The sequence below is a fragment of the Hibiscus syriacus genome, unplaced genomic scaffold (genome assembly GCF_006381635.1).
Source record: "Hibiscus syriacus cultivar Baekdansim isolate YM2019G1 unplaced genomic scaffold, ASM638163v2 tig00110318_pilon, whole genome shotgun sequence".
NCBI classification, from domain to species: Eukaryota; Viridiplantae; Streptophyta; class Magnoliopsida; order Malvales; family Malvaceae; genus Hibiscus; species Hibiscus syriacus.
The window spans coordinates 1,588,836-1,660,924 of record NW_024062677.1 but is presented as its reverse complement, the minus strand read 5'-3'; the positions used below and the strand labels follow the sequence as shown (position 1 = coordinate 1,660,924).

General features: G+C 34.0%; 4 protein-coding genes and 2 pseudogenes across 6 annotated transcripts; 1 reads left to right on the top strand and 5 right to left on the bottom strand.

The window, feature by feature from the left end:
* Positions 1-16,271: 16,271 nt before the first annotated feature.
* LOC120117036 (zinc finger Ran-binding domain-containing protein 2-like) lies at positions 16,272-17,315 on the bottom strand. The gene is made up of 4 exons (XM_039137376.1): positions 17,262-17,315; positions 16,823-17,166; positions 16,514-16,623; positions 16,272-16,413 (listed from the first exon to the last, which is right to left on the bottom strand). Exons 2-3 carry the CDS (start codon positions 17,164-17,166, stop codon positions 16,533-16,535), a joined length of 435 nt encoding a protein of 144 aa, XP_038993307.1. The 5' UTR covers positions 17,262-17,315; the 3' UTR covers positions 16,272-16,413; positions 16,514-16,532.
* Positions 17,316-18,944: 1,629 nt separating this feature from the next.
* Positions 18,945-29,229, bottom strand: LOC120117027 (DNA-directed RNA polymerases II, IV and V subunit 3-like; the record flags this gene model as incomplete). Its single annotated transcript, XM_039137371.1, has 6 exons — positions 18,945-19,013; positions 19,448-19,520; positions 19,831-19,977; positions 20,240-20,444; positions 28,661-28,746; positions 28,808-29,229. Coding segments are annotated over 6 exons (1,002 nt in total), but the record flags the coding sequence as incomplete, so codon positions are not given.
* Positions 29,230-32,786: 3,557 nt separating this feature from the next.
* LOC120117086 lies at positions 32,787-34,162 on the bottom strand (annotated as a pseudogene).
* Positions 34,163-34,704: 542 nt separating this feature from the next.
* LOC120117089 lies at positions 34,705-39,392 on the bottom strand (annotated as a pseudogene).
* Positions 39,393-46,442: 7,050 nt separating this feature from the next.
* On the top strand, positions 46,443-47,992 carry LOC120117088. 3 transcript variants are annotated; one of them, XM_039137428.1, is made up of 3 exons: positions 46,443-46,829; positions 47,510-47,626; positions 47,718-47,992. In XM_039137428.1, the coding sequence occupies exons 1-2, from the start codon at positions 46,477-46,479 to the stop codon at positions 47,589-47,591; spliced, it is 435 nt and encodes a 144-aa protein (XP_038993359.1). In that variant the 5' UTR covers positions 46,443-46,476; the 3' UTR covers positions 47,592-47,626; positions 47,718-47,992. The 3 variants fall into 3 exon arrangements, with proteins under 3 accessions (XP_038993359.1, XP_038993358.1, XP_038993360.1); XM_039137427.1 differs by lacking the exon at positions 47,510-47,626; XM_039137429.1 differs by lacking the exons at positions 47,510-47,626; positions 47,718-47,992 and adding an exon at positions 46,931-47,092.
* A 12-nt stretch (positions 47,993-48,004) lies between these two features.
* LOC120117087 (acyl-protein thioesterase 2-like) lies at positions 48,005-50,915 on the bottom strand. Its single transcript, XM_039137426.1, has 9 exons — positions 50,784-50,915; positions 50,583-50,697; positions 49,741-49,777; positions 49,472-49,541; positions 49,240-49,344; positions 48,618-48,768; positions 48,414-48,496; positions 48,235-48,328; positions 48,005-48,146 (listed from the first exon to the last, which is right to left on the bottom strand). Exons 1-9 carry the CDS (start codon positions 50,812-50,814, stop codon positions 48,062-48,064), a joined length of 771 nt encoding a protein of 256 aa, XP_038993357.1. The 5' UTR covers positions 50,815-50,915; the 3' UTR covers positions 48,005-48,061.
* Positions 50,916-72,089: the final 21,174 nt, after the last annotated feature.

The window sequence follows — 72,089 nt, the reverse complement described above, 5'->3', positions numbered from 1 at the left end:
TCATTTAATATGAAAGATTTTTATTTTTCTCTTTATAAGGGATTTAACCACGTGGAAAGAGAATGAAAAGGAAAGGAAAAGCCTGGAGAATGGGAGCTTCTTCTTCCTCCTCTTCACCGTGAGCTCATTTCAAAGGTGAGTTTCTTATAAGTTGATTATTCCTTCATTATATGATGGGTTTTGCTTCTTTGAGTATTAAGAAAGCTTAAGGAAGGTTGCTTAAGTAAGGTTAAAGATAAGTAAAAACTCAAAGGTGGATGAGTTATGAGAGATTAAGTAAATAGAGTTTTTAAGTGAATTATTGAAAAAGAAAGAGTAAATGGATTTTTAAGTTAAATTTGACTTGTCAATGGTCTAATTAAGAAGTTAGAAGTAATATAAGTGAATTAAGAACATGTTGAGTAATTGGTGTGATTTTTATTTCAAAGTATTCTATGAGGATTATGGTTGTTCAAGTGTGCTTGAGTGATATAAGTTAGTTTTAATAAGTATATTTGAGTTTAGTGAATTGAAAGGAGTTAGTGGAGCGAAAGTTAAGTAAGTTTTGGAAAATTTTCGGATTAAAAGAGTGAATTCTGGGCTAGGGGTATCGGTACTATTCATTCAGTACGACACTTCAAAGAGAAAATGAGTGATAAGTAGGGTATGTTTATCGATACTGGTTGAATGAGTATCGATACCATAAGGCAAAAATTTATAAATTGTTCAAAGAGTATCGATACCAAATGAGTAGTATCGATACTTGGGGTATCGACATCATTAAGCAAGTATCAGTACCATTTTGAAATAAGGATTTCATAATCGAAAATGGGTATCGATACCGTGGAAGGGTATCGATACTACAAGCATAGAGGTATCGGTACTGTGCTTGTAGTACCAATACTACTTGACTTGGAATTTAGAAATTAGTGTTTTGATTAGCTTGCAATAGTAAAAATCTTTACGAGTAATTCAAATTCTGATATTTATTGGATTGTGTATCCGTGTAGATAACGATCGAGAGCAAAGTCCGGACAAGTCGACCAAGTAATTGTAATTGACAAAGAGATAAAAGATCGATATTGACTAGTGAGGCCAGGTAAGTGCATATTAGTAGGTATATGATGTTTAATGGAAATAAGACTTTCGATAAGTCTATTTCCTATATTGGAATGTATGAATTCATGAACATGAGCATGTATTTGATATGAATATATGTGCTATATGTGATTATATATGTTACATAATTTGTGTGAATACATGTTAATGTGATGAATATGTTATATGTGACTATATATGCTATATGATATATGTGAACATAAGAGAACAAATTATAAACTATATGATATGATACAAGTGATTTCATGAGAAAGTGAAATAAGCTATAAGATCATACAAAAATGTTATATGAGCTATATGATAAGAAGCTATGTGAAAGTGATCTATGAGATCATATGCCCATGTGATATGAATATATGAATATGTGATAAACATAATGATAAATGCCCATATTATATGATATGAGAGCTAGAGGTATAGTTGGCATGCCAAGAGCCGAGGGTTCTACGTGGTCCTTCGGGACGTATATGTAATCCTTTGGAACATATATGCGGTACTTTGGTACACCTATTTGGTCTATTGGAATATGTATGTGGTATTTAAAGAGTGGTCATTCGGGATATATATGGTCATTCGGGACATCTATGTGGTCATTCGGGACATTTCTATGCGGTCATTCGGAACAAATTCATATGCCTCTAGCGGGACCTTATATGAGCTGTGGTGACAACATATGTGCACAACCTCTATGTACTCACATATCTTTATTCTCACATGTACATGGGCTAATAAAAGATTAAACAAATACATTGTATGTGATATGTATATGTGACTTGTTATATAAATGGATTATAGGATTTATGTAATGTTGTGTATTGTTTGGTTAATGCATGATATGGTGATTACAAATGTTAGTATAAGAGTAAAAATTATAAGGACTAATGATAATTGGTAATAATGGAAATTATTGTACTTGAGCACGTATGAATTGGTATATGATTTGGTATGATATTATCGTATTTAATGTTCATGCATTGTTAGGTTTGAATTATATGTATTTTGTAATATTAAATTTAGCTGCATGTACTAAGAGGTTTTAAATTGAATATGCTCTTATATGTTTTGTAAAACCAATTGTATTATAATTAATGTAAATATTCATTTTCTTGAAATATGAATTTAAATTTTAGTTAATTTGTAAAGAAAAACGTTTTGAAAAGTCCATGACACCTCGACTCGGATTAGGTATAGGTTTGTGTGTTACATATATATACAGAGTTAAGGTTTAGCCAATTCTAGGCTTAAATCGAAGTCAAACGAGTTTTAAAATGTGTACATGCCAACAGGAAATTTCGGATCTGTTAGTGTAAGGATGTGTTGTCTTGCTAATAGAGTTATAATGTTACGTTATATTAAATATGATAATGAGAGTTTCGAAATGAAGTAAGAAGTGATAAACCTGATGATGGTAGCAATTCACCTACCCTGCCCAGGCAAGATGAAGAGCGGACACCTCAAGAAGTGTCTTGTAAGATCAAAGGTTGTTTCAGAAAGTTGAAAATATGTTAGAATAGTGTTAGAGGGTCTCCACTGCTTTGATTCGAAAAAAATGATATGGAGTAGTTTCGTTATTACGTGGATAAGATAGACTATGGTGGACAAATGTCACTACGATAATGTTAAAAGATCAAATGATGTGGTTAAAATTTGTAAAAGAGTTTAAGAATTACATCAGTGACAAGTTTATAAGACAAATGAAGCCAGAGTTTATGAGTGGAACAAGGGAAAGTATTGTGTATGAGTAAGAGTGTAGATATGATAAGTTGAATAAAATATCGTTGAGAAATTTAGACTGAAAAAGATGTATATGATTGGTTTGATAAAGATTGTGCCTTAGATTAAAAGAGTTGGTGCTGACTAGGAGGCTTATGTGATAATAAGTGTATTAGAGTTAAAGGATTAAAAGATGATGATAGCTTAAGCTAACCAAGTATGGTGTGGATTTGGAAATGGTTATGTATTTTGATAATGTAAATGTGATGTAGTGAAGGAGATAAGGATTCGTATGTTTGAAGAAAGATAAGGATTAATAGAAAATTTTAAGATGAAAAAAAGATATGTGTATTGTGATTCGAATAAGGATTTTACAAAGAATAAGGTTGGTGCAAGTAGTGTTAACTATCAGAGTTTATGAAATGCGATAAAGATTGGTGATCAAGGATAAGTATAAGTATATGAGAGTATGAGAGCATAAGAGAAAGATATAACTTATGTTATAAGTAGATTTTGATTTTTAGAGTAATAAATGAATAAGGAAAGTGGAAGACGGAGTTTAAAGGATCAATTATGACAAGGATTTTGTCGAGGTGTAGATTATAAGTTTGATATAGAAGTAAGAAAAGTACGTAAGGTTATACAAGAGATTATATGATTTTGTAAAGTGTATATTTTATTCATATCTGATGAAGATTTAATGTTGTGTTACTTGGTCAAGTAGACGTAGTCAGAGAAAGATAAGTATTTATTTATATGTATTAAGGAAGTTCAAGATAGAATCGAATGATTATATTCTTTTTGATCAAGTTGTCAAGGAAAAACATGTTATTTTGAATGATAATAGGAGAAAGGTTTGGTATATGAGACAAAGCAATTAGAAAAGAATGAAAGAAATCAATTGAATCGTGATCGTGAATGATAAGGATTGGGATTAATGTCTATATGATAAGTGACATTATATGGATTTATAAGGACGAATGTAGATGAAGAATTTAGTAAGTAAAAAGCCAAGTTTATTAACAATAACAGGAAAGATTAAGTAAATGAAGCAACATGAGAACATTAGAAGATATGTGTAGGCAGTGTTCTTATCGATTTGTGTAGTGAAAATTCGAGGATGAATTTTCTTAAAAGGGGAGATTTGTAACATCCTAAAAGTCGGGTTAGTGACTAAAATGAAAGTTTTTGAAACTTAGTGACCAATTTCAAAAAAGATTAAAAGTTTAGGGACTTAATTTGAAAATTTTGGTGTTATAGTTAATAACAAAGTTTGAAAGTATAAAGGGTATAATGGTCATTTGATGTGAAATATTTTTATTTTTCTCTTTATAAGGGATTTAACCACGTGGAAATGGAATGAAAAGGAAAGGAAAAGTCTGGAGAATGGGAGTTTCTTCTTTCTCCTTCACTGTGAGCTCATTTCAAAGTGTTTCTTATAAGTTGATTATTACTTAATTTTATGATGGGTTTTGATTCTTTGAGTATTAAGAAAGCTTAAGGAAGCTTAAAGATAAGTAAAACTTAAAGGTAGATGAGTTATGAGAGATTAAGTAACGAGTTTTTAAGTGAATTATTGAAAAAGAAAGAGTACATGGATGTTTAAGTTGAATTTGACTTGTCAAAGGTCTAATTAAGAAGATAGAAGTAATAGAAGTGAATTAAGAATATGTTGAGTTATTGGTGTGATTTTGTTTTTAAGTATTCTATGGGGATTATGGTTGTTAAAGTGCTTGAGTGATATAAGTTAGTTTTAATAAGTATTTGAGTTTAGTGAATTGAAAGGAGTTAGTGGAGCAGAAGTAAAGTAAGTTTTGGAAAATTTTTGGATTAAAGGAGAGAATTCTAGGCCAGGGTATCGATATTGTTCAAAATGATGAAATTAGGGTTGGGTATCGATACTGGTTAAATGAGTATCGATACCATAAGGCAAAAATTAATAAATTGTTCAAAGAGTATCGAAACCAAATACGTAGTATCGATACTTGGGGTATCGATACCATTAAGCAAGTATCAGTACCATTTTGAAATAAGGATTTCATAATCGAAAATGGGTATCGATACCCTGGAAGGGTATCGATACTATAAGTAGAGTATCGGTACTGTGCTTGTAGTACCGATACTCTTGAGTTGGAATTTAGAAATTAGTAATTTGATTTGCTTTCAATAGTAAGAATCTTTTTGAGTAATTCGAATTCTAATATTTATTGGATTATGTATTCGTGTAGATAACGATCGAGCGCAAAGTCCGAACAAGTCGACCAAGTAATAGTCATTGAGAAGAGATAAAGATCGGTATTGACTAGTGAGCCAGGTGAGTGCATATTAGTAGATATATGATGTTTAATGGGAATAAGACTTTCGATAAGTCTATTTCCTATATTAGAATGTATGAATTCATGAACATGAGTATGTGTTTGATATATGTGCTATATGTGATTATAGTTACGTGATTTATGTGAATACATGTTAATGTGATAAATCCATGTGATATGTGACTATATATGCTATATGATATATGTGAACATAAGAGAACAAATTATAAACTATATGATATGATATAAGTAATTTCATGAGAAAGTGAAATAAGTTATGAGATCATACGAAAATGTTATATGAGCTACGTGATAAGAAGCTATGTGATAAGAAGCTATGTGAAGTGATCATGAGATCATATTCCCATGTGAATCTATGAATATGTGAGAACATAATGATAAATGGCCATGTTATGTGATATGAGAGCTAGAGGTATAGTAGGCATGCCAAGAGTCGAGGGTTCTACGTGGTCTTTCGGGACATATATATAATCATGTGGAACATATATGCGGTACTTCGGTACACCTATTTGGTTCATTGGAATATGTATGTGGTCCTTAAGGAGTGGTCCTTTGGGACATATATATTATATGTGGTCATTCGGGACATTTCTATACGATCATTCGGGACAAATTCATATGCCCCTAGTGGGACCTTATACGAGCTGTGGTGACAACATATGTGCACACCTCTATGTACTCACATATCTTTAGTTCCCACATGTGTACATGGGATAATAAAGAGATTAAACAAATATATTGTATGTGATATGTATATGTGACTTGTTATATGAAATGGATTACAAGATTTATGTAATGTTGTGTATTTTTTGGTTAATGCATGATATGGTGATTACAAATGTTATGTATAAGAGTACAAAATTATAAGGACTAATGATAAGATTGGTAGTAATGGAAATGATGTACATGAGCACGTATGAATTGGTATATGATTTAGTATGATATTTTCGTATTTAATGTTCATGCATTGTTAGGAGTTATAGTTACATCATAAGTTTTATGTCTCACTAAGTCATAGACTTAGCGTGTGAATATTTCACAAGTAGGTTCCGATAATTAAGGAGCAAAGAGGATGACATGTTAGCCCCTCATTCCCGAAGATCAGATCAGAAAAGAGATTTGAATTATATGTATTTTGTAATATTAAATGTTTGGCATGTACTAAGAGGTTTTAAACTGAATATGCTCTATGTTTTGTAAACCAATTGTATTATAATTAATGTAAAATATTCATTTTCTTGAAATGTGAATTTAAATTTTAGCTATTTTGTAAAGAAAAATATTTTGAAAGTCAATGTGACACCTCGGACTCGGATTCGGTTGAATACGGTTTGGGGTGTTACAACTGGCAAACTTATTTGATCGGTAAGTATAGATACTTAAAATTTTAAAAATATGAAAATGAGAATATTGCAAAGTATCAATACTTATACACAAATATCGATACTTTCAAATTTAAAAAATGAAAAATAAGAAAGCTGCAATGTTTCAATAATATTTTCCACAAATATTAATACTTTCGAATTAAAAAATATAGAAAATGAGAAGACTGCAAAGTATCGAACTTTTTTTTTTAATAAATATCAATATTATGATATGATGGTCGTACTTAACATTTGATGAATGGTAAAATATCGATACTTTTTCTATTATGTTCGATACTTTTTCTATTATGTTCGATACTTTAACATTTGAGAAAGTTGATGAAAATTAAAATATCGATATTTATTTATTTGAAAAAATTGTTCAAGTTAAGATTGAAAGTTACTTATTTGAAAATTTTATTTAAATATCGTTGTAAAAATATAGATAATGTAATAATAATTACAACTTAACCGATTAAAATAAAGTAGGCGCAACATATTACGTTAAATAGCTACCAGTTTGTTTAAATGTATAATAATAATGTAAACTGTAAAATATTTACAACTTAACCTGTTAAAATAAAATAGGTGTAACATATTACGTTAAACTAACTACATGTTTGTTTAACGATATAATAATAATGTAACGGTAAAATATTTACAACTTAACCGGTTAAAATAAAAAGATGCAACTTATTACGTTAAATTAGCTACCAGTTTGTTTAAAGGTATAACATAATAATGTAAACGATAAAATATTTACACTTAACTGATTAAAAAAATTATGCGCCACCTATTACATAAACTTGCTACCAATTTGTTTATAAGTATAATAATAATGTAAACAATAAAATATTACAACTTAATCGTTGAAAAGATTTTTATTAATTCGAAGTATCGATACTTGTGGAAAAGTATCAATACTTTGCAACCTTCTTATTTTCCCATGTTTTTTTTTAAATTCGAAAGTCTTAATACTTGTAGAAAATATCGATATTTTGCAACTTCTCATTTTCTATTTTTTTAATTCAAAAGTATTAATATTTGTGTAAAAGTATCGATACTTATTTCCTACATTTTATATAAAAATTTTCAATACTTTTTATCGGTATCAGCTCGTTTTGTTTTATATCAGTTACCTTAATATAATAACAGTTGCTTATAAGGAAGCATGAGAAATTGAAGTATCAATATTTGCAGCCATCTCATTTTCCATTTTTTTAAAATTTGAAAGTATCGATATTTGTGGAAAAGTATCGATACTATTCACATGCATTTTATATAAAAAGTTTCGGTACTTTTTTCTGGTTTCGCCTTGTTTTATTTTTTATTGGTTACCTTAGTAAAACAATAACGATTATTTATAAGGAAGCAAAGAAATAAAAGTATCGATACTTTGCAGCATTCTCATTTTCCATATATATTTTTTTTAAATTTGAAAGTATCTATATTTGTGGAAAAGTATCGATATTTATTCGAATACATTCTATATAAAAAGTTTCGATATTTTACCGGTTTAGCCTCGTTTTGTTTTTAAAATAATTTTATTAAGTTCATTGAATTGAAAATAAATGTAAATAAAATAAATATTATTTGAAATGTTATTAAAAGTTAACGATTGTTTTGTTTATTTATTTAAATTTGATTGTATTTGACGAGCTAAAAAACTCATAAAATTATAATTTTTCAAAAAATATTTTTTAAAATTTTAAAAATAAATTGTTATTATCTATCTTTTTTTTAAAAACTTTTTTTTAAATATTATTCATAAATATTGAAAAAAATATATATATTAAAATGAATTTTAGTTATAATTGAAGGATAAATAAGATACTTTTATTAGTTTAGCATGTTGCATCATCCCTTAACAATAGTTAATGTTCAATATATGTTTTCTTTTAACAAAATTTCAAGTTTAATGTATGTTTTGTAACTTTTAAAAATTCAATAAAAAATAAAATTATTTTAATAAAATTTAATGATCATTTACAAATTTTACTCTATTAAATTATTAATGATACATATCGATATATGCAATGTATTTTAGACTCATCGTATGAAAAAATCACAATGGGGCAGCCCAGCCAATTATTTTTCGTTCGTATAACATACATTCTTTGTCAACTGCTACGGAATGCGGAATTTGGTAAATTATGGATAAAAATAATTATGTAATTGAAAAAAGTTGATATCTTAAAGTTAATCATCCAAATCAAATGTTATTTAATATTTTTTGTCATTTTACTATGTACTTTAATTAAGATTTAATTGGAATATTAGTTAAAAATTATTTAATTGGAATATTAGTTGAAAATTATTTAATTGGAATATGTTTATTAGATGAAATAGAATCTTATCATACATAAATTGTATGAGTTTAATTATATTTTATAACTATTAATCATGTAATTTTAATCTATTTAAATATGCAATACTTATAATTATAGTTATGATCTGTATTAGTAACTTTGAAAAAAATATATAAATTGTGGCTAAGATAGTAATTATATTTAATAACGTTAATGAAGTAATTTAATCATCCGACCTTCTAAAGTAAGAACCAATGTCAAACACCCACTTATTATCAGTTTATCGCTTAATGCTAATAATTATTTTTCTAAAAGCTCTTCGTCTAATTTTAATCAAACTTTATCGTATAAATAAGATGAGAAGATATTTTAGAATATAATGACTTTTTTTTTTGATAAAATTTTGAAGGTGCTTTACGCGTGTCGATTACGAAAACTTTGATAAATTATTTGAGCAATTTAATCAATATTTGAATGGGTAATTACATGAAAATTACATTTTGTAGCTAATTAGGTATGAATAATTGTTTTCATTTCTCATTGTGATGAACTAAAATGTCAATCTAAATAATATTCATGCATGATCAAAGGATGATAATTTTATTGAGCTCATAATCCTCAATGGTGCTTAATTAATCATGATGAATTAAATTTTAAAACCAAATGACAATTTTGTATGGACCCAATCTTTTAATTGGTGTGGTTGAACTTTGGTGGGATATAATTATAAATAAATAAAGCAATGAAATTTTGATTAATGTGAGATGTTAAGTCTGAGAACTTCACCAACATCCCTACTCTCCTAAATGTTCTGTCATTCATCATCCACAATGAAAAAAAAAGGATAAAATAAAAATCAACTTCTCACATAAATAATATCGATGATAACATGATTATTATTTTTCTTTACAATTACATAGTTAAATATTAATTTATGAATCAGAAAGTTATGAATGATTACTTGAAAATTACAATTTATTATAGGGTAATCTATGTCAAATACCACTCATCTTTATGCTCGGGATCGAAAATGCCACTGACGTTTCAATTTTGCTAATTTTAGCACGGACGTTTATGTTTCACTTCAATTTTATCACTCCGTCGTTAATCTGTTAACGGTACGATGACATGGCGTGCCAATGCCGTGACGGCAATGGCATGGACGGCTTTTTTAAAGTTATTTAGTCCACGTAGCATCTGTATTACCTGAGAAAAGTTGGAGACTCGACACCACAAAACTCACATTTCTTCACCACCATAAAACTCTCCCTCACTCTGCCGTCCACCGTGCACGGTATCATCCGTTGCAAGAAGCTCGACAACCTCGCTGGCGATTCGCTCTCCGATGACAAAAATCTTATAGCGTACCTTCTTGTCTTCTTAATTTTCTTAGGTTTCTTCTTGCTTTGCCTCGTAGGCTTTGTTTCTAGTATAATTTTTAAGTTGGTATTGAACATCTCTGAGGGGGAATCAGTGGAAAAGCTCCTCGAAGATGAAACAAGGGTTTTCGTTTCTCCATCGTTAATACCATAGTCTTCAAAGCTTCTGCTGGTAAAGAATCGCTCTCGGCCGATGAGGTGCTCATCCGGATTTTCGGCATCGTTTTTCTTTTTCTGGATCGTCGTTTTTTCTTTACCGTGTTGGGAGGCACTGGAGGTGGAGTTAAATCATCATCGTTTTCAAAGGTATTGTAGAATTTGCAACGGGGGCATTTGTTATCGTCGTAAACTTTTGCTATAACGTGACATATGTCTTCTTTTTCCCAATGAAACTCCAATGTCGACGGAGGTGATGATTCAATACGGTCACTCCAGTGGAAAGTACCTAAGTAGCAACGGAGACCATCGAATCTACCATGACCGAAGAGATCGACGACGAAAACAGCATAACCCCAAGTGGAAAAACTGATGCAAATCTTCTGGAAGAGCCAGTCGGTGTCGGAGCCATAGTCGTGGGTCATGTAGACAGAGGCCTTCACTTTTTTATCCAAATTGAGGAAGCTCTGAGTGAAGAGTTTGTCGTTGGGTGTCTCGAAGTAAGACTTGGTGTTACGAACGCCCTGCGACGTGTAATACTCTTCCTCTGGCATATCTCCCCAGAAATTCGCTGCCATTTTTTAACGATGCTTGAAAAAACTGATGATATTGCACCGTATAAGATGTTGTGACTGAGATCTAGAACTTGTAAGAACCTAATATTGTCAATGTTGTCTAGGATATTGTTCCTCATCGAGAGCTCGACGAGAGATACTGGAAACGTTGATGGGACTTGGCCGGATACGTTGTTATCACTAGCGTCGAGAAAGTAAAGCTTTCTGAGTGAACCCAGATCAGGAAACTCACCAGAAATGTAGTTTCGTTGGATTTCGAGTCGTTTGAAGCGTGTTATGTTGTTAAATCTTGAAGGAATTGGTCCATAGAGATGGTTGTTGTCAAGGTAGAGTTCTTTAAAGTGAGGGAGTGAGCCAAGAACGGCGGGTATTTCGACGGTGACTGAGTTCCCAGAGAGACCTAGTCGACCCAAGTGTGTTAAATTGGAGAACAAGTCAGGAACTCGAAGCAAATCAGAGACGAGTGTATCACACCTGAGGCTGCAAGTGAAGTGGTCAGTGAAGATGTTGTCGCATGGGTCAATGGAGAAATCCCAGGAGCTCTATCAAGATCCGGAGTAATGGAAGGAGGGTCCACACCATTTTTCAGATCTTTGAGAACTTGTACATCTGCTGGTGTGTTCTTGAATTTACTAAAGCAACAACTTTGAGATATGTGATGAAAACAAGAGAATGCAGATGGAGATAAAGGGTACTAGATATCGATGCCAGGGGTTAAGCAACAATTTTATTTGGGGTTCAAACATTGTTAATTGGAGTTTTAAAATTTTAAAACTTTTATAGAAAATATAATAGAAAAATATAATGTAGTTTAATGGTTAAGCATTCAGTTTAATTTCAAGGGGTTTGGGGTTCAAATCCCTCTAGTTGCATGATATTTCAATAATTTTTTCAAGCAAAACGATGTCATTTTGTCTTTATTGAGCATCAAAATAGTTGTGTTTAAACGACGTCGTTTTGGTAAGGCATCCATGTCATCACCGTCACGGCTTGTCCATACCATGTCATCGTTCCGTTAACGGATTAACGGCAGAGTGGTAAAATTGAAGTGAAACATAAACGTCTGTGCTAAAATTGACAAAATTGAAACGTTAGTGGCATTTTCGATCCCTAGCATAAAGATGAGTGGTATTTGACATAGATTTCCCTTTATTATATATGTTTTTAGCTCATATTTTTATTTTGAATACTTCTTTCTTACCAAAATATTATATTCCGTGTAATATATATATATATATATATATATATATATATATATATATATACACACACATATGTTTAAATTAATGTCAGAGACAAAAAAATTAATTAAAAAGTATTTTAGAATTATTTTTTAAATAAAAATTATTATCAGGATACTGCTTGGTCTTGCTCTCACTTTTGTATAGAAATGATTTTAATTTTCACACTTATCAATATCAATGTTTCAGAATTGAATGAGCCTAGTTTTTAAGTATAACTGAGATTTTGCTTGGCGGGTGTGTTTATTCCCTTTGAATCTCTGTGTGTATGCTGGTTTAGTTATGAATTGTATCCCTTATAAAGACGAGAACTTAGTCACTCTACTTAATTGGTTAGGATTTATAACATTGTTAAACATTTCAGTCAGATCACTAACCTAGAAATTAGTAGTTGATCAGTTTATACAAAGAATTAGTATTTGCCTAAGTTATTATAATTTACATCTGAAGATTGATTGTTTGTTTCCTAATGTATCATTGCTTTTGTAAGATCCATGAGGATTTCTCAAATTTCGGACCTTTAAGGTTAATGGTAATCTAGTATGGATATGTTCTTTTCTTATTTTTTGGGTATGAAATCCAGATTCTCTGCATGCCAACAGTGCTAACATTACGGAGGCCTAAAATTTGTGCATATTTCATTTTTGCTATACAAACTGTTAAGAGAATATTTGTTTAGATCAATTTTCATGAGAATTTTTAAAAAATGTCTTCAACATTTAGAATGCATCTTCCACCTTTCTTTTCTCTTCCTGATTTTCCTGACCTTCTTTCCCCAACTCCCAGTTTATTATTATTATTATCTATATTTTCTGAGCCCTGCCTCATTATACCTGATGTTCTTAAGGTTTTCAGTTAGAGGTTTATATATATAAATTTTTTATTTCACAAATTTATGCTGCCATAGCTTTGGTTTAAGTCAATATGTGCTTGTTTAAATTGTTGTCTGCAATGTGATCTTGCAGAATGAGCTGTTTGAACAAGTGGTTGAAGAATGCAATGAACATCAGAATGCACTCCAGTCACTGATATGGTAATCTTTGTTGCTATTTTGTTTCTTTATCCTTTTCATTCCACTCTTCTCAAAACTATAGATACAATATTAACATAGGCATATAAATTGAGAGAATTAATCTGACAGATTGCTCAATGAATGATTCTGAATGTATTGACAAATTATTGTAAAAGAGGGCCTAACTATACGAAATCATCGACCTTTCCTGGTCAAGAGATGTGTTGTAATGAATGCAACATGAAACGTTAAATTATCACATGGATAGATAAAATTGTACCAAAAAAGCAAGAAAAAATCAATGCGAAAATTAAAAAAATATCAAAACTAGAGAATGTTTATTTAGATCTAAATCAAAAGAATTTCTTTTTAAAAAAAAAATAGATAATCACTAAAGAAAGAGAAAAATAAAATTTAGAATTTTCTCTCTGTTTTATAATTATTTTTTCCCCAAGTTAATACTCATTTAGCGAGACGTAGCACTAATGCACTATGATCTTAAATTATACATGTTTGGGCCAAAACTTCATTAAAATAAAGAAAGATAAAATGGACACATAGAATGAGGGAAACACAATAATAGCTGCAAAGGAGGACAAGAATCTTTGCTTAAAGTGTAGAATTATTATGTGTGCTGCTAACACAAAACTTATCCAAGATTTGGATGAGGCAGAGCTCAATCTACTTATTATTTAATCAATTTTAAACTATTTATTTAAATTCAATTACCTTTTAAAATTTAAAATAGCTTAAAGGGATATTGTACAAGAATTTTAAGACGAAACCTTCAGTAGTTTGTAAAAATTGAAGTTGCAAGTTTCAGAGAAGAAGTTGTCTTGGATCAGCCACGGAGTATCGAGGAATATAAATATAAATTTTTAATTTTTAATTTTTTTATTAAATTATAACTTAATCACGGTCGAAAAAGTATTATAAAATGTCATGTTTGTACCAGCAAATTCATTCGAACTGGGTGTTTAGGCCCAACATGTATATGGGATATCTTTTTTTATTTTAGGATCAATTAAATGTTTATTACTTTTATTTTATTTTGGTATTTAAATTTTATCTTTTTTTAAAATCATACATAATGTTTGGTTTAAGCTTTATTTTAGTATTTCGTCGTTAATAATTTAATATTGATGTTGATGTGTTGTTATAAGATAATGTTACGTCACCATTAAAAATAAATAAAATTTCACGTCAGTAGTTCTGTCAATTTTTTAACGGGTGAATAAGAAACTTGAACTAAATGTTATTATGATTTTGAAAAAATAAAAAATAAATTTGAGTATCAAAACAAAAAATGAATAACATGCTAAACGTGTAGTTTACCCTTTGTTCTATTGCCATGTACTTTATTGATTAGGAGGGAAAAGAAAGCTACAACGTTAATGAATAGATTGTTGGAGTGCATGAAAACATTTTGAGATATAATAAAAGGGAATCCAATGTTTTTAATAGACATGGCTTTTTGCACGACCACAACTGTCTCTCATATATATTGATATAATAAAATTTTAATATATAAACGGATTTAAACACTCATTTCCACAAAGACAGTAAAAAATATATAAGGTGTTAAAATTTTAAAAAAGCATAAAATAATTTTAGGGTAAACTACATATTTAGTACCTAAACTATTATTTTTGTCCCATTTTAGTACCTACACTTTTATTTGCTTCAAAATCATATATAATGTTTACTTTTTTTCCATTTTGGTACCTCGCCGTTAAAACTTAACGAACGGCCACACACGCGTGAAATTTTTTATAGGTAAATTACATCATTAATCACTCAACTATCTTCTCACTCCTATTTTGGTCACTAAAGTTTAAAATATTTCAATTTAACTACTCAAATTTCAAATTGCTCATGTCTTAACCACTCTAATTTATTTTATTAATACTTTTATTTTAACCACTCTAATAATTTGAAACAATAAATTTGAAAGTTAGAATGATTAAATTAGGAGTAATTTGAAAGTTAAGAAATTAAATTTAAAAAAGTTAAATTGTAATGACCAAAATAGGAGTGAGAAGATAGTTGACTGATGAATGATGTAATTTACCGATAAAAAAGTGCCAACGATTCTGCTAAGTTTTTAATGGCGATGTACCAAAATGAAACAAAAAGTAAACGTTAGTTATGATTATAAAACAAATGAAAGTTTAAGTACTAAAACATGACAAAAGTAATAGTTTTTGTACTAAATGTGTAATTTACCCTATATTTTTTTAGATAGATGGAGATTGGAGATAAATAGTAGGCGTTAATTCCTTTCAAAGAGTGTCGATCACCTTTTAGAACGATATTCTTTCGAAGTGATAGTATTAATTTTATTTTAATATTTCATATAAAAAAGATATCGTTTTGACACACCTATCCAAAACATATCTTCACCCATACGTACTGACATGTATATTTTTATATTATTAAATATAATATAAGAATGTGTAACAATGTTTTAACCCGCTGAATTAAAAATAATTGTTTTTCAAATATGTTTACCAAGTCACATGTAAAACTTCACAAACCGTATTTAGATTTTGTTTTAGTAGAGATTGGTTATAAGTATTCCAGCAATTCTGACCTAAATAATGTTGACCCTTACATATATTATACACTCATCATAGCATAGCGATGTTGAAATCACTTTTCCAAACCATTTAAAAAAAACCAACACAAAATCCTGTTCGAAAGCAGCCTTGAATCCTCTGTTTTTTTTTTATATAGACTTGTTATTCCTATCAGCTAATCACATCATTGATGTTATCTTCTTCTTTTTTTAATTTCGAAAACACTTGTACTTGGTAATCATGATTAATTAAAATCTTTTAAAGACAAAATTGAAAACATATAAAATAAATTATTTATGACTAAAGTTAATGCATAGTGATGGAAAAAGAGAAGAGAATCATCTTCTTTTAAGAAAGCCAAGCATTACAATAGATGTAAAATAAACTCTCTCTAATAAAATAATAATAATAATAATAAGCAACAAAAACGATATATCGAAAGCATCATCATCACAAAAAGTAATACATAGTTGTAACTCTTATGGGGGGAAACATGGGAAAATGGCTTCAAGTGGTGATCAAAACAAAGGGCTTTTACACCATGTTTTCTTCACCCTTTAGGAATTCTAGCAGACCCCAAAGCAATATAATCAAGAAAGAGGAAGACAGCTATAATATTCTCTCATTTTAGTCTCTCATGGTTTGCAACGCCTAAAAAATCAAGTCAAGAGCCACATATATTAATGAGATTTTTAATCAAATTGCATGAAAAACTAAGGTTAATAAGGAATAATCATTGAAGAAAGTGTACCCAAAACTTGATCGTGTTTTTAGTAGGAAGTTCTATTGCTGAAGCCTCTTGGGGCACTGCATCTGAAACATTCCATTCGGCTTGCAAAGTTGTGCTCATTGCATCCCGACCTGCATTCAACCACTAAATGTATATGTCTTTTGGTACAAAAAAAAAAGGTTGAATCACCACTTCAAATATGAACTGCTTTCAAAAGCAGTCGAAAGAAACTATAGTGTGGAAAAGAAAGCCGGCCATTAACATGCACACGTAGACACGGATATCTATACATATCACTTTATTATACAAATATGTTTACCGAGAATTCACCTGGTACATATCCAGTCGCCGGATTTCCACCCGGATCGATTACCTCCACCAACTCCTCTTGAACGCAGAACGTCGCCATCAAACCCTCCGGCAGAGTCGTCCTTGAATGCACCGCATTTGAAGCAGCTAGAACGGCTAGCAAAGTTATGGGTTCCACAGTTTCCCGCAGTGCAGTACCAGTCACCTGGTCGGACGTCGGAGCCGGTGGTGAATCCAAAGGAGGAGCCACCCCTCCCACCGAAGTGATCAGCTGACCGGAATTCCCCACAGCGTTGGCACGATTCCCTCCTTTGGAAGTTGAGGTGCTGGCATGACCTGCAGTTCCAGTCTCCTAACCTGTTCATCTTTAGAATAAAATTCAAAACAAAAACATTTTAACTCAGCGGCCAATGCGATGTCCGAAAGAAAAACATTGAGATCTGAAATTCTAAGTATTAACCTTAATTAGAATGATGGAAAGATAATAAGTCTCCCTTGAATAAGAGAATGGGGTTTGAAGGAATGGTTGAAGAAACGACTCAACGAAGGGCTCTTTATATACAATGTTCAGAGCACTGAAAAAGGGATGAACCGAGGGCTAGCTGTGTATGGTACCTTTTCGTGTTCTTCACATTTAGCCTTGATAAATGAAATACTAATAATTATATTAATGTAGAAAAATCTAATAAAGCTAAAGGAAATTTTCAATAAATTCTTCGGGTTGGCTTTATTTTTCTTAGGGTTTTGGTGATACTATAATAATTACAGTCAAGTAGTTGGTGCATGGACATATACATGGTTTCTCGGGTTAATAAATCTGGGATAGAAACAATTTAGCTCTTTTTGTTCTAATATTATATGTATGTTTTTTGAAACCCAATGCAAATTTACTTTGTCACATTAAAGTGAGGAATTGTTGCACAATATTCATTCTCCACTACATAATGTCTTGTGAACTGTGAACTTATTTGGTTATGGAATTAATCCGACAAATATGTTAGAATCTTTTATTTGAAGGAAAAGTTATATATTTAAAACAAAAAACACAACTAGAATGCATAAGGTTGGCAAACGCCTAACTATTAAACTGGTGCTTAAAGGCTAAGGCACGTGATAATGGCAACTTTTTTTTTCTAACATGGGAAGGGGTATGTAAATTTTTACTCTTAATGGGTATTGAACCCACAACTTATAAGAAAGAAAGGATATACCAGCTGAAAACTTTTAACTCCTATTCTTAATGAGAATTTTTCTCCTTATACCACAACAAAATAGGTTTTTATTGCTTTTTTTAGCTCTATAACGGCGTTTTTATGTGCCGCTAAAAACTTTCTCGACGTATTAAAAACGCCGCAAAAGGTAGCAATATTTGTGACCAAAAAAGGACGCAAAATCTCCACTTATATAGCGGGGGTTTTAAGGAAAACGCCACAAAAGGTCATGATCTATAGTGGCCTTTTTTATAAAAAACGCCGCTAATTACTTTGTCTTTAGTGGTGTTTACTTTCTAAAACGCCGATACGTGTTATGATATTTAGCGGCGTTTGTGGTAAAAAACGCCGCTATTAACTATGTATATTGTGGTTTTTACCAACGCCACAAATGTGTGGTCATAGTGGCATTTCATTCACAAAACGCCGCAAAAGAACCTGACTTCTGGTGACTTTTATTTACAAATGCTGCTATGGTTAACTAATTTCGCATATTTCATTTTCTTCTTTATATTACGTAAATTTACTATTCTATAGCATTATCTAATAACAATAAACTTAAAATTTATTACGACACAAATTATGTAGAAAAATAAATCAAAATTTATAAAATAAAATTAAAATGAAACATAGTTCAACATTGTTCACTAGAATTTAGTCTAGGTTCTTTCTCTTTCAATTAAAAAAACATTGTTCACTAGAATAAAAACAATCTTCTAGTGGCAATTTGTATTGATCTGCAACTTCAGTTTATTCTTTTAATCAGGAATGTACCTTCAATTCAAACAACAATGAAAACAATGGATTCAGAAACAATATATTACAAGAACATAAACTAGAAGAAAAAACATGATAAGATATTTACTCGTACCCACTAGACATCAATTCTCAGGCTTAGAGTTAAAAGCTTTGGGTAATTCAAACCATATATCCTACTTTTTGGAATTCACAGATTTCCCTAGCAGCTTATACACATCAACTGGTTCTTCAAGCTTTTGATCCTGAAAAATAATAAATGGCATGGATATAATTAGGCAGATAACAGGCAAAACAAACTCCTCACTTTTCTTTCAAGTAGGAAAGCAAGAACCGGTAAACAACTAAGGAATTTGAATGTAAACCTTTAAGTTTATAAATTCACCATGATTAAAATTTTGAACTTATGTATGGTTTTATCTCTACTACAACTAAGACAAATAACTTATGTATCGTTTTTATACCTAGACCAGATTGAGAACAAAACCTGTACTAAAACATCAAAACGTACTCATGCACAGGATCGTCCTATGCTTGATATACAAAATTGAAATCTTTGACCCCATTAGTTCTAAGTCTAGAGACACTAACCATATGATCGTTCACAAATGTTAATTGCACTAGTAGTGCGAATCTAATCCGCAAGGCTATTACTTTAAAACAACATCAAGAACTAAACATGTTCTTCAAGTTCATTCATATGTGCTTGTTTTCTTCTAGAGCGCCTAGCTGATTCTCTATTTGACCGCATTCTAAGGCATCACCAAAATACCGATTAGTTAAGGGAAACTTTGTGATGGTGTCAGCAAAATAAAAAGTGAGTTCAGTAAGAATTTATTAATTAACACATCTGGTAGTAAGGTAAGGGATAAGCTTAAGTTCTATTTCCTTGAGAGTTTTTCCCCTGCTATTACTCAAAGATTAAAAGAGAAGATATACCACTTTAATTAGGATAAGGGAAAAAAAGTAAACATGCTAAGCAAAAGATAATAAAAACGGAACAGATAACATTTCAAACACCTCAAAATCAATGATACAACAAAACAATACAAAAATGATTACCTCATTGCATGCTTTGCATCAGTCGGATCCATGTTTTCAGTGGTTTCAGTATCTCCTTCAAGTTCACCATCATCTAAATCTCCTCTTGATGATCCACTTAAGGTTTGCCTCACTAATGTCCCTGATTTTTTTGTGTAGTTGAAATAGCTGAAATATCAGTATCATGTTCAACCTGTTCATGTGTCTGAGGACCCTACAATGATCCTCTAGTTTCAATACCTATATCTTCTTATACATTATACATTTAATTTCCTGAAAGTAGGTGAAAGATTAAAATAAAAAGAAAGGGGAGTGGTGGGTACCTTCCCAGAGCCGGCCATGTCAGAAACCCATCATAAAGCTTGTGTGATAATATACAAACATAGAAAGGACCTTGATGATGTAGAAAAATAATTCATTTTTCCCAAACAATTTCTTTAACAGCCCGTAACCTAGTTTGATAATATAATGATGTAGCAAGAGGAGAACCTGTTGAGTATTAGGATCAATGTCAAAGACTCTAGTAGGACTACTCTCGATAAAGCTTTGCTTCTCCTCAAGCATCAAGGTATCCATCATATATTCATTGATATGAATCTCGGGTTTATAAATGAAAGTCGTAGTTGCAGCAGGTGGGCAAAATCAACGAGATAATGCGTTGAAATTTTTTTTTTCACGAGATAGTTGGATCGCCAGATTAATTGCTCAGGTGGTGTGGTCTACAGTCCCGGGGGTAGGTCGCCATGCACGTCCGGCGACCTACTAGGTCGCCATGCACGCCCAGCGACCTGGTAGGTCGCCATGCATGCCCTGCGACCTACCAGCACCTCCATGCACGCCCAGGCACGCCCAACGACCTCCATGACCTACCAGCACCTCCATGCACGCCTATGCACGCCCAACGACCTCCATGCACGCCCAGGCACGCCCAACGACCTCCATGCACGCCCAACGACCTCCATGCACGCCCAGCTCGCCAAAGGTCACCATGCAGTCCATGCTTGGACTGAACAACGTTGGGCCATGCAGGATAGGTAGCCATACAATCCTCTCCACTTGCAGCTGCTCAGGAGAACCTATTCCTCCTGCTCCTCGCGTGATTCCTCTTACATCTGCTCAGGAGACTCATGCATGCAGCTGTAATAGCTGTATTATTGCAGCATGATTTGAGCTGCAAAGTGTCATAGATTCGTGCCCTAGCTTCTAGCCATAGCTGGTCCCTCATGCCATAGCTTCGAGACTGTTCACTCTTGTTATCATAGCTGTATTGGTGCAGCATAAAATCAGCTGTGTTGTATTATTGCAGCGTTCAACGGTTGAAAAATTTACAGCTTTCAACGTGAATTATACAGCTCAAATTGATTGCAGCTTACCTACCAACCGTTGAAATATCATTATATATTGGATATGAGGGGTTTAGGGTAGAATCATAAGAAAGAAAGAAAATTTGGCGAGAGAGAAGGAAATGAAAGGAAAATAAGAAGAAGAGGAAATGGAGATAAAGGCTCAAACATCGTTTGTGAGGTAATTTTTAATTGTTTAATTTAGTTTATTAATATGAAATTATGAAATAATTAGTTTGTTAGTTTAGGGTTTAGGATAAACAGAAATTTAGTTAATTAGTTTGTTAGTATAAATTATTAGTTTGTTAGTTTAAGTTATATTATATTAAATTGTTAGTTTAAGTTATATATTAGATTATATAAAAATTAGTTAATTAGTTTCTTAGTTTAAGTTATTAAATGTAAAAAATATTTAATTAATTTGTTAGTGTGTTTAAACGTATATTAGGTTGTTTGTTGAAGTTTAAGTTAAAATATTAAAAAAGTTAATTAGTGCTTAATTAGTTTGTTAGTTTGTTATTTTAACTAATTATATTATAATAAAGAAATAGTTTATTAGTTTAAGTTATATTATAATATATTAGATTATATAAATTTAATTTTTTTAATTTATTGTTGTTTAAAGAAATATTTTTTTTTACACGTACAGAGCATTATTCCACAACATTTTTCCACGTACATATTGATTCGAAGAAAGAAACAATAAAGGAAAGGAAAGGAAAGGAAATGAGCAACAACTTTTTCACGATTGTCCATTATAATGGACAAATTATGGAAAATGAGATCGGAGTAGTTTTTCAGTCTGAAAAACCAATAAATATGATGTTCAAAAAGACATCACATTTATAGAAATGAAGCATAAGATAGAAAGAAAAATTCGAGTTGCAGTTGATGGTTTGAGGTATAGGTTTATGATATGCCCCAACCCAGTCAAATATGCTGCAGTTCCACTTGAAGAAGATGATGATATTGGAACCATGGTTCGATTACTGAGTTAACCAATATAGCAGTTATTGAGTTATTTGTTGATGTGCATAACATATGTGATGTTCCTGGGTCATCAAGAGGTGTGGCTCAAAATCCATCTGAAATGACTTTATATAGTCAGTTTGAGGAGCCGACATACAGGTTCCCGAACAGTTTTATGGCACTATTGGAAAGTGTAAATGAAGTCGGGGGGACATTTGCAACAGAAGAGTGTGAGACGAGAAACATACCGGAATTGGTTGTTGATATTGACGCTGAAAATCGATGGGGAGAAATTCATGATGATTCAAGCGAAGATGAAGAAACCGAAGAACCCGTTTTGGGCGGCGACGAAAATATTTTTGGTGGAGCTGCAATTGATGAAGTTCCGGCACCGTATGAAGCTACTCCTCACATGTACGAGATAGACTATGATGCGATGAGGGCACCTGAATTCCCAGACATGCCACATTTACCTCCATACCAAATGACTGCATCATTCGATAATTCTGGTGAATTTTCAGTTGGGGTGCAATTCAGAGGAAAAAATGAAGCTACCTGGCGATTAAAGAGTACTGCATAAAATGCAATGTTGATATCCATGTTGCAGAGTCCAACCAGAAAACCCTATACGCGAAGTGTGTAAAATATGGCCTAGAGTGCAAGTGGAAGATCAGAGTGTCGAAAAATCAAAGGCACGATGTTTGGGTCATCACGAGGTACAATGGTCCGCACACGTGTTTGTGAAACTTCATCGAACAAGACCACCGACTATTGGACTCCGATGTAATATGTGAATACGTGAAGGCGATGGTTGAAAAGGATCCAAGGATATCTTGTTCAGTGTTAGCTGCATCTATTCGAAGCCAATTTGGATATCAAGTAAAATATGGCAAGGTGTGGAATGCGAAGATGAAGGCAATGAAGCTGACGTATGGAGATTGGGATACATCGTACAATGAGCTACCACATTTGCTACAAGCAATGAAGCGATTTATCCCAGGAACCATAATGAAGTCTCAAACCATGCCCGCATATGACGAAGAAGGTCAACTTCTGCCAGGGAAGAAAATATTTCATAGACTATTTTGGGCATTCAAGGCATGTATTGAAGGATTTCCATTTTGTAAACGTATGATCCAAGTAGATGGTACGTGGCTGTATGGTCAATATAGGCATGTACTTTTGATGGCAGTTGCTCAAGATGGTGAGCGAAATATCTTCCCAATTGCATTCGCCATTGTTGAGGGAGAGACAACAGAGGCTTGGGATTTCTTTCTGACCAATCTACGTCAATATGTCGTTCGTGAAGATGGAGTTTGCTTGATATCCGATAGAGGAACTGGTATTTTGGCGGCAATTGAACGACCAGGAAGTCGTTGGATACCTCCGTATGCATATCCGACATATTGTATCCGTCATATTGGCAAGAATAGTATCGACCAATTTCATAACGCACACATTCGTAGCGAGATAGTCAGCATGGGTAAGTTTTATTTTCAATATTTGTGCATTTTTTACATGGTTTTTTTAATTGCGGTTTAACACAGTATATTATGAAACAGGATACGAACTACGTCGACCAAATTTTGATAAGAGATTGGAGAATTTGAAGGTATTTTACGATGATCAGCGTGTTTGGAAGTGGGCTTCAAAAATACCGCGGGAAAAATGGTCACAAGCATATGATGAAGGTCGGAGATACGGACATATGACCACAAACCTTGCTGAGGCCATTAATTCGGTACTAAAAGGTACACGCCATCTCCCAATTGCGAGTGTGATGAAAGAGACGTACTTTAGATTGGGTAAAGTTTGGTCGGACAAAGGCAAAGAAATAGAGAGTCTTATAAATAGAGGTAAAACTTGGGCTCCTACAGTGGTGGAATCAATGGAAGCAAATGAGCGATTGGCAACATCAATGGTTGTTCATAATTTCGACCGAGTTGGTCATACTTTTGTCGTCGTGCATACGCCGTAACGTCGGAGGAGAAGACCAAACATTTAGAGTTGATTTACGACATAAATGGTGTGATTGTGGTCGTTTTCAGGCATGGAAATATCCATGTGCTCATGCAGTCGCAGCATGTATGTATGCTGGTGTAAGCACATACACTTATGTTGATGAGTGCTTTCACTTAAGTAGGATATTAAATGTCTACAGCTATGAGTTCAGACAGATACCGAATGAATCATATTGGCTCAGAAAAGATCATGACGAATGGCTGCCAAATCCAATGCTTCGCAGAAGTCCAAAGGGTCGACCTGAGTCCACTCGTATTCATACCAGTATGGATTTCCATGCTAGAGAGAGAGGTCAAACAAAGAGATGCGGATTATGTAGGGGTGAAGGCCATTCAAAAAACAATTGTCCTAATTTACCAAGATATAGGCCTCATCATTAGTAATGATATATGTATTTCTATGAATTTCTATGTATTTAAAGATTTAGTAATGATTAGTAATGATGAAATTATTATTAATATTAATGATTTAATAGTAATTTGATAGTAATGATTAGTAATAATGAAATTATTATTAATTATGTATGATTTGATAGTAATGATTTAGTAATGATTAGTAATAATGAAATTATTATTAATTTTTAATGATTTGATATTAATGATTTAGTAATGATTAGTAATAATGAAATATTATTAATTTTTAATGATTTGATAGTAATGATTTACTAATGATTAGTAATAATGAAATTATTATTAATTATGTATGATTTGATAGTAATGATTTAGTAATGATTAGTAATAATGAAATTATTATTAATTTTTAATGATTTGATAGTAATGATTAGTAATAATAATTTATTATTTAATGATTTGATATTAATGATTTAGTAATGATTTGATAGTAATGATTTACGACTTGAACAATGAACAATGTTTGGTTCAATTAACCATATTTTCGTTACATAACTAGTAATGAAATTATAATAATGATTTGATACTAAAAATCATTATAAATATGTCGAATTTGTTAATGTTTGAAAAAACTAGTCTAATGTCAATATTAAATTTGTAACAAATAACAAACTAGTTTACAATTGTTGCCGATGTCGGGGTGTTGTTGAATGATAATGTTGGGGCGGACGTCTGATGCGTTGTGGCCGTTGCGGTTGCTCAGGAGTATGGTACCCATCCTCCTCATTCGTTGGGGGCATTTGAACTGACATGTGTTCAAAGTCATACGTCGACGAAAACATGGGAGAGTAGATGGATGCATCAGGCTGCACAAACTCTGGTATGTATGCATCGCCGAACGGTTGTGGTGCGCTATTATCCACATCGGTCATTTCCGCTTCAGGTTGTTGAGATGAACCCCCACTCCCACTTGGTAGAGAGTATTCAGCTTTACCAAATCTTTTCTTAAACCTCAAAAATTGTCGCCTCTCTACAATTGTTGTCAAGAATGGCTTTCCATTATCCAAAAAATAAGCAAGGTAAGCCGAAGTCTCAAAATTAAAGTCGTCGTCTTGAATGTCGTCAAGAATTGGCATGAATGAAGCCCTATTGTTCCAAGCATTAATGTAGATTGCATGATTCTCAACCAATTAACATTTTCTTTACGACGACCATCAAATCTGTGCAGCTGGTCATGCGTCTCAACCCAATTCACCTGACGACGACCATCTAAGATTTGGAGGAGGTCATGATCCCATGGACTCCGCGGAATAGGTTGGTGGAAGTGGAATTGCCTCAACACTCTATCCCCAAATTGGATCTCAACAAACGCAAAATTGATCAATGGTGTAACAGCACACCAATATTGAAACCCATCTAAAATATCGTGCGGTATCAACGCAAGTATTTCTCCATTCATGTATGGTCTCCAATTAAACTGTAAAATTACAAAAACAATAAAATTTATTTAAATCAATAATATAGTTAATTTAAATAATAATTAAAAATAACAGATTATACATACCTCCTTTTTTGCCTTAATGTCGATCTTCAGCCTGAACTCTTTAATGTTGTTGTGCACCAACCCCGTGCCTTCAATTTTATGCCTCCATCTGTATATCAATCAATATAAAATATGGTCATTTTTATTTTATAATTAATATTTTATATTAAAATAGAGAATTCATATTACCTTCCGGCAAGCGGAAAGTCAACCGCAGTCCGACTAATCGGTGTCAAAAACGGAAGTCTATGCCAAGCCCATGACTGTAGCAGCAACAGACATCCACCGATTTCTGCTGTATTATTATCATTCACGACTAATGACGCCTTGCACATCTCACGATACAAGAACGCCAATCGCCGATCCCCAGCTATATTGCCTACTATTCTCAAAATTTCTTAAAAAAGAAGATATTGAGTGTGAACATAACTACCGGATTTATCCGGCATTAAAATACCCCCAATCAACTGTAATATATGCTCGTGTTGCATATATAATTTCGTGCTCCGTACTATTTGGTTGAAGCTGAAATTCATTCTTCAACCATGACAACCTCACACGCCACCCTTTACACTCTGGTGGTACGGGCGTTTTCCCAAGAAACAAGCTACAAAGTTGTGCCACATTATTAAACTCATGTGACATTACCACTGGCATCCCATTTGTTTGGACCCCGAGCTGCAATGCCACATCCTCCAGAGTTATGGTACATTCGCCACACGGCAAATGAAACGTGTGCGTTTCTGGTCTCCAACGCTCAATCAAGGCACTGATCAAACCTGGGACCAACTTGTAATCTCGCACAAATGTTACATACCAAAATCCAGCCTCCTGCAAGTTTTCTTCTATCAATCTATGTGGCTTGGGCACTTTATGTAGCCGATGACGAAGGACTCGTTGCTCGTCCTCTTGCAATTAAATATTTCAAAAGATTTATCACAATCACAAAATAATATTCAAATATTTATTAATTATAATTCATTAAACAAATATTTTATTCACCATTATTCCCAAATGACTTGAAATATGTTCATTTTCAAGTCTCAGCAGTGGAATTTGGTCAGCCATTAGAATGAATCTGTACAAAGTAAACAACAATATTTAAAAATTCATTTAATGTAACTAATATAATCTAACTAACTAACTATTTTACAACACAACAAAAAAATTTAATATAATAACTTATAATATATTAAACTAATAAACTAACAAACTAAACTTTTTAAAATAAATTAAACGTAAATTTTCCCTTAAACAACTAATAAACTATTCTTTAATATAAATTAAACTAATAAATGATTTTTAATTATAATTTACTACTAAAAAACTAATTAACTAATTTTTTTATATAATAAATTCAACAAACAATATAACTTAACTATTTAACTAACACAAACTAATTACATATTTTTATATATAACTAACGACTAACAAACTAACTAAATTTTTATTATATGTAACTATCAAACATGCTAATTACATAATTTTTTATTTCTATATGATATAACTTAAACTAACAATAATATAACTTAAACTAACAAACTAATTAACTAATTTTTTGTTTTACCCTAATTATAATAATAAACTAATTAACTAATATTTATAACAATAAACTAATTTAAATAATTATTCTTTTATAACTTAACTAATAAACTTTTTTATTATAATAAAACTTAAACTACTATAAACTAATTTTTTATATAATATAAATTCAACAACCAAAATATAACTTAACTATTTAACTAACTACAAACTAATTAAATATTAGACTAACTAACACACTAATTAATTATTTTTTTAATATATAACCATCAAACAAACAAACTAAAATTTTGTTTTAACTTAAACCATAAACTAACAAACTAATAATTTAAAATAATAAACTAATTAAAATAATTAAAAAAAAACTTACCTCGATGTTGTGCTCTCCCTTTTTTCTTCCTCCTCTTTTCTCTGCTATCTTCTCCTTTGCTATTTTCTCCCTTTCTTTCTCTCTTAATTGCCATCCATCCAATATATAATACAACAACCGGTATTGCTTCAATTATAGGTGGCCGATTCACGTTCACGGGCTGCAATAATGCAGCAATAAGTGCTGCAATAATGCAGTTGATTTCACGCCCATGTTGCTGCAATAATGCAGCTGATTTCACGCTGCATGGGACCAGAGACGCAGAGGCAGCAAAGTGGGGCAAAGGCATAGGTCGTCCAGACGCATGCCACGTTGCCCTGCAGAGACTCCAACCTCGCCCAGGGCCATGTCTAAACCACCAACATTGTTCAGTCCAAGCATGGACTGCATGGTGACCTTTGGCGAGCTGAACGTGCATTGCATGGTGACCTTTGGCGAGATGGGCGTGCATGGAGGTCGTTGGGCATGCATGGGCGTGCATGGAGGTCGTTGGGCGTGCATGGGCATGGAGGTCGTTGGTTGGTAGGTCGCAGGGCATGCATGGCGACCTACCAGGTCGCTGGGCGTGTAACCTGGTAGGTCGCCGGGCGTGCATGGCGACCTACCCCCGGGACTGTAGAGGACACCACCTGAGCAATTAATCTGGCGATCCCACTATCTCGTGAAAAAAAAAATTTCAACGCACTATCTCGTTGATTTTGCCCAGCAGGTGACCATTTTACATGATCTTTCCTTATCCTTTTCCTTGTAATTGCCCCTAGCCTCAACCCTTGCCCGCGCCGCAGTTTCACTATGAATCTCGGGTTCAGAACATCCCTATAAAATTAGAAGCACCTCACTAAATTTTAACCCTAAATACCTTTGCTTAGAAAAATTGTAGCCAGCAGAATCAGTAAAATTAACGGGAACAACCATATGATCATAACTGTAGAGATCGTTGCTAGTGACATCGAGGGTCTGATCGTTCATGCATTTGGCACGAAGATGGAACTCGACGGAGCAGAACTCAAACTGCCCGTCACTGTCGCATGCATCGCAGTCACGGGAGAATTGCATCGACATGGCGCGCTCGCTGGTGAGTGGAATGAGGCTGAGCTGATGGGCAATCAACTGGTCGTTGAGGATGGATGAGTTGCCTTTGAATTTGATGAGGTCGATTGCGATGGTGGGGACCTCAGCGATCATAACGCGGTAGAGCGCGTTGGCTATGAAGGCGTCGGTGTCGCGAAGCTCGAACTTCGCGTAGTCTTCCTTAAGTTCGCGAATTTTGATCTTTGGGAATCACTGCTATGATGCTCCTAACGTCGCAAAAACCCTAAAATAGAGGAGGCAAAGAGAAAACTTTGACAATAGTGTGTGAGTTCTTAAAACCCGAGTTGGGAGGGTTTCTATTGGCTATGCATTTATAGCAGCTTTTTTTACACAAAAGCCAGTATATATTGGGCTATCGCGGCTTTTTTTTATATAAACGACACTAAAGTACGTGTGTTTAACGATGTTTTCACAAAAACGTCACTATATATCTTGTTATCGCGATTTTTTTTACATAAACGCCACATAAGTATGCATTTTTAGCAGAGTTTTCACAAAAAGCGCCACTATATATATGGCTTTCGTGGCATTTTTTACATAAATGCCATAAAAGTACGTGTTTGTAGCGGCTCCCAAAAACACCACTATTTATAAGGATATCACATCATTTGTCTATAAACGCCGTTACATGTAAAAAATTAACGGCGTTTTCTCTAAAAACGTCGCTAAAACCACCTCTACAAATCTATTCTGTTGTAATGTTATGAGAATTTTCAATCAACAACGATTCTCCAAAACGGTTAAAGTGGTAACTATCAAATTATTTATACTTCAATTATATTGAGAACTGAGTTAGAGATTAAATATATTACTTTATTCATAGAATTCAAATTAAACATTTTAATTAGTGGTACCTATTTAATCATCCTCGATTAAAAAATTAACAATAATACTAACTATAATGTCACATAAATATAAAAGATAATTTAAAAAATATCACCGTTAATTTATATATTAAATGAAATTCAAGTTCAATTCTTTGAATTTACAAATATGCATGCGCTCACGCCGTGGTAAAGGAGATGGAATACTTTGACTTAAAAGAATCTTTCTATTGGTGACATTGGAATACTATATATAATGTGTTACAGTCAAACACTCAAACTCAATGGAGATAGCGACGGTGTTGATTCGGGTGGAGGAAGAGGCATGTAGGGCATGGCAGCACCCCCAACAAATGGAGGATCCCACCTAAAAAGCAAACAGGAGATCCTGTCACCCTATAACTAAACCATATCTAATCCAAAATTGCTGTTCAATCAAGTATACGTATTCAACGTTCATTTCACGGTCAAAGAATTGTAAGAAGCATTCGTTGGCATTTTAAGGAATATTATGAAGAATGAAACCTAGGCAATGCAAGGGCCATCTAAGATCTCATTTATTTAGCTCATGTCTCTTTCAATTATACTTTGAAGAATCTACAGTCAACAAAATATGAGTAAAATTGTTGTTGCTTTACATATATATTTGAATATTCTCCTTTTTTGTACTTAAAGCTCCATTTGAGCATCTGGGTTTAAAGAGCAAGTAGCTTTAGTCTTTTGGTTTTGTGTGTGCGCCGGTTATTAAAGAGGGTTGCTTTATTTCTTTCATGAATTATGTTCATCCTTTCTTGATTTAAGTTTTAGTCATTGATTTGTTCCATGCATGAAAAAAATTTTAAGGTTGATTTTTTTTATTTACTATTGAAATTTGGGAAAATAGATTTTTAAAAAAGCTAAGCTTTAAATAACGTGATTAGGGTTTTTTTTTCAAGTTTCGTTACATTTTGATCGATGAGTCGTGTGGAACATCAGAAAAAGAAGCAGCTGGATGGAATACAATTCATGCAGGCACATATTTTGATTATAACAGTGATTTTTTAGAGGAGAAAATTAGGAAAAGAAAAAGAAAGGCAAATGAAAAAAGAGAAGATGAATGGTGAGTTTCGACAAAGATAGGTTGGAAGGTGATGGATGATATTGATGTTCTTCGAGGTTTTCATTTTGACCATCTTTTCTTTTCTTTTTTCTCTCTTTTCTGCGCCTGCTTTTCTTCTTTTATGTTGCAAAACCACTTTTCTTTATTGTGTATTGGGCTTTCAACGTGATTTTGTTTCTCATTATTTATTATGGTTAGAAATATAATGAATGTTATGTAAATTTTGCTCTGCTGTTGATATTCATAAAAGTGTGATTAAATCTGAAATTACAATGAATATTAAACTTAGGCATTTGTTTTCTGTTTCCAAAACCATTTTTTTAACAAGAAGGGTGGGGAGTGACAATAACAAGTGTCGTCCATTCTCTTGAAGAAGGGTAAAGGAGCAAACGGTAAAGCGAAGTGGTGCATGATTCGATTCGCCTTGGGAATAATCACGTTCCCATGCACCACCCAATTTCATCCTCATTATTAGGGGGATGTATTCCCTCCCTCCCCTTTTCTTCATTTTGATCTACTTTCTGTTTGTGTGTGTATTCATTACGTTAAACACACCTTTTCTTTACTTATTTTTAAATTGTAAAAATAAAACGTTTAACATTTTTTCCATTTTGAAATAATTATATATATATATATATAATGTTTTTAATTAATCTTTTGACCACTAGAGAAATTAAAAGTGGAGTCGAATGCCGACATGGTTGACATATAAAAAATCTGGAAAAGAGAGATTTAAATACACAACATTAGGGGCCGATATGTTAGACTCCCGTTAGCATGTACCGCTATTATACAGGGACAACCATTTTAAGTATACTTCAAGCAAATCAGAGCTAAAGCTCTCCTCTAAAGTTTTTTTTCTTTTTTAATAACTTACAGTTTCTATGGGTAAAAAAAAATTGTGAACGTTCAAGTCATAAATTTTATTGATCTAGAATGTGATTATAAGGTAGTATATGTTTATAATTTTTTTAACCTACACACTCTGTATACGTAATTACTCGAACTCATAACCCTTGAAAAAAATAATATTCCGTTCGTTATTACACTTGTTGAATTAATCTTATTTAAAAATTCATTAAAGTTCGATTGAAGGGAAGTCAGACCCAACTTTATGCTATCGGGTGCATGAAGCCCACTTAATTTGGTTGTCCGGTCTCAACACTATGATAATCGGAGCCCAAGCCTCACTTGGGGGAATTAATATGACCCGACATCACGTGCCCTTCCTTTTAACCCATTTATTTCCTTGTTCACCATGATGAATCTTTTACTATACCCAATTAATGACGGTAACACATCTAAGTTATACTAAAATAATTTCAAACAGTGTTAAATTTAAAAAAAACTATGCATAATGAAATTTAAATTTATATATTTTACTATTAATATAATTTTTAAACTTAATTTTCTTAAAAATAACTAAACATGATTAGTACACTTTAAACTATAAGAAAGTAATAAACATGATAACAATATAACAAAACGTCTTAATACGGATGTCATTTTTATTTAAAATTTAATAACTTATTGCATTTATATTTAAACGGTTTCTTTCTTTCTTTTTCTTGCAGAAGTATGTTCATTATAAAAGATAATAAAGGGGAAGTTTCCTTTGAAAATTACAACATGCTTTCCCTTTCCCAGCATCTTGTCATTTGTTCGTTGCTTCTACTTTCCTTGTCCCGTTGAGGAATTCAAACTTGGTACAAAGGCAGCAATAGTTGTATGTTTTATACAAAAGTACATGTCTAAGCTTTGATTATAGGTACAACCACCATTACTTGACAACAATTAGGTTTAAAGCAACTTGGCCTCTAGTCTACTGAACTCAACTTTCAGTTGGATGTTTGATTTGTGGGGGCTTAAGTGATCTAATTACAGCCCAATCCACGCCTTTGAAAAACCCATGCCTCTTGATTTCAACAGCACCCCACAAACTTCCCATTCTCTTGTTTGGATCTTTCACCAGTAGCTTCCTTATCAAATCACGTGCCTTCCCCACTTCCTCACAATGGCCCCTACCATAACCGCTACAAATCCTCGGAAAAGTTACAGGTTTCTCAAGGATGTTTGTCATAGTTGTACCCCCACATTCACCTTCAAAAGGGGTCTTACCATACAAGAGTTCGTACAAGAACACCCCAAATGCCCACCAATCTACACCATTCCCATGGCCTGATCCCCTTATCACCTCCGGAGCTAGATACTCTCGTGTGCCGACAAACGAATCCGATCGACAATCGGTCGGCTCGGCCCATAATTGGACATCCGGTTTCTGAATATCCGCTAGTAGTATCGCTTTAGCATTCGGAGAGGAAGAAGAAGAAGCTTTCATCTTGTTTTTCTTGTTAGGAAATGATAAATGAGAGTAGCACGGTAGTACTTGTCCATGATACTACTGGCATTACATTTCAAAAGTTTTGGTGAAACGTCGCATTTAAGGGAGAGATCGAAGTCCGTGAGCATAATATGACCGTCTTCTCGAACAAGCACGTTTTCAGGCTTCAAATCACGATAAATTACACCCATCATGTGAAGATATTCCAATGCTGCAAGCACCTCAGCGGCATAGAATCTGCAACACCACCGATTCTATATCGTTTAAAAAAAAAAACACGTAAAAATGCGACTACATGATCCAACTAGGTTATGGTTGGAGTTCGACTTACTTAGCAGACGAGAGAGGAAATCTGGTATCGGGTTGGCGTTGCATAAGAGTGAGCAGGTCGCCTCCGGGACAGTAATCTATGACCAGACATGAGTATTGGAAAAAATCGAACTCAGCGTATAATGTCGGAAGGAAAGGATGATCGAGCATTCCCAGAATGTTTCTCCCCGATTCATGTCTATGTAACTTTTTTTTAGCTTTGAGTTCATCCCTATCGACCACTTTCATAGCATAAAGGCAGTGAGAATGATGATGGTTGGATTCGATGGTGGTGTTGTTAATCTCACAAATATATACATTTCCCATACCGCCACCGCCTACTCGATGCAAGAGCTTGAAGTGTTGGATTTCGACTTGGCCGTGTTCCGATAAGAGTTGGTCAATGGGTGCCCAAGCAGGATGGTTTCCTTTGTGAGGTTTGTGACTGGTGGAACCCAAAGAAGATGAGGACTGGTTACGGCTAATGCTAAGGTTGCTGTGTGAGGATGAATCTGTGCTTGGTGTTGCCATTGTTTTGAGAAGTTTCGTGTGTTCTTAGTTGATGATAATGAATTTATAGCCGCTTGCTCCCCGGTTTTATAAGCCTAATAAAACTCACCATTTTTTCCCTATTGAATAAATGTAAAATAAAATATATTTTATACATTCGTTTGTTTCGAATTTTTGGAAAATATTTTTTTAAAATGGTTAAATTTTTGAGAAAATAAATAATATTTTTTATTTTACGTCAAAATCAAGTAACTTTCCGTTGATTGAAATAGATTTTACAATGACCAAGTTCATTTTATATAAAGATTTGTCTTTATATAACTGCCTGCACTTAATTGAGATATCAAATTTCCTTATGCAAATGTTTTCAATACTTGAAAGAAGTTTACGGAACGTTTGTTCCTGCAAAACTGATATAGCAACAGTCAGCAGCTCCAGGTTGCATCAAAATTTTCTTTCACGTATCTCTACTTCCTGCTGTAACTGACTCGGCAGAATCTAAACTCTCAATTACAGTTTATGACCCGTTTGCTCTCCCACTAATCTTGTATGAAACAAGATCATGAAACTCGTTGCTCTTCTTTTGATGGTTATAAGATCACTTTACGACCTTTGAACCGAATGAATCTGAACCAATCGTAATTACTCATCAGTCACTCATATCATCAATCCCTTCGAAATCACTGACCCCATCAGATGCTTCATCGAGTGCTTCGTCATCTTCCTTCTCTTCATCATCCGTTTCCATTGCATCTTCTGATTCCTCTTTCTCACTTTCATCTGTGTCTTCAAATATTACTGGAATTGTGCCATTCTCATCGGCCTCATCCTCGACAATCTGTCACAAAATAAAAAATGCAAAAAATAAAAATGCAGTTCACAGTACAAGTCCCAAATTAAACGTCAAAATTCTAATCAGCCAAAACTTCAACATAACATACCCCTGCATAAAGGAAGTCCAAGCAACTTGATGTTTGAAGAGCTGATTCAAAAGTTGAGACTCTAGATTCAATAAGCTGCATAAAAACATTCACATTCTGAATATTAGTATATATTTATATAATATTACAAAAAAGAACTATCCATAATTTAGTACTCCTCATCTGACCTGATACAATGAGTGCAGAGCAAGGAGAGAGGATTCCTGGGACACGATTCCACTAGCATGATGAAGTAGTAAGCTTTTTATCCAAGGGAGGGCACATGCCAATATTGCGCCCCTGCATTGAATTTGAAATATTGCAGATATAACTTCAGCAGAAGTTATTAATGAAAAATGCGAGAACTATGCTATCCAACGATAAGCAATGAGCCACCATAAAGGAAGTGAGTAGGCTCTGTTAACATCACCTTTTTTGCCAGGATCGGTACAAGGGAATAGACTTTACATACAATTATCATAGCAAGGAAAAAGAAAGAGTGGAAACGTCTTCAACAATTCATGGTTGATTGAAACATAATACTTCACCTTGATTGAGTTATGGATACAAGAGAGATTGTAAAAGCTTGAGAACATCAGACGGATTTAATGGAGATACTGAATTTGCAATAACCTGAAAAGGAAGAAAGTTCTCATGTTAGCATCGCTGTCACACATACACTTCTGTCAACAAAAGACCTGTCAGTATGAGATGACCTTCTCATCTTGAGTGTATAAGCAATCTAACAGAAGTGCCCGATCATCAGCATGCAGTGCCTGCTTAAGCAAAACATTAACTGAATCTGCAGTGGGAGGCTTGCCATTAGGAGAGGACTCCCCTCTTTCTTGGTTTTCAATGGTTTCATTTTCTCCATTCTCTATTAAATTTAAAATTGCAAGTTTCTCAGCCATGGTAGGCTCATTTGGATCATCATCGACAAGGACTCCATCTACATTCTCTCCATGACCTATTCAAAAATCATAAAAAATTCCAAGAGAGAGAAGAAAAGCTTATCCAGAAACTATTATAAAGATATTGTTTGTATTAAATCACGTAATATTTACACCAAAACAAAGCTGTATGTTATACTGTGTTCTTGGCATCACCTCATTTGACATGTCACAAAATGCTTCCTCGGAAGACATGTTGCTCCAACCAAAGAGTAAGAAACAATATGAATACTGCAATCAGTACTATGTAGTACATGATACACAGAGATAAGAAAGCATGCAATCATATTTCAATATTTTTACTTAGTCAAGAGTTCTGTTAAACATCGGGGATTCAAACATATGACATACATGGACAATATGCCAAGTTTTTATTTATATATAGAAATTATGGTTTGGAAAAGAAGAAGAAAAAGGCATTCAGCAATATGTAGCACCCCTCACCAGTATCATTTGTGCCTCTTTTAGTTGCAAGGTCTGGATCAGAAGCAGCTCTTTTTCTATTTGGTTTTCCATTTGGATCAACTGCCATTCAAAATTATTGAAAATTAAGGAGCAGCAGATAATGTCAGACCATTCACAATAAAATTAAGGAGCAGAAGAAGAAACAAGTAGAGTTTCAGAATCATGGATTACTAAAAAAGCCATTTTAGAAAATGAATGTCCCACCTTTTAGCAAAGATGCCCTATTTTCTTGAATAGTTTCAGTCTGATCCATAGCATTTATAGCAATATTCTCCCCTGCTTTGCTAACATTCACATGGGTAAACTTTGGAGAATCTAACGGGCCATAAGCAATAAGGGCAACAACCTCTTGGCCCATGCCTAAAGCATGTATTCTAGATATAATAGGAGTACGAGTTTTCTTTGAGCCTGCATTCTGCTGGTCTCCCGCTGATTTATCAGGTTTTACAGTTATCTTTGTTGGTTTAACATCATCCTGGGAAATGATGTCCAAATTCCAAAGATACGCAATACCAGACTCCGAAACTGCTAAGAGCACAGAACCACCTTCTTCACTACCACTGTTCTTACATTCAAATGCTAACGGAGGGCGAGGTATTGAAATAACCGAGCCACCACTCACAGTTTTGGAACTTAAATCACAACTCCAGAGTTGAAGATTTGTCTCCCTGAACCCTGATGTAACAATTGTCTTGGCATCATCGGATATACTAATATATTGCACAGGATCCTGCCATAATAAATTAATTAAAAACCATCAATCCATTGTGCATATAAGGAAAATCACCAAAGATGGCAGACAACTAACTCACTAAATCATCAGGAAACTTCAGAAGCTCTTTCCCATCGTCCAAGTTGACAACACGGATCTTATCATTGGCTAAAGCCAAATACTTCCCATCTGAAAAGCATATAGAAAAAATGATTAACACAGAACAAAAGATGAGGTAACAAAGCAGTAACCATTTCATAACTTACTGACCTTGTGAAAATGTCAAAGAAGAGATGGATCTTTTGGAGGTTTTGAACTCCCTCATTAAATCTCCATTTTCAGAGTTCATTTCAGATGCCTTTCCATTGCTTCCAATGACATACAGACTACCACCTTTGTTTGTGAATGAAAGACCCGCAATTCCACTGGACAAATAATGGAACAATATCAACTAAACCATCTACTAGAAAGAGATAACCATAAAATTCACATACTTAGTAGGTTCACTCAAAATCATGTAGAATGATAAAGAAGAAAAGAGACAAGTTTTCACCATCAACAAAGAGACACAAAACAAGGTGCGAATGGAAGGAAAACATGAACCTCTAAGCACTTTGGCAACAATAATTCTCAACAAATATATCATCATACCCAGGATAAAAACCAGAAGATGACCACTTCATGTCACCAGCTAAGACATCAATAGTAAAGATGTCCCCTTCATTTGTCCCAAGAGCTAGTAAGCAAGTCCTATGCCCCTTTTTATGCTAAAATTTCAAAACAGAGAACAAGAGAATGTTTAACAAAGTGATGCAAAAAAGTGTTAAATTAAACAAAAGTATGGACCATATAAACATCCTCAAGAGGATCTGGGGCTACCTTCTTTTTGATAAAACTGAAAGCTATACTGGAATAACTATTAGCAGGGTTGGCATCTGACTGCTTCCACTCTGCCAATAAACTCCCAGTACTCGTGCTCCATATCTGCAAAGGTAAAATGAATTGTCACCAATATAAGAGGAAAAGGTTCTTAACCTTGAGGTCAGGTCGTGGGATCGAGTCCCACGGAGGGCATTTCATAATTCGGAGGTCTCTTACAGAAGCTGCACTCAACCTGGTGTTAGGGGTAGCCTACTATCTTACCTCCCCTTACCCCATACATATGGGAAAAAGGGACAGCCATAAGAGGAAAAGGAATATTTATCAAATGCTTTCTACCAGGTAGCCAAAATTGAGACCCCTAGTGTAAAACCTAAATAATGCAGAGTCAGCATGAAGCCAAGATGACAAAGTAGACATTTAAGCGAATACGTGTAATCCCATGTACACTATATGGTACAAGAATGATTTAATTACAAGCAACCATGTCTCCAACTTCTATTAACTACCCTATAGTAAAGTTGCTAGCAATTAACAAAAAGTAACCCACAATTTATTAGTTTTCATTTGACCTTTATTAACTGCTACCGTAATCCCTTGGAATAGCATCTACGTGAGGAAATTCAAATGGCTATTATTGATAAGAAACAACTACCATTCCTTAGCAAATATCATAATTTAGATTACCCGCCCATGAGATATATAGGAGATCCATAACTGATAATCCAGTCACTTGAAACAAGGAACTTATTCATTGGTTTGTGTATTTGCTTAATATCTCTTGCAACTAATCAAACACAGATAAAACATGCAGTAAGAAATCATCAAATTAGAGCTGGATTCTTTGCACATGGTTACTTTTCCCATTGTCTTAAGGATTCTTTCACTGCCACTAATCACAGTCGGTTTCACAACAACATTTCCGGCAGAGCTTTATCCCTTGAACCAACCTCCTTATTACAATCATGGAACTAACGTAGGCAGTAATACTTACTCCATACAACTATAAAAATCTTGCTTTCACATAAAAAGAAAAAAAAAAAGCAAAAAAGAAAATCAACTATTCTGAAATATCGATAACAGCCGAAATAAAAACTTTATAAAAAAAAGAGTGGAAAAGAGAAATATAGAGATGCAAGAAAATTACTTTGAAGGTTCCATCGGGGACAAAATGGCTAGGTGGTCACCTTCTTGAGTGAAACATGTAAGAGGGGTTTTACTTTTGCTTTTCCATTTAAACAATCAACCCAATGTTCTTTTTTTCCTTGAGATAAAAAACAAGAGCTTTTAAATTCTTTTGTTCCCTGCAGACTGCAGCGGAACTAACAGGGAAGTGGAATAAGAAGAGAAGCTACGCGAGGACGAGGGTTTTAGCCGGGTCGGGTCTGACTAAATTTTTAAAATTGAGTCCAATTATCTCATCCTCTGGTTTACAAGAGGGTAAAGTACACAAATGATAGTAAACTATACTGAAATTATATTTTTGGCACGGTGTAGTTTTAAAAATTATAAAATAATCATAAAAATTCTAAATAATTACTCTATCGTATCTGATTAAAATTATCAAATTATTATAAAATCATCATTAAATTATTATGAATATAAAATTTTAAATTAATTTGATATCTCTATCATGTATGGTTTAAAAAAATGATATGTTTTTACATTTAATAGTTAAAAGTTTACATAAAAAATAATTGGACTCAAAACATCACAATAGAAAATGAAATTCAATAATTACATTGTTCAACTATCAATTATAAAAAAGTTTTACATTAATGTAATTAAATCCATCCCATATATATATTGTTAAACTGATTTCATCCCACGAGAATTAAACAAGAGTAATCAAGAAATGCGTATACGTAACAGGAATGATGTAAATTGTACATAAAAAAAATTCAACATAAACTGAAGCAAGGTCAAGCTCCAAAGATCTTAGTTTTCTTATGCTTGTTAAATCGTATTAAAGAAGTACAAATGTTTCTAGTACTTGAAAGAAAACAGGCTGCAGTAAGTTAAGTACTTTGACATCCTGCAAAACTGATGCAAATTGCAAATTCAGGAGAGTTACTAAAATATAGGACTGGGGTTTTCGTATTTGTTCGATAATGGATTGATGAAACAAAAGGGTTGATCCCACAAAAGAATACAGATATAGCAACACTGCCTGCAAGTTGCATCAAGTTTCTCTCCTACATGTATCTGCACTTCCTGCTGTAACTTAATCAGCAAAATTTTAACTGTCAATTTGTTTATGGGATGCTCCTGTTTGGTCTCCAGTAATCCGTATGGAGTACTGTATTTTTCCAACGAGAAACAAGGTCATTGTCTGTCAAACATAAGACCACTTTACGAGCTTTGAGTAGAATGAATCCAAATTCCAATCAATCATAATTACTCATCGGTCACTCAAATCATCAATACCTTCAAAATCGCTGACCCCATCAGATGCATCACAAGTTCTTCCCATCTTCCTTCTCTTCATCATCCGTTTCCCTCGCATCTTCTGATTCTCTTTCTTACTTTCATCTGTGTCCTCAATATTAGGAATTGTGGCAACCTCATCCTCGACAATCTGTCAAGGAATTACAAAATAATAATACGGTTTACGGTACACGTCCCAAATTAACACGCAAAATTCTCATCAGCAAAACTTCATAACACGTACCTCTGCATAATGTAAGTCTAAGCAACTTGATATTTGAAGAGCTGATTCAAAGTTGAGACTAGATTCAATAAGCTGCATAAAAACAACCATTCACATTATGAATGTTGGTATATGTTTGAAGGTGGCCAGTTGAAGATGCAAGTATCCTATTAATGAAAAAGAACTATCCGCAATTTCAAATCCCCATCTGACCTGATACAAAGAGTTCAGAGTAAGAAGAAAGGATTCCTGGGACATGATTCTACTAGAATGATAATGAAGTCTTTATCCATGGGAGGGCACATGCTAATACCGCGCCTCTGCGTTGAATTAGAGATATGCAGATAAAACTTCAGCAGAAGTTGTAAATGAAAACCAAGAGAACTATTCTATCTAACAATAGGCAATGAGCCACCATAAAGGAAGTGAAAAGGCTTTGTTAACTTCACTCTTTTCTCCAGGAGCATAAGGGAATAGAATAGACTCTACATACAATCATAATAGCAAGGGGAAAAAAGAGTGTAAGTGCCTTCAACATAATTTTTGGGAGTCGAAACAAATAATAAAACTTTACCTCGATTGAGTTATAGATACAAGAGATTGTAAAAGCTTGAGAACATCAGATGGATTTAATGGAGATACAGAATTAGAAATAACCAGAAAAAGCAGAAATTATCATATTAGCATCTCTGTCATACACATATAATTCTGTCAATAAAAGACCAGTCAGTATGAGATGGCCTTCTCATCTTGAGTGTACAAGCAATCTAACAGAAGTGCACGATCATCAGCATGCAGTGCCTGCTTAAGCAAAACATTAACTGAATCTGCATTGAGAGGCTTGCCACGAGGAGAGACTTCGTTTCTTTATTGGTTTTCAGTGGTTTCATCTTCTCCATTCTATTGAATTTAAAATTGCAAGTTTCTCAGCCATGGTAGGCTCATTTGGATCATCATTGACAAGAACTCCATCCACATTCTCTCCATGACCTATTCCAAAACCATAAACGAAATAAATATAAAGAGAAAGAATGGCAGGCTTATTTCGGCAACTATTATAGAGTTCTGATATGTATTATTTGTTTTGGTAAGTAGAGTTCTGATATCATATCCAAATATCTGACCCAAAGCCTAAAGTTAAATCCAGAAGCATGCAGCACCACTCACCAGTATTGTCTGTGCCACTTATAGTTGAAATGTCTGGAGCAGGAACAGGAGCAGCTCTTTTTCTATTTGGTTTTCCAATAGGATCAACTGCCATATACGGTTGGCAGTGAAGAAGAAGAAGCGGGATATAAAATAAGGAGAAAAAGGGGTGTTACGAGGAAAAACAAGAGAAGCGGAGCAACGAAATCGAGAAAACCGAAAAATTGATGAGTAAATGGTTCGATTTGATTTGGTTTGGTTTTAAACGGTTCAGTTTTTGATTCGGTTTAAAGGCTTCATTTTTTTGATTCGGTTCGGTTCGGGTTTTCCATATGGAACCCATTGTTCCATATTAACCGAATAGGCAATTTTTGTAAAAAAATTTAGTTCAAGTGATTTTTATTGAAAAACCGATAAATCAAACCGAAACCGAACCAAAAAACCAATTTCGGTTTTCGATTTTTTAACTATTCGGTTTCAGTTTCGGTTTAAATATTAAAAACCCTTATTTCGATTCGGTTTTGCAATGTATGGGCCTCATAGCTGGAAAAATGAAAAGAAAGGGCATATATATTATATATTATGCCTCGTAACCATATTTTACCAGTTATAATATTTAGGATATAATCGTGCATTAAGATTTAATATAGTTTTTTAATTAAAATTATTTTATTTTATTTTTATTATTGTAATAATATGTTTAAATTGAATTATAATTCATAAATTTTTTAAAAATTAAGATATAATTAAATTATTTAAAACTTAAACTTTAAATTAAATCTTAATTTAAATCTTAATTTTTAGATAAATATTAATTTAACTCATGAATTTGACAAATAGTTCCATCATCAGCTCTCACTCACCACCATCATAGGTTTGTTAACTGTCATGATCATTAAATCTCAAAATTTTGAATTCATTTTTTTTGTCTCTTAAATGATAATCTTATGTATTTTTTCATGGTTATCAAAATCGGACCGGACCGGTCAGTTCAATCGGTTGAATCGTGAATCAGTGACCTATTCGGTCCGATTACCTCACAAAACCGTCTGACAATGAATCGGTAAACCGTCTAAAAATCAGTAAAATCGGGGTGACCGGCTGAAAACCGACAAACCGGTTTGAACAACCGATCACTTTTTTCTTTTAAAAAAATTAAATCAAACGACGTCGTTTGTTCAACGAGCCAAGTCAAATTCGAGTATTGCTGAGCTCGACTCGAACTCGAAAACTTTAAAAGTAAGCTCGCTCAACTCAAAAACTCACGAGCTAAAAATTATCAAGTTCAACTCGAACTTGAAATAATATTAAAACTTGAACTCGAAAAGGCTCGAACTAAAAAAAAAAGTAGAAGTTTGATTGAAGCCTAAATTTAAGCTCAATTGAAGCGAAAGAATATTCGCTCAATGCTCACCAAAGGCTCCTTGATTTTGAATGTCAAATTATCTCTATTTTTATAGAAGTAAGTTGGGATGTTCTTCTATGTTTCTTAGCCATGTGAGATTGTTTTGTTATCATATTTTTACTCTTTAAACTTTTGGGATGCTCTTCTATGTTTCTTAGCCATATGTGATAGTTTTTTTAAAAAAAAAATTAAACCAAATGACATCATTTGTTATGCGTTTTTTAAGCCCAATTTTATTTTTTTTGATTATAGTTATAATTATATTTATTATTTAATATGTTTTACTTTAAATATTATGTTATGATTTGAATCATTTTGTTTCATTTGATTTTATGATTTTTAATTTATATATGTTATGACTTATGATATTTTTATACCTTTTAATATTGTAAACTTAAAAAGTTATATATATATATATATATATATATATATATATATATTAATATTGCTTCGAATATTATGTAAAATTAAAAATTATTTTATTTTATATAAATCCAGTTCAACCGCGGTTGAACCAGTGAACCAGTACCTTCACCGGTTCAAGTCCGGTCCGATTTTAAAAACATTGATATTTTTTTCAAAAAATATCTTAAACTTTACAAATCTAATATAATATTATTAGTTTTTTTAATTAAATACAATAATATATTCATTTTAATATTTTTTAAATATAAAAAATCTAAATTTAAATAATAATTAATTAATTTTATCTGATTAGTATGAAAAGTTAACAAAAATAGTAATTCAAACAAATCATGTGTAATAAATTAGAAAAACCACATTTTTAATTTAATATATATGTGATATGTTAAAAAATATGTGATAAATTACTGAAAATCAAAATTAATTTGGGTAAAAGTAATCAAATGGTCCCCGATTATAAGGTTTTATTTTGTTGAGCCCGTGATTATTAAAAATTACAAAATAATCTCTAACTATAGGACATTGTCTTGTTGAATCCCCTTACTATTAAAGTTACAAAATGATCAATCGTCTATTCATATGTTTCCAACTGTATTTTCCGTTAAAAAATTAGTGGTCGTATAAGTTGGACGTTAACTGTTGACTGAGATATGATAAAATTATATTTTAATGATGTCTACTGGCATCAACGTTGCTTTCAAGCACTGACTCGACGACATAATATTTCAAGTACTAGTTCGATGACATAATGTAAACGGAGAATCGATATATAAAATACAACTCAAATAATTTTAGGATCAATTTTTATCATATCTAGTTAACATGTTAACGTCCAACTCAGACGACCGTCATTTTTTATAAAAAAAAATAAGTTTCAAACATATGAATAGTCGAATGACTATTTTTAAAATTTTTAATAGTCAGTGGACTCAACAAAATAATATCCTATAGTAAAAGGATTATTTTAAAAATTTTAATAATTACAAGACTCAACAAAATAATATCTCATTTGTGTACTTTACCCGTAAAGTTTAACGACAAAGGAACTAGCTTATATTGTTTGTTAGCGTATAAAAATTAATTTATGGTAAAATTAAAATAGAAAAGTATTTATTTAACTTTCGTTAAAGAGTATTTATTAAATAAAAACAATATATTATAATTTGAATTTAAATTTGATAGAAGATTATAAAGAGTCCGAGCATCTAAAGTTGGATGGAGTTATGATGGTAACTCGAAACAAAAAGCACAAGACGACGTAATAAAAAATTCAAAATGGAAAATGAAAAAACGGAACACCAGAAATGTCCACATAGGTTTGCTTCGGGTAAGGACTTTTAAGTACATTCACTTATCTCTCTCCCAACAAGAAAACGATGCGTCTTAAAATGTAAAACTGAAAAGTTCTCTCCACACTGTATTCTTATATTAGTTTATTTTCCAAGAAAACGCTCCCTTCAACCAAAACAAAAGTTCCAATTCCCTGTTTCCAGAAATTTCCGGTAAGCTCGAACCCTACGCATAATCTATAATCTAATTCTACTAAGGAATAATGTGATGATTCCTTTGGATTCATTGAAATTGCATCTGGTTTTATGATTGGTTTACTTCTGTTTTTTGACCTTTGACCCATACATTAGGTAATCTTTTTTTATTAATCTCTGATATTGGTTTTAATTTTTTTCGGGATGAAATTTTGTTTCTTTGGGTATTGATCATAACTAAATATGGTTTTCTTTTGTATGCTACAATTTTAGTTATTGGCTATTTTTTCATGCTTATTGTATAATGAATGCCATTTTCTTTTTGAAAGGGTTGAGGCGATGCAATTGATGCATATATTGATGCTTGTAATTTTTTCACATATGTTGACTTTCGATCTCATAAATTTGAATATTATTATTATCCTAGGAATTCAAAGAGTGCTACTCTTGAGGTGTTGAAAAAGGGCAGATTTTTAAGATAATTTTTACTGACAATTTTAAGTATTAAAAAATGCAAAAGGATAGAAGAGTTGGTTCCTTATCTTTTGAACGCTCTAGGGTCTCTCCTTACCCGTGTAGTCCTAGGGGCAGGGATGCTAAGTAATGCCAACTGGAGATCCATTGGAATCAGGATTTGGATCAGTTGAGGATGTTAACGAGTGGGAGGATGCGAGGTGCCCCATTTGCATGGAACACCCACAATGTCGTACTTTTGCAGTGTTCTTCCTTTGAAAAGGGTTGCCGCCCTTTCATGTGCAATACAAGCTACCGCCATTCAAATTGTCTTGACCAGTTTTGTAAGTCATCGGTGTCGTCTCCTTCAACTGTTGTGTTACAGGAAATTCCTTTGGGAAACATGGCCTACTACTAGTGGTCGGAGGAATCCACCACCTTTCTACAATCAGCAAACTGAGGCTGGTAGTGATCTGCATCCAAAGCTTCTTTGCCCACTTTGTCGAGGAGATGTTTACGGCTGGAGTGTGGTAGATTCAGCACGTCAGTTCATGAATTCCAAAGTTAGGGGTTGTTCTTCTGAGACATGCGATTTCAGTGGGACTTATGGTGAACTTAGGAAGCATGCTAGTCTGCTCATCCTTTAGTCCGGCCAACAGAAGTGGATCCAGAACGACAGCGTGATTGGACTAGGTTAGAGCGCGAAAGGGATTATGAGGACATGCTTAGCTCAATCCAAGCTTTTGCCGGGGAAGAAAGTAATGGAGAAAGCTTTTCAGATCTAGAGGATTTTCGTTCTTGGTTGACTATAAATCTTGCATATTTGACACTTGCACTTGAGTTCATCAGTGATTCCAGAAGTACAGATGAAGATAGTTTTTGGAGGAGATCGGGGAGTAGGTGGTTTAGGTATGATCGAGAGTCTGATCATGGTCCGAGAGAGAATAGTAGTTCTATATCTGATCGAGCACTCCTTGGTTTCCTCAACAATGCTATGCCAGAAGAGAGACTTCCAGGCAGACATCGTGGCACTCAGGGCATTCTCCAATGGAGAAATCGCGGTTCAGCATCTGATAGAGTTTCCCAAGGGAGACGCCAGAGTTCGCAAGCTGACAGAACATGTCGTGGCCAAGGTGGATTGCGATGGAGAACGCCAAGATGGTACTCCAATAATGGGCAGTGATTGGAGCACGTTGTTTAATGATTCTCACTGTCGCAGGTACAAATGCTTTTTTGCTCAGTTTTAATATTAATTGTTGTTTCTCTAGCTGATTTTTATGTCCTTGTTCTTTTTTATGCTTTGTTTTTTTTACATTGCAGATGGAAACAAAAGCAGGAGGTAAGGTTCAGGGTTTAGTTTAGTCATGTTAGATTGCAAGTAGAAAGTGAAGTCCTTGTTATATCCCTATATTTTCTTTAATTTATTTGTCACAGAAACAATGTTTAATGTTAAAAGTATGTATTTCGTATTTGGAAATGTTATCTACTTTTGCAAAAAAAACTTCATCTGTTCCCTTGTGTTTTTTAAATTCTGATTATTTTCAGCGTGGGTATTGCTTAAAATGTTGTTGGAATTATTCTTATACTGGATCCCCTGTATCACGTGTATACAATTAGTGAAGCCTTATTGACTCTGTCAAACGCAAGCTAAGAATTAAAGCTTTGCTTGTCCTAACTTCACCAAGTATTGCATCAATGGCCTAGGAAACAATAACGACAAAATCCGGAAAGGAAAAATAACTCTCAAGTACATTAGAAGAAACATTATTGGTAGACACCCAGGTTCAGAAAAGAAAACTACTTGTGGTGTAACATATATGTCAAGATCCATGGCATCAAAGATGGAGGATTTATTGACTGATTTAACAGTAACATATATATATTATAATTGATATTCAGAGCTTGTGGGATTGGGCTGGTACAAGCTTATCTGAATGAAAATGGAGTTTTTGAGTTTGTTATGGTGATTCAAGCAGAGTAGGGAAGTTACTTTCTCTGATCATTCCGACTGCACAAGTATTCACATTTATTGTAGGCTACTACTATATTTGGAAGCTCTTTTGGATGCCACTGTGAAGATTGTGAATTTCCTTTTGGCAATAGTCAGGTTGGTATCTGTGATCAAGGAGAGCGGCTGCGATTCACTCTGTTTTGCAGCGGTTTCACCTCTCCTCACTGCTGATATTGTATCAAGCTCCACTACTACAACAAACTAGTCTATTGCGATTGACAACCTACTAAACTGAAAATTGCATTCTTTATTTTCAGAACATGTAATACGACATTAAGGGATTTTGCGAGGTTCTACTTATACCATATACCCCAGCAACCCATTTTGTTAACTATGTAGTTATACATATGCAGCTTCTTGTTCTCTCTTTTCCGCCATTATTGTTTAACTGTTGCTTCTCGTGCCACCCGCTTCAACTATATTCTGATGTCGTGCTACAGTTAACGGGTTCCCTCGTGCCCCAGCCTTGCTGTAAGCCAAATGCAGACCTCGTCCATCTCTTTCGGGACTGTGTAATGACCAATCCTGAACACCCAAATTAACCAACATATAAGCTGACGCATGTTTTGTTAATCAACAACGAACTAATTACTGTTATTGCAGAAGCATATACCCTTCATAGGTTTTAAATGTGAGGTTTCGGAATCCTGCTACACTCAACGAATGGGCAGATTTTTCTCCGTACTTGTAGGGGACATTATCATCACCTGCAACAGGGAGAGAATGTTTTCTAGAACGCCTATGAACTGTGAGATGAAGTTAGAGTATTTGCTTAAAAGGACAGCTGCATACAGGTTCCATGGCTAAGCAAAATCGGCAAGGATGCGGCGCGCCTCACGGCTTCATGTGATACTTCTATTTTGTTCCTTAAGCCCCTGCAAAGCATCACCTTTAGTTGTCAATTACTTGTGTTTTTGCATGGCAAAATGAGGTCTGAAACATGAAACAATTAGCGGGTGAGTTTGTTTGGAAAGTTAATCCAAAAAGACGTAATACCTAGAACCAGGAAGCCATCCACTTAGTCCGATAACCGCCCTTAGGTTGATGGGGTATGGGTTGCCATTTCCATACCTTCCAAGAGCATAAGCAGTTGCAGAGTAGACGGCCATTGCAGCACCCATGCTAAAGCCTCCGATACCGACCTTAACTGTCAAAACGAAACTTATATGATAAGTAAATGGTTAAAATTTGCTTCAAGAACCTCTACTTTTTGTACATTTGGAATGTGCTCCTATTTTGTTTCTAGAATTTTAGTCATCTACTTTTCATATTTAAAAACTCAAGTCCAAATGTTAGCATTGTTAATTTTTCTCTTAAATTTGTTGATGCAGTACTTTTAAATAGAAAAATACTAACATGGAAGCCATAATAAAAAATGGCATTGTGCATTGTGATGGACTTCAAATATAAATCTGAAAATTATAGGGATTAATCTCCAAATATAAGAAGAGTACAGAGTTTTGAAGCATTTTAAGCTAAGTAATTTTTTCACTTAAATGTATCTGGAGCAAACTCAAGGCTAACCTTTGGGTTCAAGTTAAAGCATTTTATTTAGTTATTGTATGTTAGTTTCTAGTAATTTTGTTGGCAGATGGTAAAAATGGAGTCTTTAAAATACCATCAGATGGTTCTGTTGACAACAAGTTTGCAATATGTGCTGCAGAAGCATCTAAACCTTCCCAATCATCCGGACCATCTTCTGAGAGTTCACCATCATCAAACCCTGTTGCAGCCATTTTAAATAATTTGCATCAGTGCCAAAGCATTCACAAGGCTTTAGTTACAGGAAATTAAAAACAAAATGGTGCTTATTTCAAAAAGCAGATGATGGAACCAAAGTATCATCTTACATGCAGTGCAAGGAAATCCCCCTAGTATGGCCACCGGACGAGTGGGAGCTGTGGGGCAAATCCATTTTATCTGACGCATAGAATCAAGATGAATACATGAGAATTGTTATTATACGTATGTGGAAATGGATATGAGAATATAATCTTTCAAGAATTCTCCAAATACATAAAAATATTCATGTCAAGAACATAACTGATTCCGATGTTTTGCGCACAAGTCCGAGTAACATAAAAGCAATGAGTGTTTTGATTTATAAAAGCATACTTACATTTGGAAGAGGAAGACTTTCCAACAGCTGGGACCAGCTGCAACAAAACGAGAATAAAGATTATGATAGTATGCTACTTTTTTCTTCTTCTTAATTATAGGGGAAAATGCAGTATGTAAAAATGCAACAGGAAATAAAGCTTCTTTAACTTTTACTGGGATGAGCTGAGAAAAAACAGTGTTACATTGAATCAACAATTTGAGCTTTACTGCATTGGGAATAAATAAAGAAATCCAGGAACGCATATAATACTATATAAAAATGAATATCCTATTCGTGAAAACGATAAATTAGGCATGAGAATCAAGCAAATCTGTGGGCCCCCAATATGTGAACATGGAATGTACTCTTTTTCACATTTAGGGGATTTCCTCAAATTAAGCTTAACATTCAGAGACGTATAAGGAAGAATAATACAATGGTTATTACTATTATAATGATTTCACAGCTGCACGGCTTTCTTCATCCAACTTATTCCATTTTAAGAGTCCAATGAAAAGAAAATTCAACAACTCAACAGTGAAGAAGAAAACATTGCATGATATGGCCCGCTTCTACATGCAAAACATGCCAAGATGCTGACATCCACAAACATGGCATGATACATGGTTTTTGCTTGAATACTAATTGGATAGCATGAAACTGTATGTCTGTATCCATAAGCTTGTCATTTTGGGGATTGGATAAGCTGAACAGTTAAATAGTCTCCATTCAATGAATGAAGTTTACAGAAACAGTGATTGACAGACATGTTGCTTCAGAAGATAATTTCTAGTAAAGTGACGAATGCAAGGGTTTGTAAATCAAAAGATGGGTTTGATAATGGAAAAAGGAAAGTTTACCTTGAACCGTTGTCACCAAGGCCATGAAGCCAGACGATAGTTGCCTGGTGTTTTCCTTTTGGTCGAACAACATGTGTCCTTCCAAACTCGAACGTCTTTCTGGTAGTTCTACTACCTGCAAAACGGCATCAATAAAAAGGCAAGTTCAAACAACATAAGCATTACAAGAAAACTAGTAAATGAATCAAGAAAACAACAAACCAGATCCCATGGCATGTTGTGAATAGCTCATGTTTTTGTTTTCCGAGAAAATGCCCAAGCTTTGGTTAATAGTGCAGTGAGTTGATACAATGAAGAAAAACCCAGAAGGGTGTTGGGTATTTATAAGCAAGGGGAGCGGTGTGAAAATGGAATAAAAAAGGTGAATATTGAGCACGACAGGCTACTACACATTGCCTAGAAAACTCAAAAAAAGGAGGGAGGGGAAGAGCATAATTGAAAAGGAAAGGGGCAAAGACAGTGACAAAAGCAAAAGATCTTTTGAATAGTAGAGAGAATCCAAGCAGAGCAGAGCACTAGCACAATCCATCATCCCATCCCTTAATAATGATTTACAACATAGAGGGGAATCTATGCTTGTAGGCAGTGGCCAAAAATATAAAGCAAAGCTCCCAGAAACAACTCAACAGAATATACTGAAAACAAGTGGGGAAAAAGAATAATCTAAATTTCAAAAACATAAAACAAAATGAAAAAGATAATCAATCATTTGTTTATGAATTCTTTGATGATTTGAATGATACCCCATTAAGCATTAAAAAGTTTATAAAGGTTTCAACTTCCACATACGTACACATTATTGGTATAAATGGAAAATATACTGCAAGGACCCAAGGACAAGGGTTTCATTTTCTTTCTCATTTCTTCAAAATTATTTTAAAAATCTTCTCATTATATTAAAAGGTTTCATTTTTCTCGTGATTCACGAGTAGATACAAATGTATACACGCATACAAAAAAAAATATGTATAAATTAATTATTTCCTTTTTTTTGGGAATCTTTTAATATATTTGTTAGGTTTATCAACCAGAATATCTTTGTGGAAGAGACAGAAACAAGAGAAGCATGTGATTCCTGGCATCCTCTTATCTTCCTTCTCTGCCTGCCACCATGTTTGCTCAGTTCCCACCATAAAAGTTTTATTTGTGTTTATATCTATGGGGAACACCATAAGTACTAAGCACATAGTAATTTCAAAGCTGCCTTCGTTGTTATTCTTCGTTACACATTTAGTTGACCATATTATGTTAAGTACCCACCATTGAAATGGTCTCATATTATCCGTTCAGATTAGTGACATCGTCTTTGAAATCCGTATTGTTCCATTACTTTATACCTTACAAAATGCAGCTTCCAAGCAAATTCCAGTTTCGTGATATCCATTTCATCCAATGCAATCCCTATATAGTCATACATGCACTCATCTTACTTATAATCTTCATGCCATCATTCATTTTTGGCCTACTGAAAGCTTTATACTCGGGAGACAACATGCAAACTGAGTTTAACTGGTTCACTGAAAGGGAAACATATTGCTGACATGGCAAGCTATAATTGGCTGTGGGGGTTGAATGGTGGCATCTCATTAACTTTTTAGGTCAACTTTCAGTAATTTTTTTTCCATATTCTGTGGGGGAGAAGAAAATTTAGGCCAACTTTTTCATTGTCAACTCCTTGACCTCTACCAGCTACCGCTCACTCATTTGGAGCAAGAATCATTCAATAATATACACACTCATTGGAATGATACTTAATCTTTTGAGTTTAGTTGATTCATTTTTTGGATTATTATAAGTGAAAAACAACATATGCTGTTGGCACTACCTCTGCGTGTGGCCTAATTTATTGCTAAGATAACAAAATAAAGTTTGCTTAAGTACTGATGTTTATAGGTATCGGATAACGCTTTATTTACTGTATTTGATTTGAAAACTTGAAAAAAAAACAGTGGTTTAACCTCACGTATTTAGGAGAAGCTGGTGCTGTCATATTTAATTTGATGATATATTTTTGAAACTGTGCAGAGAGAATAGCTATACATATAGGGTGCTATAGATTAAAGAACATATGGTGGAATAAGGAACATAATGTGATTATAATATAGAATGAACAAGTGGTGATGGTTGTCTTTCATTAGCTTGATGGAAAAGACTAGCCATTTGAATCACCCCAATATGGTTGAATTGATTCAACACTTATTGAAATTATAAGGAAAATGAAGAAGTTATACCATTCCTATTAACTAATGCCTATAATTATTGGAAAACAGTTGTACATTTCATAACCATAAAACATACAGTAAAAGGGTAACTGCAATTCTTCTTCTCTTAGGTCTGATTAATAACAGAATTAATCAAGAACCTATATTTTAGACTCGTTTGTTTTATAACGCTTTCAAACAACATATTATATTCTCTTTTTTTTTTCCTTTAGTTTTTATGTTTGTTCGAGTATTCGTATATGTTATATATCTAAAATTATGAATATATCAAAGTATAACCCTCTGCATGTATATATGAATACTCGAGTAACGTAGGATAATCTAGTGTAAGTACTTAAAATATGGTCTTGATAAGGGGCAATTACATAAAATATTATCAAATTACATAAATTTATAAAGTTGTAATGATTACGTAATATTCTTTTATTATAATCATATTTTAAGTAAAGATGGAAAAAGACGGTTATCATGCATGCATGAACACTATGCATATATAACTATAGAAGGAATAGAGTAGGGTTTCCTTTCTTCTTTCTTACTTTAATGCGTAAATGTACAATCTGCATTTAGGAAATAATTTAATTAGAGAATGTAGGTTAAAGATAGTGATTGACGGGACAAGCAAACCTGAAAAAATCCTAACGACTGCGTTAAGACCATTTGATAATAAAATCCTTGTTCCTTTATATATATGTGGAAAATTCCAGTTATATGATCGTAGAAAATTATAAAATATGAGCACAGAATTCAACAAAAATAAGTAAAATTAAATTGGTTATATAAATATAAGTCTCTTTCGAATATATAGTTGCGTCCATCTGTAACTCCTTCGTTCCCTCTCCCATTCTTGAATATATTTCAGTATTGGAAGAGAGAATTAGAAGCTCCTAATAATTGGTAGGAAAATGATGGGAATTTTGAATCTAATTCTGCTTTTATCTTTTTCTTTGTTGTGATTTCCACCGAATTAATGTTAATAAAAGTTGTAGCAAAATCCTATGAGGAAAGACGTTTAGAATACACGTCGCATAGAATTTATCGGACATCATTTTGGGTTCCAAGAATATAAATGTCACTAATTCCTCATGTTTCATTGTCGTGTCCCCATCTTTTGGATGCTTTTTGTTTCGTTGTTTTTAGCCAGTAATTATGCACGTTTTTACCCAGGGAAGAAAATTTATTTTGTTTTAGTGATCTCAAAGGTTTAACAATGCTGATTAAAAAGTTGTAAAATAAAATTAATTTACGTTTAAAAGGTTAACTGCAATTAATATGATCCGTCAAATAAAGCGGAGTTGGCCATGGAAAGATTCATACATCTTCAGCAGGATATAAAATCGTACGTGAGATGACAATTTCCAGCTTACAATAACACTGATATGAGGCGAGGGAATATATTTTGGGTACAAAAACCAAATGGAGGATCTCGCAAGAAATTATCCGTGGATTTCATTCAGGTTCAATTTCCAAAGTAACACCATCGAAACCAGAATAATAGTTTTATGATTGTACATAACACCACCAAGTTCCTTTCATGAAAGAATATGGAAGAAGATCCATGGTTCAAAATAATGACCAACCCTTCATCCCACAAGGAAAAAGCCGTATCATCTCTCGCAAGAACCGCTTTTAGAGAATTTGAAGGCATACTGCATACTGGATCTTCTTCTCCAATTTTATTCCAAAAGGAACAGCTGAAAGTTGCAATTAATGATGATCGTCCATCCGGAGGTCTTTCACGACCTACAACTTCCGGCTGCCAAATGCCAACGGAAATAGTTAGGAAATCTGATAATGCAGGAGACAACCGAATTACATTGTTGTGCAGGTTAAACACGGGTGGAAGCATAAGAATGTCATTTCATTCGTTTTACCTAATTGCTTTACAAGGCAATAGACTAAGGGCTCGTTTCATTTTAACGCACGACGCACCCATGGAGCGCTGGAATCTCAGACTCTTATAACATGAATTCCACTGCCGGTAACAAACTATCAGTACGGTGAAAGCTGTTTGAGCACACTTGGGGGGTTAATTTTGACTGAAGGTGTTGATTCCAGTACCGGAGAAAATGCACAAGCAATGGTTAGTACAGCATTGAAACGAGTTTGGAAACAGTACAAATTACAAACTAATGCACCTGCTAACATCTTTCGGTATATAATTTACTTACATTATCAATTACCAGATCAACCGGCGAGATATAAATAATATCATGATCTATCAACATCAGCTAAAAGATAAACCATCTAAATTGAAGCGTAAAAAAACACAAGCACTTGAAGCTATGTAGATAATCACGTACAAACAGAATACAAGAACGAATGCAAGTAGAACATAGTAGTAAAAAAAAGGGACAATTTTCAGTATTTCAAACTTCCATGTTAGATAAATACACACGGTCAAAAACAAAGTTGTTTCATTGTAATACACATTGAAAGACATTACGTACTAACCTTTGTGCCAAAAGGACCGTCAGGATTGTTTACATCTTCAAGGATTTTCTTTCCGTAAACAAAGTAGGCCAAAAAGAAACAGAACGTCAAATTTAGCCACGATGGTTACAACTTACAACAAAATACTCGACAATTTGAATCTTCAGTAACATCACAAAAAAGTTCTCATATTTATAACCAAACATAAACACCGGAGGAGAAAATATCACCTCAATCTCAGCAGCAAGCTCCTCGCGCTCATGTCCAGTGGCCATAGGCATTACATCCTCAACCCTCTTTTTGTGGCCTCGACTTGTTTTGAGAATTATTGGACCACTGATTTATTAATTTTATCAATGATTTGCAATAGTTTATTTTGGTGGTAAAGGAATTAATTCGAACGCTCAACCTAGTCACAGGACCTGAAATCATAGAAGATGAAATTGTAAGCCTTTCTTCCTTCCATAGAATCGATCATACCGTAAACTATGCATTATCATTTGTTGGTAGCTATAGTGGTTTTGGGAATAATGCTCTTTAATTGTAGCGATGCATTATTTTGAGCAGAGACGCGGAGATGGAAGTTGTGGAATTGCGACCAGATTTTCCAGAGGGCAGAGATAAGAAAGCTTAAACATGATGATGATTGAAATTTATACTTTCTCAGAATCTCATGACCAGCAACGGACTCGGAGGCATTCGTACCTCCATTAGAGGCGGTGTGGTTTGTTTTCTTCTTTCAACAATTTTTTCTTTTTGGGATTTGATGAGAGTGGTGAAGTTAAAATCTACATTTACTTAGCGGTTGCTCAATTATTGTATTATGGCCTTGGATGAACTCAAATTGCAAAAATTGTATTCTAATTTTAATTATTTGATCAAATCCACTACTTTATTAATCAACAGGGATCGGAGGGACCCGCACACTTTCCCGAATGTAGACGTGCAAAAGTAAGATCCTTATCATGAAAACATATATCGTTCCCCACGTCATCAACAAAGTACGCGGATTACAGGCCCCACAATAGACCACGGAACGGAAATGAAATCACAACTCACAAGAGCAAAGGTAAAGACGGTACATCACCGGCTAAGGTGAATTGTACACTTGGACGTAGGTCGTCATGCCTTCCGGGCGACCTACGACGTGGCTTCCGACGAGGGTCGTGTGCATGAGAATGATCGTGTGCATGGGACATGCACAACCCAACCATAGGTCGCCAAGCACTCTCAACGACTTACAAGGTCGCCATGCACTCCCAGCGACTTTGTAGGTCGCCAAGCAATCCCGGCGACCAAGCTTCACGTGCCCCTCTGCTCCCGTGCTCCTCTCCTGCTCGTGAAATCACCTGCTTCATGCAGCAATGCATGCATGTGAAGCCGTAAATTATTGGTTCAATTATTGAACCATTGCAGCATGAAATCAGCTGCTTCCATGCAAACATATTATTGGTGAAATAATTGAGACAGCCGGTGACATTATTGGTGAAATAATTGGTGCAAACAATTATATATGGGGTGTGCATTATGGGGTGAACATAAAAGAAAGAAAGGAGAAGAGATTGCAGCAGAAGAAAGGGAGAAGAAATTGCAGCCGAGAAAGAAAGAAAGGGAGAAAGGAAAGGAAGAAGAAGAAAGGGAGACAAGGCTCTTGTGAGGTAATTTTTTTTTATTTAAATTAGTTTATTATTATAAATGTTTAGTTTGTTAGTTTAGGGTTTATGGTAAAAAAATTAGTTAATTAGTTTGTTAATTTAGGGTTATATGATTGTTAGTTTAAGTTATATTATACATAAATAAAAAATTATTTAATTAGTATGTTTGATAGTTATATAGTTTAAAAATAATTAATTAGTTTGTTTTGTTAATCGTTAGTTATATAAAAAAATTATTTAATTAGTTTGTGGTAGTTAAATAGTTAAGTTATATTTGTTTGTTGAATTTATATTATATAAAAAATTAGTTAGTAAGTTTATTAGTAGTATATTATAATGAAAAAATAGTTTATTAGTTTTAGTTATATAAAAGAATATTTTATTAGTTGTTTAAGGGTTTAGCGTTTACGTTTAACTTATATTTTAAAAAGTTCAGTTTGTTAGTTTATTAGTTTATTAGTTTATTATATTAAAATTTAGTGTTGTAAATTAGTTAGTTAGTTTATATTAGATTATATTAAATGATTTTTTAAATATTGTTATTTAATTTTTTTTACAGATTCATCCAATGGCTGACCAAATTCCACTGTTGAGGCTTGACAATGAACATATTTCAAATCATTTAGGAATAATGGTGAATAAAATATTTGTTTAATGAATTATAATTAATAAATATTTGAATATTATTTTATGATTGTGATAAATTTTTTGAAATATTTAATTGCAGGAGGATGAGCAGCGAGTCCTTCGTCTTCGGCTACATAAAGTGCCCAAGCCACACAGATTGATAGAAGAAAACTTGCAGGAGGCTGGATTTTGGTATGTAACATTTGTGCGAGATTACAAGTTGGTCCCAGGTTTGATCAGTGCCTTGATTGAGCGTTGGAGACCAGAAACGCACACGTTTCATTTGCCGTGTGGCGAATGTACGATAACTCTGGAGGATGTGGCATTGTAACTCGGGGTCCAAACAAATGGGATGCCAGTGGTAATGTCACATGAGTTTAATAATGTGGCACAACTTTGTAGCTTGTTTCTTGAGAAAACGCCCGTACCACCAGAGTGTAAAGGGTGGCGTGTGAGGTTGTCATGGTTGAAGAATGAATTTCAGCTTCAACCAAATAGTACGGAGCACGAAATTATATATGCAACACGAGCATATATATTACAGTTGATTGGGGGTATTTTAATGCCGGATAAATCCGGTAGTTATGTTCACACTCAATATCTTCTTTTTTAAGAAATTTTGAGAATAGTAGGCAATATAGCTGGGGATCGGCGATATTGGCGTTCTTGTATCGTGAGATGTGCAAGGCGTCATTAGTCGTGAATGATAATAATACAGCAGAAATCGGTGGATGTCTGTTGCTGCTACAGTCATGGGCTTGGCATAGACTTCCGTTTCTGACACTGATTAGTTGGACTGCGGTTGACTTTCCGCTTGCCGGAAGGTAATATGAATTCTCTATTTTAATATAAAATATTAATTATAAAATAAAAATGACCATATTTTTGTTTTGATTGATATACAGATGGAGGCATAAAATTGAAGGCACGGGGTTGGTGCACAACAACATTAAAGAGTTCAGGCTGAAGATCGACATTAAGGCAAAAAAGGAGGTATGTATAATCTGTTATTTTTAATTATTATTTAAATTAACTATATTATTTGATTTAAATAAATTTTATTGTTTTTGTAATTTTACAGTTTAATTGGAGACCATACATGAATGAAGAAATACTTGCGTTGATACCGCACGATATTTTAGATGGGTTTCAATATTGGTGTGCTGTTACACCATTGATCAATTTTGCGTTTGTTGAGATCCAATTTGGGGATAGAGTGTTGAGGCAATTCCACTTCCACCAGCCTATTCCGCGGAGTCCATGGGATCATGACCTCCTCCAAATCTTAGATGGTCGTCGTCAGGTGAATTGGGTTGAGACGCATGACCAGCTGCACAGATTTGATGGTCGTCGTAAAGAAAATGTTAATTTGGTTGAGAAGCATGCAACCTACATTAATGCTTGGAACAATAGGGCTTCATTCATGCCAACTCTTGACGACATTCAAGACGACGACTTTAATTTTGAGACTTCGGCTTACCTTGCTTATTTTTTGGATAATGGAAAGCCATTCTTGACAACAATTGTAGAGAGGCGACAATTTTTGAGGTTTAAGAAAAGATTTGGTAAAGCTGAATACTCTCTACCAAGTGGGAGTGGGAGTTCATCTCAACAACCTGAAGCGTAAATGACCGATGTGGATAATAGCGCACCACAACCGTTCGGCGATGCATACATACCAGAGTTTGTGCATCCTGATGCATCCATCTACTCTCCCATGTTTTCGTCGACGTATGACTTTGAACACATGTCAGTTCAAATGCCCCCAACGAATGAGGAGGATGGGTACCATACTCCTGAGCAACCGCAACGGCCACAACGCATCAGACGTCCGCCCCAACATTATCATTCAACAACACCCCGACATCGGCAACAATTGTAAACTAGTTTGTTATTTGTTACAAATTCAATATTGACATTAGACTAGTTTTTTCAAACCTTAACAAATTCGACATATTTATAATGGTTTTTAGTATCAAATCATTATTATAATTTCATTACTAGTTATGTAACGAAAATATGGTTAATTGAACCAAACATTGTTCATTGTTCAAGTCGTAAATCATTACTATCAAATCATTACTAAATCATTAATATCAAATCATTAAATATTAATAATAAATTATTATTACTAATCATTACTAATCATTACTATCAAATCATTAAAAATTAATAATAATTTCATTATTACTAATCATTACTAAATCATTAATATCAAATCATTAAATATTAATAATAATTTCATTATTACTAATCATTACTAAATCATTAATATCAAATCATTAAAAATTAATAATAATTTCATTATTACTAATCATTACTAAATCATTAATATCAAATCATTAAATATTAATAATAATTTCATTATTACTAATCATTACTAATCATTACTATCAAATCATTAAAAATTAATAATAATTTCATTATTACTAATCATTACTATCAAATCATTAAAAATTAATAATAATTTCATTATTACTAATCATTACTAAATCATTAATATCAAATCATTAAATATTAATAATAATTTCATTATTACTAATCATTACTAATCATTACTATCAAATCATTAAAAATTAATAATAATTTCATTATTTCTAATCATTACTATCAAATCATTAAAAATTAATAATAATTTCAATATTACTAATCATTACTATCAAATCATTAAAAATTAATAATAATTTCATTATTACTAATCATTACTAAATCATTAATATCAAATCATTAAAAATTAATAATAATTTCATTATTACTAATCATTACTAAATCATTAATATCAAATCATAAAAATTAATAATAATTTTATTATTACTAATCATTACTAAATCATTAATATCAAATCATTAAATATTAATAATAATTTCATTATTACTAATCATTACTAAATCATTACTATCATATCATTAAATATTAATAATAATTTCATCATTACTAATCATTACTAAATCTTATAAATACATAGAAATTCATAGAAATACATATATCATTACTAATGATGAGGCCTATATCTTGGTAAATTAGGACAATTGTTTTTTGAATGGCCTTCACCCCTACATAATCCGCATCTCTTTGCTTGACCTCTCTCTCTAGCATGGAAATTCATACTGGTATGAATACGAGTGGACTCAGGTCGCCTTTTTGGACTTCTGCGAAGCATTGGATTTGGCAGCCATTCGTCATGATCTTTTCTGGGCCAATATGATTCATTCGGTATCTGTCTGAATGCATAGCTGTAGACATTTAATATCCTACGTAGGTGAAAGCACTCATCAACATAAGTGTATGCGCTTATACCAGTATACATACATGCAACGACTGCATGAGCACATGGATATTTCCATGCCTGAAAATGACCACAATCACACCATTTCTATCATAAATCAACTCTAAATGTTTGGTCTTCTCCTTCGACGTTACGGCGTATGCACGACACGACAAAAGTATGACCAACTCGGTCGAAATTATGAACAACCATTGATGTTGCCAATCGCTCATTTGCTTCCATTGATTCCACCACTGTAGGAGCCCAAGTTTTACCTCTATTTATAAGACTCTCTATTTCTTTGCCTTTGTCCGACCAAACTTTAGCCAATCTAAAGTACGTCTCTTTCATCACACTCGCAATTGGGAGATGGCGTGTACCTTTTAGTACCGAATTAATGGCCTCAGCAAGGTTTGTGGTCATATGTCCGTATCTCCGACCTTTATCGTATGCTTGTGACCATTTTTCCCACGGTATTTTTGAAGCCCACTTCCAAACACGCTGATCATCGTAAAATACCTTCAAATTCTCCAATCTCTTGTCAAAATTTGGTCAACGTAGTTCGTATCCTGTTTCATAATATACTGTGTTAAACTGCAATTAAAAAAACCATGTAAAAAATGCACAAATATTGAAAATAAAACTTACCCATGCTGACTATCTCGCTACGAATGTGTGCGTTATGAAATTGGTCGATACTATTCTTGCCAATATGACGGATACAAAATGTCGGATATGCATACGGAGGTATCCAACGACTTCCTGGTCGTTCAATTGCCGCCAAAATACCCGTTCCTCTATCGGATATCAAGCAAACTCCATCTTCACGAACGACATATTGACGTAGATTGGTCAGAAAGAAATCCCAAGCCTCTGTTGTCTCTCCCTCAACAATGGCTAATGCAATTGGGAAGATATTTCGCTCACCATCTTGAGCAACTGCCATCAAAAGTATATGCCTATATTGACCATACAGCCACGTACCATCTACTTGGATCATAAGTTTGCAAAATGGAAATCCTTCAATACATGCCTTGAACGCCCAAAATAGTCTATGAAATATTTTCTTTCCTGGCAGAAGTTAACATTCTTCGTCATATGCGGGCATGGTTTGAGACTTCACTATGGTTCCTGGGATAAATCGCTTCATTGCTTGTAGCAAATGTGGTAGCTCATTGTACGATGTATCCCAATCTCCATACGTCAGCTTCATTGCCTTCATCTTCGCATTCCACACCTTGCCATATTTTACTTGATATCCAAATTGGCTTCGAATAGAAGCAGCTAACACTGAACAAGATATCCTTGGATCCTTTTCAACCATCGCCTTCACGTATTCACATATTACATCGGAGTCCAATAGTCGGTGGTCATGTTCGATGAAGTTTCGCAAACATGTATGTGGACCATTGTACCTCGTGAAGACCCAAACATCGTGCCTTTGATTTTTCGATACTATGATCTTCCACTTGCACTCTAGGCCATATTTTACACACTTCGCGTATAGGGTTTTCTGGTTGGACTCTGCAACATGGATATCAACATGGCATTTTATGCAGTACTCTTTAATCGCCAGGGTAGCTTCATTTTTTCCTCTGAATTGCACCCCAACTGAAAATTCACCAGAATTATCGAATGATTCAGTCATTTGGTATGGAGGTAAATGTGGCATGTCTGGGAATTCAGGTGCCCTCATCGCATCATAGTCTATCTCGTACATGTGAGGAGTAGCTTCATACGATGCCGGAACTTCAGCAATTGTACCTCCACCAAAAATATTTTTGTCGCCGCCCAAAACGGGTTCTTCGGTTTCTTCATCTTCGCTTGAATCATCATGAATTTCTCCCCATCGATTTTCAGCGTCAATATCAACAACCAATTCCGGTATGTTTCTCGTCTCATACTCTTCTGTTGCAGATGTCCCCCCGACTTCATTTACACTTTCCAATAGTGCCATAAAACTGTTCGGGAACCTGTATATCGGCTCCTCAAACTGACTATATAAAGTCATTTCAGATGGATTTTGAGCCACACCTCTTGATGACCCAGGAACATCACATATGTTATGCACATCAACAAATAACTCAATAACTGCTATATTGGTTGACTCATGTAATCCAACCATGGTTCCAATATCATCATCTTCTTCAAGTGGAACTGCAGTATATTTGACTGGGTTGGGGCATATCATAAACCTATACCTCAAACCATCAACTGCAACTCGAATTTTTCTTTCTATCTTATGCTTCATTTCTATAAATGTGATGTCTTTTTTGAACATCATATTTATTGGTTTTTCAGACTAAAAAACTACTCCGATCTCATTTTCCATAATCTGTCCATTATAATGGACAATCGTGAAAAAGTTGTTGCTCATTTCCTTTCCTTTCCTTTCCTTTATTGTTTCTTTCTTCGAATCAATATGTACGTGGGAAAATGTTATGGAATAATGCTCTGTACGTGTAAAAAAATTATTTCTTTAAACAACAATAAATTAAAAAAATTAAATTTATATAATCTAATATATTATAATATAACTTAAACTAATAAACTATTTCTTTATTATAATATAATTTAGTTAAAATAACAAACTAACAAACTAATTAAGCACTAATTAACTTTTTTAATATTTTAACTTAAACTTCAACAAACAACCTAATATACGTTTAAACACACTAACAAAATTAATTAAATATTTTTTACATTTAATAACTTAAACTAAGAAACTAATTTTTTATATAATCTAAATATATAACTTAAACTAACAAATTAATATAATATAACTTAAACTAACAAACTAATAATTTATACTAACAAACTAATTAACTAAATTTCTGTTTTATCCTAAACCCTAAACTAACAAACTAATTATTTCATAATTTCATATTAATAAACTAAATTAAACAATTAAAAATTACCTCACGAACGATGTTTGAGCCTTTATCTCCATTTCCTCTTCTTCTTCTTTTCCTTTCATTTCCTTTCTCTCGCCAAATTTTCTTTCTTTCTTATGATTCTACCCTAAACCCCTCATATCCAATATATAATGATCTTACGGTTGGTAAGCTGCAATCAATTTGAGCTGTATAATTCACGTTGAAGGCTGTAAATTTTTCAACCGTTGAACGCTGCAATAATACAACACTAATTGTTGCATGCAACAGCTGATTTTATGCTGCACCAATACAGCTATGATAACAAGAGTGGACAGTCTCGAAGCTATGGCATGAGGGAGCAGCTATGGCTCGAAGCTAGGGCACGAAGCTATGACACTTTGCAGCTCAAATCATGCTGCAATAATACAGCTATTACAGCTGCATGCATGAGGTCTCCTGAGCAGATGTAAGAGGAATCACGCGAAGAGCAGGAGGAATAGGTTCTCCTGAGCAGTTGCAAGTGGAATCACACGCGAGGAGAGGATTGTATGGCTACCTATCCCATGCCACGTGCATGGCCCATGCAAAGCACCAAAGCAGAGCAGCAGGCGGCAGAACGTTGGACGTCGAGCGTGCATGGCGACCTATAAGGTCGCTGGGCGTGCATGGCGACCTACTATGTTGCCTGGCGTGCATGGCGACCTACCATATCGCTGGGATGCCCTGGCGACCTACGCCAACACTGTGGAAATCACCCAATTTGAGCAATTAATCTGGGGACTGCCTTATTTCATGAAATAAAGAATTTGAGAGCATTATCTCGTTGAATTTGCCGTGCATCACCGATCATTAATGATACAACCGTCTAAAATCGATATTACAACCATAATCAACCGTCTTTTCCCGGAATTAACACAAACATTACCCAGATTTCCGACGAACGTACAAAACAACAACGTAGGAAGAGGATGATTCTACATAGATTTTCATTTCGACAAATTATTTAACCTTACCCGATAATTATTAGACTCCATTCAATCACTTTCAGGCCAACCCGACGTATCAGACGCCAGAGGAGACGCGATCGCTGAGTGGTACATCATATCGTGAAACGCTGCGTTCTCCATCGTCTTCCTGCGAAGTTATTTCGCTTTCTCCTCAGTGAAGCACCCGCTCGTGCGTCTGAGTCTAGATCGACCCGGATCTGAGTCCGGATCTGGTACGTCTGGCTTTCTCTCCAATGTGAGTCCGGTATTGCCGTCATTAAGGTAATCGAGGTTGGAGGACCACCCGAAGAGAGGAACCCACCAAGAGGAGGAAGAAACGGGTTTTTTACGACTCGAATCGGGCTTTTGAAGTGAATCGGATGAGGCCCGGATCGGGGCTGAGAGGGATAATGCAAGAGTTGTTGTCGCCATTGGGAAAATATGAGTTTCCCACAGAAGATGTATAGGTTTCGGTAAATAAAGAAGGAAGAAAACAGCTATTAGCTTTTGTGGATAGAGAGATCGGGAAAATATCTCATGCGGTCTAAAAAATGATAGGCTCGTTAGAACCTTTTACAATGTGATGGTATATAAGGCATAGTCGAAAATTTTGGCCAAGTGGTAGGTTGGTTACGGTAGGAACGGATAGAGGTGATTGATACATTTTGAAATTGTGAAAAAAGTGGATAAGATAGGACATGTGGGGGACTTGGAAGAGTGCGAAGGTGGGACGACCTTCTTTATTTTCTTTTTGTTTATTTATTTTGGATGTACTTGCGCACTTTTTTGGATGGTAAGCTGTCGAGAAAAAGTGTTGAGTGGGGTCAAGGGGAAGGTGAGAAATGCTCACGTGCGACATTTAATATACAGTTAAAAAATTTGGTATCAGTTTTGTTATTGTTGTGCATAATAAAATCGGTAAAAAATACTGAAAACATCATTATTTCTACATGTTTTGTTATTATTTTTACTTGTTTTGTTATTATTTTAGCATTTTATCGGATTTCTTAACAAAATCGGTAAAAATACTATCGGTTTTGTTATTGTTGTGCATAATAAAACTGGTAAAAATTATCGAAAACATCATTATTTCTACCGGATTTGTTATTATTTTGGCATTTTACTGGGTTTCTTAACAAAACGGTAAAAGCGCTACCAATTTTATTATTTTTTACCGGTTTTGTTATTGTTGGACATTTTACCGGAAATGTTAAAAAAATTGATGTTTTAGGTAGAAATAATAATATTTTAGGTAATTTTTACCGATTTTGTTATGCCTAATAATAACAAAACGGGTAAAAATAGACTTTTTTAATGACAAAATTAGTAAACACAAAATTTGTTTTCAACATTTTGTCTAGTATGATTTTCAAACATAAAGTTTCCAAAACAATGTCGATATATTTATAGTAAGTATCGATCATCAAAACATCGAAGCTAATTATTATAAAGTAATAGGTAAAATATACTGATTTAATGAGAGAATAGGTAAACATATGTGTCAATACATTTTCTAAAAGTATCGACCCCAAAAACATCGAAACCGATAATTATAATGTAATAGGTAAATTTACAATGTAACCGGTATAAATATACCGGTTTTATGATAAAATAGGTCAACATAATGTATCGACACAATTTTAAAAAGTGTCGATACATTTTGTCTAGAATGAATGCCAAACGAGGTGCACACATAAAGTGTCGATACATTTATTAAAAGTATCGATCACAAAAACATCGAAACCGATAATTACAATGTAATAGGTAAATTTACAATGTACCCGGTAGAAATATATCGGTTTTATGAGAAAATAGGTCTACATAATGTATCGACACGTTTTAAGTTTGTGTCGATACTTTTTTCCAGAATGAATGCCCAACGAGGTGCACGTATAAAGTATCGATACATTTAAAATTGTATCGATCCCAAAAACATTGAAATCGATAATTATAACGTAATAGGTAAATTTACAATGTTACCGGTATAAATATACCGCTATAAATCTTTGTGTTTACTAATTTTGTCATTAAAAAAGTCTATTTTTACCGGTTTTGTTATTGTTGGGCATAACAAAACCGGTAAAAATTACCTAAAACATTATTATTTCTACCTAAAACATCAATGTTTTTTAACATTTTCGGTAAAATGACCAATAATAACAAAACCGGTAAAAAAAATAACAAAAACGGTAGCGCTTTTACCGGTTTTGTTAAGAAACTCAGTAAAATGCAAAAATAATAACAAAACCGGTAGAAATAATGATGTTTTCGGTAAATTTTACCGGTTTTGTTATGCACAACAATAACAAAACCGATAGCCCTTTACTGGTTTTGTTAAGGAACGCGATAAAATGCCAAAATAATAACAAAACCGGTAGAAATAATGATGTTTTCGATAATTTTTACCAGTTTTGTTATGCACAACAATAAAAAAATCGATGTATATTTTAACCGGACACTTGTTTAACCAGTCACGCCGTTTTTTAACCGCCACACAGCAGAACTTCCCGGAGAAGGTATTTTTACCTAAAAGACAGAAAAGATTATTTTAATTTCCTATCAATTAAATATTATACAATCAATTATGAATTAATAGCTAAAAGCTCATTCCATCAATTAATAATTCTATACATTCTTTATTAAGTACAATTGTTTGTTTAAGTTAATTAAGTATTGTTTTGTATGATAATTTTATTAGTACAATAGGGCGTTTTTCGCGATATATCACCTATATATTATATATTTCTCTGTCAGACACCCTTCAGACTATTTTTCCCGATCTAACACCCTTTGCAGTAAGACGCGTGCTTTACGTTAATATGGCTCCACGTGGGGTAAGGCGCGCCCCTTGCAGCGCGCTTTTATGCTGAGTTAGGATACATGTGGCTATAGCGCGGCCCCTGGGACGTGCCTTACTCCACGTAGGGCTATAGCGCGGTGCATGAGCCGCGCTTTTCAATTATCACATGCTCAATTATCAGACATGCATAATGCAAGGCGCAGTACAGGGACCGCGCCTTGCATAATTTACCCGAACTTATCGGCTTTAAAGCATCCTCTCTCGACTATAAATATCCCTCTCCCCGTAAACTCTCTCATCAACAATCCTTTCAACCAGTAAATAACACCCGACAATCCTCTTATATTTGATTCAGAAGTTCGTTTGATCTTTCGTTATAAGGTAATTTTGTTATATTATTTTTTATAATTATATATGATTATTTGAAGAAAAAAAATATTATACTAATTGTTTTCAATTAATTTTTGTGTTTGTAAAATTGGAAAGCGGTAGCATACGTCGAAATATTTTTGCGGTGCAGGTAATAATATAAAATTATATTATTTAAATTATTTACATTCATGTGTAAAAATTTTATTTTGTTATATTTTCATTCATATATTATTTATTTAATCAGGTTTGTTTCAGTTGTTTTTTTGCAGATATAATATTGTCGCACTTTTAAACTCTAAGAATGGCGCGACTTTCAGCTATTTTTTATTATGATGGATAAATTCGAGAAGATGAAACCGGCGTTGTTTTCGTATCAAATGAGCGTGTTAAAATATCATTAAAGAGAAACATAACTCTTGAGGAGCTGATAACGAAGATTTCGAGGCAGGTTCATATTGGAAGTAGTAGAAGAATGTCGTTATTGCAGTACAGATTTCCAACATCATTGTTGCCATTAACTTATACAACGTTTGAACTATCGAACAATGATGATGTTGAAATGATGGTTGATTCTCAAAGTAATTATTCAGACGTCGATATTGAGATGTATGCAAAGTTTGTTCAAGTGCGTACTGTTCGGGGCCAGTCATTAAGCTCCCACTATGGGCTGGCTGAACAAGTTGATCAAGTTGACAGCCCGACTACAATAATGTGTAATGATTTTAACGCCATAATGGGAAATCCACATCATGGTGCCATCACATCAACTTCAATGGGGAGACATTCATCCGCAACTCCTTACGATATGTACCGAGGTGGGTCCACGAACAATTCATATGGCAACATCGCGTCTAGTTCAAGGGAAAGGCATTCATCTGCAAATTTCTTTGACCTTAATATGGAGATGCCATCGACACAATAATATGTGCATTTTCCATTTGACACGATGGCTTCAAGCTCCAAGGGGAGGTATTCCACTGCGAGCTTTTTCGATCTCAATGTCGATATGCCTTATAGTTCAAGGGGAAGACGTGCAAGTAGTAGGTTCTTCGAACTAAATGTGGAGAGCATAGAGGAACCATCATCTTCACCAGAAGAACCGCTTCGTGATCCTGGTGCGGATGGTGCTAAGACTGGACTATTCATTCACCCAGAATCACCGCAATTCAACTCCGATGATGTTTGTAGATGAAGTTCCCTTAAACGTGGCACAAGCTGACCCTCCAGTACACATGTATGAAGCTGATTATGGTGCAATGTACGGGCCAGAATTTGCGGATATGCCTCATCTCGGTAACTATGGATATTACTCATCAATAAATAATGGTGAGTTATCTTTAGGCATTGAGTTTTCAAGCAAAGAAGAAGCGATGATGGCTATAAAAAATTACAATATGTGTAATTCTGTTCAATCGAGAGTCGACCACTCCATGACAAAAAATATGTATGTTACTCTGCCCGATGTGAAAATGGATGCAATTGGATGGTTCGCGTATCGAAGAGAAAGAGAAAAAACAAAAAATGGGAACTAACAATATACAACGGTCCTCACACATGTTGTGCTGGAGGGGTCAACCAAGATCATCCCAACTTGGACTCTGAAGTGATATGCCAAGCCATCATGCCCATGGTAAAAGCAAACTCTCATATAGATGTTGCTGTGTTGATTTTAGCTATACAATCGCAGTATGGGCACACTGTCTTCTATAAAAAAGCTTGGTTGGTAAAACAAAATGCCATTGTCAAACTTTATGGAGAATGTGATGCATCTTACAATGAACTTCCAAGTTGGTTTAGGTCGGTGCGGAGGTTGAATCCTGGGACAATTATGGACTTTGAAACCTCCTATGCATACTATAATGATCTAGTTTTTCGCGATCGATGTCAATTCTACCGGGTTTTTTGGACTTACCCATAGTGTGTTAATGCTGTCAAATATTACAAGCCTGTGGTCCAGTTCGATGAGACTTTCTTGTATGGAAAATACAAGCAAGTATTATTATTAGAAGTTGTCCAAGATGACAATCGCAACATTCTTCCAGTTGCTTTTTCTCTTGTTGAAGGAGAAGATACAGATTCTTGGGCTTTTTTCCTATGAAACTTACGTGCACATGTTATCACGAGGGAAATAATTTGTGTCATTTCAGATCGCGGAGCTGGGATCAAAGCAACAATGGAGTCTTTGGGTCCAATGTGGCAACCACCCTTTGTCCAACATAGGTATTGTCTCCAACACATTGCTGCGAACTACCATGGAAGGTACAAGAAGAATGATGAGCGTAAATTAATTGTGCGCATGGGTAAGTTAAACTGATGTAGTTTATTTTATTTCGATCATTTTAATTTTGCAAAAAAGCAAGTTAGCAAGTTATACATTTTTTGATCAGGTTACGAACTACTTTCTCAAACGTTTGAATCAATACTTCAAGATTTGCGGGCGAAAAACAAGGAAGGATACGATTACATCAGCCTCATCGATAAAGAAATGTGGACGAATGCATATGATGGTGGATATCGATATGGACACATGACGACCAACTTGGCTGAGGTAATCAATTCAACCTTAAAGGGTGCACATCACTTACCTGTAGCGGCTTTGGTAAAAACTATATATTTTTTGTTTGGGGGCGCTTTTTGCGAAGCTCGGGGGACAAGCTCAAACCTGGATGCAAGGCGGTCATGTCTATCACCCTAGATTAGTTGCAGATCTACAAAAAAAATTGTTGCATCAAATGGAATGTCTGTAACAAGCTTCTCTAGAAGACATGAAATGTTTCGTGTCACATAGTTATCGCGACCTCTTCAAGGGATTGAAGCTGTGTCGTTAAGAGTAAATCTACGAGATAGAACGTGCGACTACGAGTTTTTTCAAGCTCTGAAGTATCCATGCTCTCATGTGATAGCAGCTTGCTCGTATATACTTCAAGACTATAATTGTTTTGTGGATCCCGTATACCTACTATTTGAAGTTTTTAAGGTATATGAATTTGAGTTCCCACCTATAGGTAATGACAAAGACCTTAATAAGGTTCAAGATTGGCTTCCGATTGTACCAAATCCAACTTTATTGAGGGAGCATGGTCATCCAAAAATCCAATCGAATTCATTATGATATGGATATTCGAGAAAGATCTGGACAAGACAGAAGATGTGGGCATTGTAGAAACCCAGGACACACTAGAAAAACATGTCCACTTTTGCTGTCATCAAGTAAGAATTCTTGTACTTTAATTTGCATTTACTTCAAGTTAATGTCATTCGATCTTATAATAAGTGACAAACTGAAGAAAGTTATCGAACATTATTAAATTTTATCATAACAATAATAATTTGGTATTTGAATATAATTTTAAATACAACAAAATTACAATAAGTATTAAATGGTAAATGATACACAAATTACAATGACTGATATTAAATGGCAATGAACAAAATTAACCAAAATACATTAACAAAAAGCCCAATAAATTTAACAAAATAAATCAAAATAAATCCAACCAAAGTAATGAAACAAAGTAAGTATTAAATGATAAATAATAGAAAAATTATAATAAAAAAGTCCAATAAATAACTAAATACAAATATAATAAAAAAACAAAAGCTAATGATACCTGCGACGCGAATGTGTTCCGCAGGGCTGTGGCTGTCGGTCTCGAGGAGGATTTCTTCATATCAGTGGTTGTGACTCATCGCTGTCATTACCATCGCCGTCGTCGTCGTCGTGAGCAGCTACATTAGGTTGATGAGGAGTTGATGACGATGAAGCACCTCCATAGAATAAGGACCCTGGAGGTGTATGACTGACTATCCCACCGGCCTGCGAAAACTGGAAAAACTCATAAAACCCAGAAATTGCTGAGTGTGAAAACTATACAGGAGGTGTCTGTGTTGCGACCATGGGTGATGAGGCTGAACCCACCAAAATGTGGGCATATGAACCCTAAGTCAGATCTAAAAACATAGACCCATAATATCCTCCAAGAGGGGTCATAAAACTCTGTGACGGTGATGGTGGCAGGGTCATAAAACCAGGTGACAGTGGCGGCATCGGCATCGGGTAAGGGAACGACGATGACGACATCATATATGGTTGCGGAAGGTAAGTCGTTGTAGACGGTGGTTGCTGTGAAGGTCCTGCTGGTGCAACTGAGGATGAACCGGAAGTACCTGCTCTCCATCCACGAGTCAGGGGATGATGGTGTTGTGCAGGTGAACGTCTCTATCGACGTCGCTGAAAGGTCCGCCCTTGTGTATCCTCGGAAAGCATAAAC

Bases quoted from the DNA above. Each gene is read 5' to 3' on its own strand.
- LOC120117087 (XM_039137426.1), bottom strand. From the start codon at position 50,814: ATGAGCTATTCACAACATGCCATGGGATCTG. The intron at 49,542-49,740 runs GTAAGTATGCTT...TCTATGCGTCAG, and splicing joins AAAGTCTTCCTCTTCCAAAT to ATAAAATGGATTTGCCCCAC. The intron at 49,345-49,471 runs GTAAGATGATAC...TGGCTGCAACAG, and splicing joins GGGATTTCCTTGCACTGCAT to GGTTTGATGATGGTGAACTC.
- LOC120117036 (XM_039137376.1), bottom strand. From the start codon at position 17,166: ATGAACAGGTTAGGAGACTGGAACTGCAGGTCATGCCAGCACCTCAAC. The intron at 16,624-16,822 runs GTGAATTCTCGG...GGTTGAATGCAG, and splicing joins GGCGACTGGATATGTACCAG to GTCGGGATGCAATGAGCACA.
- LOC120117088 (XM_039137427.1), top strand. From the start codon at position 46,477: ATGAAGATAGTTTTTGGAGGAGATCGGGGAGTAGGTGGTTTAGGTATG. The intron at 46,830-47,717 runs GTACAAATGCTT...GGCAATAGTCAG, and splicing joins AATGATTCTCACTGTCGCAG to GTTGGTATCTGTGATCAAGG.